This window comes from Thamnophis sirtalis, unplaced genomic scaffold, assembly GCF_051295495.1.
Source record: "Thamnophis sirtalis isolate CommonGarterSnake01/CBP01778 unplaced genomic scaffold, rThaSir2_p1.2 scaffold_2, whole genome shotgun sequence".
Classification (NCBI taxonomy): Eukaryota; Metazoa; Chordata; class Lepidosauria; order Squamata; family Natricidae; genus Thamnophis; species Thamnophis sirtalis.
Window position 1 is genome coordinate 78,368,165 of NW_028261382.1, and position 72,089 is coordinate 78,440,253.

At 43.5% G+C, this 72,089-nt stretch overlaps 1 protein-coding gene across 2 annotated transcripts; it reads left to right on the forward strand.

Annotated features, from left to right (window-relative positions):
* The first annotated feature begins 2,027 nt into the window (after positions 1-2,027).
* SLC25A37 (solute carrier family 25 member 37) lies at positions 2,028-49,805 on the forward strand. 2 transcript variants are annotated; one of them, XM_087706186.1, is made up of 5 exons: positions 2,028-2,092; positions 5,854-6,179; positions 42,274-42,502; positions 46,575-46,631; positions 47,708-49,805. In XM_087706186.1, the coding sequence occupies exons 1-5, from the start codon at positions 2,086-2,088 to the stop codon at positions 48,223-48,225; spliced, it is 1,137 nt and encodes a 378-aa protein (XP_087562312.1). In that variant the 5' UTR covers positions 2,028-2,085; the 3' UTR covers positions 48,226-49,805. The 2 variants fall into 2 exon arrangements, with proteins under 2 accessions (XP_087562312.1, XP_087562313.1); XM_087706187.1 differs by lacking the exon at positions 2,028-2,092 and having other exon boundaries at positions 5,827-6,179.
* The last annotated feature ends 22,284 nt before the right edge of the window (positions 49,806-72,089 follow it).

Consider the following 72,089-nt stretch of genomic DNA (forward strand, 5'->3'; position numbering starts at 1 on the left):
TGTATTTCAGTGATATAATCTCCACCCAATGCCTCTGGAAGTCAGGCATGATCGAAAGGGAATTTTTTTATGTACTGCTGGCACCAAGATGATGGAACTGTCCTAACATGGGGATTTTTTCCAATTCTTCTTTTCAGATCCTTATTTCCTCTTGCAGCAATTGTTTGAAGTTTGGCCACCTTCCAAATGTTGTTGGAATCCACGTGATTTCTGATTATATGAGCTGAAGCTGGCCAGAGTGGGAGCTCAATGTTTGGGAGGATTACATTCATTAAGGATTGAAAGTCTCTTCTGGATTCGCTGCTTAAAAAAAATGTGATTTTACGGTTTTGATGATTAAATAGTATAGATGACAGAAAGGAGAGTGACACAGGTAGTCCTCAACTTACAATAGTTCATTTAGTGATGGTTCAAAGTTACAACGGCACTCGATAAAGTGACTTACCATATTTTTCAGAGTATAAGACGCACCTTCCCCCCAAAAAAGCATGGAAATGTTGGTGCGTCTTATACACTGAATACAGCCATTTTTGGCCTCCAGAATCCCCTGCATCCCATTTTTGTGAAAAATGGGTAAAAAATGGGGCATTCTTCATCAAAATGGGGGTGTTTTTGCCTTCCCCGACCCCCCAGAAGCACTCTGCAGACTTCAGCAGGGCTGGGGGAAGGGAATAATGCCCCCATTTTGGTGAAAAACGGGGGCGTTTTTGCCTTATTGCAGCCCTGCTGAAGCCTGCAGAGTGCTTCTGGGCAGTGGGGGAAGGCAAAAACTTTTTTTCCTTCCTTATCTATTCGAAATCTTGGTGCGTCTTATACACAGGTGCATCTTATAGTCCAAAATATGGTATGTCCGTTTTTCAGTGACCACCTTTACAGCATCCCCATGATCAGGTGATCAAAATTCAGACGCTTGGCAATTGGTTCACATTTATGACGTTTGCAGTGTCCCAGGTCATATGATCCCCTTTTGCGACCTTCTGACCAATAAAATCCACGGGGAAGACAGATTCACTTAACAATCGGATTACTAACTTAAGCAACTTCAGCAATTCACTTAACCACTGTGGCTAGAAACTTCATAAAATGGGGCAAACCTCACTTAATAAATGCCTCATTTAACAACATACATTTTGGGTTCAGTTTTGGGCTCAGTGGAGGATTACCTATATGATGTAACTTTAGAGAGAGAGGTTAAAATATATTTGAACTTATCACTACTGTGAAGAACATTGAAAGTGACTTCTTTGTATATTTTTCTTTTTCAACTTCATTCTTGCTTCCTCCTTTCCTTTCCCTTTCTTTTCCCTACTTAATATTACATGCAGGGATGTATAATTATATAAAGATAATGATGAGAATAGTGGGAAATTGTAACCAGGTCAACATTAGGCTGGGGTGGTGGTGTTTAAAAGCACAATGACTACATATGTATACTTTTCTGTTATATTGTTTTGTTTTTTTTTACTAAAAAGGAGAATACAGGTTAAAATTAAATATGTATATTGAAAAGAAATTATAAATGCCATCAACATAAAATGGAGCTCGCTCAGAAGCTGAAATACACCAAGCAAATGAGATGAAGAGTGGGAAGTAGAGGGGAGAGGTAAGGGAAGAAGAGAGGGATAGGAGAGAGGGCAAGAGGGGGAGAGGAGGAGAAAAATGAGGAGTGGTAAGGGGAGGGAGGAGAAGGAGGAAGGGGAAGTTGAGAAAGGAAGGATGACAGAGGGAAGAAAGGAGGTAGGGAGGGGAAGGAGAGAGGGAGAAGAAAGTGATGGATAAAGTACAAATAGGGTGTATGGAGAGCAGAAGAGCCAATAATTGGTTTTTGGGAGTTGTTGGTAAGATGAATTGATGTAAATATTTAATAATACAATATAATGTTGGTTATGTAATAGTATATGTGTGATTATATGTTATGAAAATGGAAAAAATATTTTTTTTTATTAAAAATATTACTTTGCTAAAAACCTTGTTTTTATCTTCTCATTTCAAAGTTTTAATAAAAATTATACCTCTTTTATCTGCAGGTAGCCTGCAACTCATGAGCACAATGGAAGCCAGAATTTCTGTTATGAAGCAAGGTGAATGCTAAGTAAGTTGGGCCTGATTTTATGACCTTTATTTGTCGTGGTGGTGAAGGAAATTGTGGCAGTTGTTAAGTGAAGCATGTGGTGATGAAATGAATTGGCAATCCCATGACCCCAGGGCTTTGCCAATGTTTTAAATACATATTGGTTGCCAAGCACCCAAATTCTGATCATATGTATTTAATTATTGAATTTATATTGCCGCCTATTTGCCCATGGCAATTCAAGGCAGCTTACAGACTATAAAACCACATTTAAAACAATAAAAACTAATGAAAAGAATCAAATAAATTAATATAGCACAATATAACAATATGTATAGTGTGTGTGTGTATATAAAGTGTTACGTCAAAGCACCTGGTATGCCCAAATATGGGAGGGAGCATACTGCTTCCCTTTTGCCTTTCAGCCTTAAAATCTTCTTAATCATTTCCTTGGCTCAGCTGATAAGGGAGGAGAGCTTGTGGCTTAGAGGTTAATATAACTGCCTAATATGTAAAAACAGCCCATCCCAGTAAGGGTATGGCTAGCTAATGAGAGTTAAATAGCTTGAAATAGTTATAGCAGTCTCACTTCATTTATTTATCAGCAAAAATGATACACATACATACATACATACATACATACATATGCCCAAATATGGGAGGAAGCTTACTGCTTTCATTCTCTGTCCATCGGCTCGTCACAAGAGACCATCCAGACAGAAACCCAATATTTTTACTGTTGCCCTTGTTACATTTGTGTTGTATTTGTGCTGATAAATAAATAAAGGGAGACTAGTATACAGGGCGGGGCATAACCTTTTCCTAGGGGGTCACAGCAACACTTGTAATAACAACACAAATAATTCATACACCATTCGAAAGCCCATCAAAAACTGAGTTTATTGACACGATTTAATAGTCAGTATGACCACCATTAGCCCTTTGAACAGCATTCAAACGAGGTGGATAAGAACACAACAAATCCTCAAACAGTTCCGTTCGATTTTCCAGATTTTTCAACACAGTTTCCAAATTCATTCTCAAAGTTTCAACCGAATATCGATTTTGACCTTGCTCCTGAATCATCAGAGCTTCCACTTCATCCTTAATTATGGCCCCAATGTTCTCTGCCGGATTGAGATCTGGCGAATTTCCCGGCCAGACGTCATTGCCCCAAAATTCGACATTGTTTTCCTTTAACAATTGCTGAGTCGCATTTGCACGCATGCAAGGAGCTTTGTTCTTCCGAATCGAATTTTCCAGCCATTCTTAAAGCAAATTTAACATTTAATAGCTCATTCAATTCAGTTTTTTATGGGCTTTAAAATGAGGTGTCGCGGAAGTTGTAAACTGCTGTCGATCTTGCTGTGACCCCCTAGGAAAAGGTTATGCCCCACCCTGTAGATCTATTTCAAGCTATTTAGCTCTCATCAGCTAGCCATACCCTTACTGGGATTAGAACCTGTGCTGTATTACATTTTAGGCAGATGTGTTAACCACTAAGCCACAAGATCCTTCTCCTTTATCAGCTGAGCCAGGGTAATAGGTATGTATTTAGTGTTGCATCTCCTGGTATGCAACACTAAATACTAAATTTATTTATCAGCACAAATACAACACACACACACACACACACACACACATATACACACACACACACACACATATATATAATATATATATAATATATATATATGTGGTGTGTGTGTGTGTGTGTGTGTATACATAAATACACAATATAATATAATATAAAAGGGACATGACAGCTCAGTGGCTAAGATGCTGTGCTTGTCAATCAGAAAAGTCGACAGTTCAGTGGTTCGAATACCTAGTGCCGCATAACAGAGTGAGTTTCTGCCAACCTAGCAGTTCTAAAGCTCGTAAAAATGCAAGTAGAAAAATAGGGACCACCTTTGGTGGGAAGGTAACAGCGTTCCGTGTGCCTTCAGCGTTTAGTCATGTTGGCCACATGACTAGAGAGATGTCTTCAGACAGCACTGATTCTTCGGCTTAGAAACGGAGATGAGCACTGCCCCCTAGAGTTGGGAACAACTAGGACATATGTGTGAGGGAAACCTTTACCTTTCAACATAACAAATCACACCCACCCACCTGCCACCCTGGTGACAGATCACACAAGCCATTTAATGGCCTCCATCCCACTCTGCGTTCCCCAGGCCCACTGGTAGAATCAGGTCTTCAGTGCCTTCCAGAAGAGAATTAGAGTGGGGGCCGTTCTAATCTCTGGGGGAATGATGTTCCAGAGAGAGGGAGCCACCACAGAGAAGGCTCTTCTTCTGGGTCCCACAAGGTGTATCTCCCTTAGGGATGGGACCCACAACATTCCCTGCCTCCCTGCTCTGATAGGTGTGGTAGATGTGACTGACAAGAGACATATGAGGATTCTGTAATAATTGTAATGCGAGGGCCAGTCGTAAGTAACTTTTTCCAATGCCATTGTAACATTGAACGGTCACTAAATGAATATTTGCAAGTTGAAGACTGCCTGTACATAAAATAAACATTTGGGTGATTTCCTGGTGGCCCACCCATTTAAAATAAACCTTGCCAAGCGGACACCATAAATATGCTTTTAGTTCCCACCACTATGTCCTTGGAGATTTTGTGATTAAGCTGACCGGAAAATTTAGTATTCCAAAATTGTTTTGCTCATAACTGCTAGCTTTTATTTGGAGTCACACATCACAAACTAATTTGTTGAGTGAATCCAACTGACCGAGTTGTTTCAAACCAAAAAAGCCACACCGGGGTATGTAAAAATAAATAAATTACTGCATTCCAAAATGCTTTGGGAAAAAGAAGACGGGCCTGGACGGTTTTTGTTAATTTTTATTGTATCTACTGTGTTACTCTGTATGCTGCCTTAAGTGGTGAAAAATGAAAACAATATAATTATGTTGCAATGAATGGTAAGATGATTAAACAATCATGTTCGCTTCTGGGACTTGCCAGTATTAGGTTCACGTTGCAAAAGCTGCCCAGTTGTGGTTTGTTCAACAAACCAGGATTCCATTTATTCCTGTGAGGGGGTCCTTGCGTCTTGCAATATTATTTGTGAAGGTCTCCCAATTCAATCACCCACCCTCAAACGCCTCTTTATTAAAGTAAGGAAGGCGTTTTTGCAAACCCAGGGTGGCAAAGCAGAAGAGAGCCGAGGGGCTCCCGGATCGAGAAAATCCAGGCCCTTGGTCCAGGCATTGCAGGCCGGCCCAACTCACGCATGCCTCAACACACACACAGACACACAGACACACACACAGACGCATTTTTCCAACTCGTAAACTAACAAGAAAAAAAAAACCCCACAAAAAAACGCTCCTTTGCGCTTCCCGGACTCCAAGCCCGATTGCCATCCCCGTCCCGTCTTTGCCAGGGCGGGCAGGCGGCCCAAGGAAAGCGCAGGCCTGGATCCCGCCTAGCGGGCGCAAGCACGGCCCTTTGCCTTCCCGAGGATTTGCTGGCAGGACTGTAAGTCACCTCCAGCACCCAGCCCGAGCGCCCTAGCGGCTGGCTGCCAGGAAGCCGCGGCGGCAATGAAGGAACCCAGCTTGTGCCAATGGCGCACCGGGCGCTGCGCTTTTACGCGCCGCGATTGGCCGGCGGCTGGCGGAGCGGGGAGGGCGGGGCGGGGGCGGGGGGAAGCGTTACTTTCCGAAGTGAACTTTCTCTTTCCCCCCCACAACCCCACCCCCCCACCCCGTCTCCTCCCTCCTGCCTTCCCTCCCTCCCCGCCTCCCTCCACGGTGTCTCCCCTCCCGCAGCGGCCGCTTCGCCTTGTTTTTGCGCGCGGATGGAACTGAGCTGCGGCGTTGCGGGGAGGAAAGGCGGCGGAGGAGGCTCCACCATCGGCGGCAACAGCAGCGGCAGCGGCGGCGGCGGCGGCGGCGGGCAAACGACGGCCACGCCTGCCAACCTCGCGTCTTCCTCCTCCTCCTCCGCCGCCGCCGGGCTCCTGATGGACGGCGAGAGTCCCTGCGAGGACTACGAGAGCCTGCCCAACAACGCCTCCCTCTACACGCATATGACGGCCGGGGCGGTGGCCGGCATCCTGGAGCACACGGTCATGTATCCCGTGGACTCCGTCAAGGTGGGTCGGGGGGCGATCGGAGGATTTTGGGGGTGGGATGGGGGGTGGGTGGGAAGGAAGTGGGACGCCTGGGCCAGGACAGGAGAGAGTCTTCCCTTTCTCCTGTCTCTCTGCTTGGCTGATCTTTGCCAGACTACAAAGCCCATCACTGCAGCGGAGAAAGGGAGCCTTACCCAACGCGTTTGGCTTGGAGAGAGGGGACCCGCTCCTAGGCATTCTCCTCTGCGCCCCCCCCCCCCCATTCTGCTTGCACCTAATCTTGGGGCTCCCTTTTTTGGCATTCCTACCGGGGTGCAAGAATTCACTTGACTCCTGTAAAATATAACTTCAGGAGAGGGGGGGGGGAAACCTGGGTCTGTGCAATTCTACAAATTGTAGCTAGGGATTGCGAAATCAGCCTGGCAGCTGCGTTTGGGACAACCTGATTCTGGTTTCCCCTGCTTCTTCCCTTCCCCCCAAAAACAGATCTGTCGGGCCACTTTTCTTGCATTGATCTACTTCTGCCTTGAGTGTCCTCTCACAGCTGTCTCTTGGGAAAGGTATAACACATTGGCCCTGGGGCCTTGCAATGGTATATAATAATCACATGTGTTGCTAATTATGGGGTTGGGAGATGGGATGTTTCCAGATGTGGCAGGTACTCTGGAGCCCTTCGGTGGCTTCATGCAGGGTTGGTGTGTGATGCGATGCTGGCCTTTTCTTGGCCAGAGGGAGGGAGATTGGGCTCAACTTAATCCCAAGGAGCCCTTCAGTTGGAAACACACTTAAGAGAGAGATGCTGGTTGGCCATACAGCAGATCTTTGACAAGCGCCTGGAGAAGAGCATCAGCTTCAGCCTAATTAATTGGTCATTATTAATCCCTGGCATTAAGAATTAACCTCATTAGAAGGCCAGCAAAGACTCTTGCTTTGATCTGCAACTGTAGTAAATTTGTAAAGATCTGGTACAATGCCTAGAAATACTCCGTGTAGACGTCCCTGAGTAGCATCTACGTGTTGAACTGGACCCCAGATCTGGAATAACTGTAATCATAGTTTCCTGACCGACCACCTTTTTTTAATTGGAAGTGGTCTCACAGATTGCTTAATCGTCTTTCCTACCTTGCTGATCAGAAGGCTGATCACTGATCTCTCCCCCCCCCCTCTCTCACACACACAGACACACACAGACACAAACACACAGTTTGCCCATCTGGCATCAACGGTTCCTTCAAAATATTGCTGAAGGTTGTATAGTTGTGTAAGCTTCCTTATCCTATTTTTGGACCCGTACACTTAACAGTGTGTGTTTTAGGCCTTGTCAGCATAATCTTGAGCAGGATGATTGATCGGTGCTTATTCCCAAGGAAGCGTTTACGGCTCTGCGTCCCATAAATGCATTTTCTTTTTTATTTATTTATTTATTTTTTGAATAAAATACAGATGGTCTGAGAATGAAACTTCAAATTGTGATGTGGTAGATTCTGTAAGCTCTTGCCCCAACCCATCTGCCGGGCATCAGGTTGGGAAAAATGATCTGATATAGTCAGATGATTTTTAAGGACTCACAGCCCAAACAAGTGAAAAGGCAAACTATCAAGTCAATAACTTCACTGCTACTGGTTTGCCACCAGGCAATTCCTGGTTGAGCAAAATTGGGGTAAATTTCTGAATTGCTTAACTTAGGCTGAGTTCCCTTAGCATCAAAGGAAAGGAATTTTAACAGATTAACAGAGTTGGAAGGGACCTTCTAGATCATCTAGTCAACCCCCTGCTCAAGCAGGAGACCCTACACCATTTCTGACAGATAGCAGTCCAATCACTTCTTGAAAGTATCAAGTGATGAAGCTCCCACAAGTTCTAAGGGCAAACTGTTCCATTGGTTGATTGTTCTCATTGTCAGAAAATTCCTTCTTATTTCTAGGTTGAATCTCTCCTTGATCAGTTTCCACCCACTATTCCTTGTCTGGCCTTCAGGTGCTTTGAAAAAAGCTTGACCCCCTCCTCTTTCTGGCAGCCCCTCAAATATTGGAAGACTGCTATCCTTCTCTTCACTAGACTAGCCAGGCCCAGTTCCTGCAACCGTTCTACATATGTTTTAGTTTCCAGTCCCCTAATCATCCTGGTTGCTCTTCTCTGCACTCTTTCTAGAGTCTGAACATCTTTTTTATAGTCCAAAAATAAAAATAAAAATCAATGTTTTTTTCATCTAGCTGAATTTTTGCAATAGTGGCAGTTAGGTGTGTTTACATATCATAACTCCTCCAGCAAAATGCGGTATGAGAAAACAGCTTAGCTTCTACCGCGGAATTGCCTTTGCGTGGATGGGCAATTGCGTGGGGCCTGATAACACCATGGGCGTGGGTCTGGTACTACAGCTTTCATTAAGAAAAATGTGGCAATGTGCTGCTCAGTTGCATCAGGAAAGGCCTTGAGGTTTGCAGGTGGATTTCACCTGGAACTCAGGACAGGGATAGGAGTCATGTTGTTGTTCTTTTCTCCTCCCTCGGCTGTGCGGTGCGGTGCGTGGTGAATCCGGTGCTATGAATTCCAACGCTGGCTTCAGGAATTCCTCCCGGCACACCACCTAATTCTGGGGTAGCTGCTAGAGCAGGTTGTTACCGGGTTGAGTTCTCAGCAAGGTAAATTACCTGCACATGAGCCACTGTGCCACATGATATGTGCCCGGAGCACTTGTGTTTTTCATCTAAAAACAGGTTCCGTCGCTTGGCTGGTTGAATTCTGCATTCGTAACTCTTTACCTGGATCCTTCCAGCCGTTGATCCAAATTTGAGAAGGTTGTCTCAGCTGCAAACATTGAGGACACTTTAGAAGTATTTTGAATTTTGGGGGCTTCCTCTTAACGACATGACTCCAGGGAATCTCTTTGGAGTTTGCTCATAATTTAGAAGGGGGGTGGAAATGTCTTCTTCTAGTAATTCTGTGCTCCCCCCCCCCTTCTCAGTTAAGAAAAGAAAGTGGCATATTAAATGTGTAGTCTTGCTCCTGAGGTCAGAGTCCTTTTGTAGCCTTATTGCAATGTCTCTTGTTAACAGGAACAGCCTGTTTCTCTCTTACAAGTATCAAGTTAATAGTGAAGCTTGTTCAGCTGGGTAGCCAACCTGTGGATTAAGCCCGTGAAACACCTTTGTGGTGAGGGGGACATAATTGGCCGAGGGGAGGGGAACCCACCAGGGCTCTGCTTTGCTGTTAAAATTGCTGACACCATGTCAGTCTTTTCAGTTGAGCACCAACTGAGCAGGAAATGGGAGAGTGCTGGAATGCAACCACAAACTTTGGGGGTGACAGCGTGAATACAAATATGGCATTTGTGCATAAGCTGGACGATTGAACATGTGCGTCGAGGGCCTGTTTTTCCTTGCCATGGAGTGTCTGGGGTCCAGTGGTGGGATCCTGCCAGTTTAACAACCGGTTCAGTGATCGCGTGCTTCGCGCATACACAGTTTTAACAAAACTTACCTTCCATGTTACTTCTGGGGGGGTAACACAACTGAGGGGCGAATCAGCTGAGAGGATATAGGTAAGTAAAGCATAGCGGCGGGCCCACCTGATCGTTGGAGCGAACTGGTTTGCTCCCCAGCTGATTATTGGAGCTACCGATTCGTCCAAACCGGCTGAATCCCACCTCGGCTGAGATCTCATCCCCCAATGATCTAAGTCACACTTTTTGGGTTTGGGATTAGGTGTGTTGTGTGAACCCAGATAGTTATGGCTTATTGCAAGGTGTCCAGACACGAAGCACACCCAGAAGTATTTGTGTTATAGTAAGGTTATAGTAACAGAATTTTGCAAGCCTGAAAGCCCATCTGTTCCCCCCCCCCCCCCTGTCTTTACAGTCCAAACTGCAGAGGGTCTTTTCTGGGATATTTTGCTACATCCTCATTCCTTCTTTGGACTCAGCTACTTCTTTCTTATCTGACCGTTGTCTAGTCTGGGTCTCTTCCTCTTGCCTCCCAAGGTCACATACCATTACATAAAGTATTATTCAACAACCTGTGATTGCCATTGTACAAAGCAGGCTGCTGCTTTAGGTGGAAAGGTTTCATAATAGTTGTCACAAGCAGGTCTAAAAAGAAACCGAATGATGATAGCGCATGAGATTTAATGTCGGCCTAACCGGGGAATTAATTTAACTGACTTTGCTGAGATTTTTAAATGTTGCCTCCTTTTGTTCATTCTCTCCTAGGCCTGCCTAATTTTAATGATGACCGGTTTGAAATCAGCTAGCTACAGATCAGGAGTGTCCAACCTGGGCAATTTTAAGACTTGTGGATTTCAACTCCCAACTAACCATGCTTGAAGTTGGAAGTCCACAAATCTTAAAGTTGCCCAGGTTGGACACCCCTTGATCTAGTTTATTGGTACAAGATAGGCTTATTCTGTGGTAGGATTAACTCCACTTCAGGGTCAGATGATATGGTAAAGTACTAAATCTAGAAAGGAGAATGGAAATTTTAATTTTGGTGACTTGTGCAAAAGGAGAAAGATAGAATGATGTGTGTAAAGAGCATGGGATGGCCATTCTTTTTGATCTCACCATAAATCATTGTGCCAACTAATTTTAGCCAGTGATGGGATATGTTTTAAAGAGAGCGTTCAAAATATTGTAAAACAACGTATACAAAATTGGGCAATACCCAAATTCTGATACTAGAGTATTCCCCCCCCCCCACTTAGCAAATGTAAATGGTTTTTTTTTTTTAAATCCTTAAAGAAGCATTGCCAAAGGGGATCGTAAAGCAACACAAATCATTTTAACTATACCCTTTAATTTTTCCAAAATGGTGATTAGGCAGGCTTAAAAGATTAGAGATTGGTAAAAGAGAAAAGCTACTTGAGGTTGGGGAAATTCTCTTTGCCTCTACTTACATTACAAATTCCAGCCACATACTTACACAGGTATTTGAAAGCATTTGAGGGCGGTTTGAGTGGAAGTTTGGTAGGTAGGAAAAAATAGTTAGTGGAATTGGGGCAAAATATATTTGTGTAACATTAACTTAAATACAGGGACTAACACGGTAATTGTCAATGGGTGTCAACCATTTGCAAATTTATTCTGTTCCCTTTTATAATAAATAATATTATAAAAGCAACTATTTAGTTGTTAATGCAAAACAATATTTAAAATTGCAACAAATTATAACAAAGCTTAGATCAGGTTTCTATAAACAACTCAGGCTTTTATTTGGGGCTACCTAGAATCAACTCGCACACAAAAAAATTCTAAATAATAAACGCAAACTAATAATCTGAAATGAGGCATCTGCTGATTTGGAACACACACACATATATATTCAAGATTGGTGACACTATTTTACAAAAAAAACCCTGTTTGATGTGATTTTATTTTCTATAATATCATTTTAAGGATACAGAGTGTGTTGGAATAAAGTTCGTTTACAAGTTTTCTTTCCAGTGTATTGGTCTTGCAACTGGTGGCTATTAAAGTAGAAAAGAATAGGGTAAGGTAGGGTAGGATACAGTAGGATAGGATAGAATGAATAGAATAGAATAGAATAAATAACAGAGTTGGAAGAGACCTTGGAGGTCTTCTAGTCCAACCCCTTGCTCAGACAGGAAACACTGCACCACTTCAGACAAATGGTTATCCAACATCTTCTTAAAAACTTCACAACTTCTGGAAGCAAGTTGTTCCATTGATTAATTGTTCTCACTATCAGGAATTTTTTCCTTAGTTCTAAGTTGCTTCTCTCCTTGATTTGTTTCCATCCATGGCTTCTTGTCCTGCCTTTAGGTTATTTGGAGAACAGTTTGATCCCCTCTTCTTTGTGACAACTCTTGTGATGTCGGAACAATGCTATTATGTCTCCCGTAGTTCTTCTTTTCATTAAACGAGACATACCTAATTCCAGCAACTGTTCCTTATATGTTTTAGCCTTCAGTCCCCTAATGGTTTGGTGGGTGATACAAAGCCAATCCACAGATGAGATTCCTTTAGAATGTTTTGTTGGTTCTTTGAGATTTGACAGCAATAAAATTAAAACAAAGCAACAGTACTCTCCTTTTAAAAAGTTAGCATGTCGTTTTCATTTGATTCACCGTCCAACTGCAGTTGATATACTTCTTTTAGATTCTGATTTATATTTTTTCTTCTCTTTCCTTCTTTGGACACTGTTTGTTGTCCTTGTATTTATACATTAGTTATTCAATTTATATCGCCGCCCATCTCACTTGGGTGTAGGTGACTTACATAATTAAAACGACAATTAGAAATGAAAGCTATTAATACAATAAAACTAATTTGCTGGAGAGAACAATACCTTGCTAAGAATGCAACCAATCAACAATCCCAAAGGTGGTTTTTCAAGAGTCAACTGGGCTTCCTTAGTTTTTCTTTGAAGACATTTCACTTCTCATCCAAGAGGCTTCTTCAGTTCTGTCCAAAGTGCATAGCTAAATGCCTATGGAGATTCTCAGTCATCCAGGTTATGGTTGTCCCGAAAATGCTTTTTCAAGTGGCAACTTTGCCACCACAGGTGCCCCCAACACAAGTGACGCCGAGCTGGCCATGCCAACCTCTCCCCTAAAGGTCAAACACATCCCTGATGTGACCATCAATAAAATCCAGTTTGACACATGTGGGTTATGGTGATCCAAAGACTTATGAAAGATGACAATGGCAAAAAATTTAGGAAGGCAGTAAAGTTCTGGCTTGATCACAGGGAATGCCACCTAATTTTTGCTCTTCATAGGTCATTGAGGAAGGTATGAAAGTCAAATATGAAAAAATATATACTGTTCCTTGGTTTAGAAGAAGCATGTGGTAAACTGAATGGGTTTCTACAGTCTAAAATGTTTTCACATAAATAGGGAGTCAAAATTTTCTTGCTAAGTGTGATGAGGATTATATGTGATGAATGCAAATAAAACATGCATGAGACTACTGTCAGTTGAATGGATTCCTTTGAATAAGAAATAAGACCAGGTTACGTGCTATAAATACACATTTACATGTTATTGTATGTGCAAATATATCTGTGGCTCACACCTAAATGAGTCTGGGCAGCTTGAAAAATATATTTGTCTCTCTGCAGCTGAACCCCCAAATTTCAGAGTTGGTATATCTGACTAAATACTTTTCGGTGGCTATTCTTAGCTCATCATGTGCTTGGGCCCTACAATGATCTAGAGATGTTCTGGAGAATAATAGCTGGGTTGAAATATTTCCAGATAATTAAAACGTAGCAGGGCATGTTTGCAAGATGAGACAAGTCAAATTGGTTGGGCAGTGCACATTAGCTTACTAATTTATTCCTGAGTTTTATATTTGATTTAGAACCATATTATCAGCATGGATTGTAGAGGGATCAACCCTTTGAGTTAGGGGCAGGACAGGAAACAGACAATGCTAGGACTACTGGAAATCTATTAATACAGGTTGTAGTATGACAATGTCCCAAAGGTGCTTTTTCCCAAAAAACAAGTGAATTTTTTGGTTTTTTTTTTTTTCATTGAAAGCATTTCACTTCACATCCAAGAAGCTTCTTCAGTTCTCTTAGATGAGGTTCTTGGATGAGAAACAAAATGTTTTCAAAGAAAAAGTCCAGTTGTTTTTTGAAAGGAAAATTACCTTCGGGACAACTATGACCTTTTTTTTTGGCATATAGTTTTTGTTTTTCCCCCCCAGTAATAACCATAAAGAATTTGTGGACACTGCATTGACTGGATCAAATCTTTTTTGAACAACATTAACAATAATAATACAAATAGTATGTGATATTCTTATCTTCCAACTTCGACAATATTTATCTCATTTCATATTTCTTTTACATTTCCCCATTTATTCACTTAAACATAATGTTTCTTTGCGCCTTATATTTGTTATCCCTTCCTAGGTATTGTCTTTCAATATTATGAAAACTACTCATTATTCCATCATAGCTTCAATGTTCCAAATGTGTGGGATTACTAATAACACCAATTATTAACAATATGCAATCCATCGTGGGAGTATAATATATTTTAGCACACTATTAATGTTAATAATACAATTACATTACCTAATCTTAGATTACCATTTACTCGGGACAACTCTGATCTTGATGATTGAGAATCTCCATGCCCATATAGCAAGACAATCTTGAAACCTTGGCAGGATTTCCCTTTGAATCCTCTTACAAGCCACAGAATGAAGGTGGAGTAAAAAGAAAATCACAGAAAAAGTTCAGGATTATCTTGAGTTTCTTTCTCACCTGCTCTTCCTTTCAAGGGTGAGATTAACATTTACTTAAAGTTCCAGCACTTCTGCTTCAAGGTGGTCTCCATACTCTTTACAACATGGGTGTCAAACTCTATTTCATTGAGGGCTGCATCAGGGTTGCGTTTGACCTCGGAGGTCCAGGTGTGTGTGGCTGGGAGTGGGCGTGGCCATGATAGGCATGGCCAGCTTGACATCACTTGTGTTGGAGGCACCTATGGTGACCACTTCCCTAAGGGCCTCTCTCACTCTCATTATAATCTTCCTTTCTTTTCTTCTTTTTCCTTCCCTCTTCCTCCTTTCTTCTTCCTTCCCCTCTTTCCTTTCCTTTCCTTCCTTGCTCTCTTCCCATATTTTTCTTTTCTCTTTCCCATTCTCCTTTCCTGTCCCTTCTTGGATGCTCAAATGCAGAAGGGGAAACATTTCTCTTTTTGTTTTGTTTTTAGTTAGCTTTGCTTGCCCACTGCCAGCATACTGGGAAATAGTTCAGGAAATTTTGTTCATTGTGCCTTAGATTGGTTATTGTGCAGGGTGAAAGTCTGCAAGTAAAAACAAACTTCCCATATCTGCAAGATGTGTACAAATCCAGACATCAACACAAGAAGATGACAATTGAAAGTGGGAAGGGGTGGACTCATTATTTTACATTGATTTTACCTAGGGATAGGCCTTTATGCTTATATGTTGAATCAACTTTTCTCAGTCCTCCCGTACACTCATAAGAAGCTGTGTCTTTTGTTTTATTAATGTTGTGGCCCGCCAGAGGAGGTGGCAACACATCTGGACAGTGAGGAGGTTGGGGAGGAACATGGGCCAGTCTGGAATCTGGGGAAGGCTTTGATGAAGGCTCTGTGTCGGAGGCAGAGAAGAGACCAGAGCCGTCTGACAGTTATCAGCTGCCTTCAGAGTCAGACATCAGTGAGGCAGATGAACAGCTGGAGCCTGTTCCCAATGTGTGCATGCACAGAGAATTTGGGAGTAAGGCCACATAAGGTCAATAGCCCCTCCCAGAGGAAATAAAAGAGGAGCTTTTATTTCCTTTGGGAAATAAAATCTTGAAAGACTGAATCTTGACTTCAGCCTTTCTCTAATTTTTGTACACAGCACCCTTCTTCCTGAACTTACTTTCTAGTTGGAATTCAGATGGTTGCGCTTTTTGCTTTGACAGTTGATTTGCCCACTTTGTAAAACATAATATTACACCATATTAGCTTTCTCCAAATTAGTTCATTCTGGAGGAGTTGGGCATCGACTCCCATTAACCCCAACCAGCATGATGAAGTATTGGGAGTTGAAATAGAATTTATCTGGAGGATACTTGGTGAAGGGAGTGTTAATGGAATTTGCTCAGCGCTAATGACAATCACATCTCAGTTGTTCTTAAAACAAGATTGTTCCTTCGAAGGAGTTTGGAGATATATATCAAATGATTTCCCATTTTATCTTGATGGTTAACCCACAAAGCTGATTGGCCTGCCACACCCCTGAACTGGTTCTCGGGGTGGGGGGGCATCTTGTTTTTTTGCTTCTGCGCAAGGGCAGAACAATTTTTATTGTGATTTCAAAAGTTCAAAACGTACTACAAGTTTATTTCATGCTATCTATACAAAAGAATCTGAACTACTAACGTTCAAGGCGAATTGATGCCAAATAAGAGTCAACAGACTTTGGTGGGTGGGTGGGGACTTAAGACTCTAATGGGGTCACAGAAAGGGGTGGTATTTACTTACTTTCCCTACCAGTTCGCAAATGTGAACGCATGCGTGCCAACTCCGTGCATGGGCTAAGCTTTTCGCACATGCACTTTTTGCTAAAAAAAAGGCCTAAACGGGGTGCCATAGAACTGGGATGAGTGGCAGGGGCCCAGAGGTGGGTTCCTACCAGTTCGCACCTATTCGGTAGAACTGGTTCATCAAATCTACTGAACAGGTTAGAAGAGGTTCCACCAGTGGACCCGGAAAGCGGGCCACACCTATAGAAGAGGTTCCAAAATTTTTTGAAACCCACCACTGCTGGGGCCACTCGCAATTTCCACTACCGGTTTGGGCGTACCAGTCTGAACTGGTAGAATACCACCTATGGGCACAGAGATTGCTAACTGATGATACACTTGACTCCGCTTTTGGGCTCAACCTGGTCAGTTCTTGCATTAACGTGTCATGTGATCCAAGTTTTATGACTTACTATTCTAAAACAAATACCCAAAGCCTGGATCCAGCCATAGGATCATACTGTGATCTTCAAGCCATTAATCCCAGGGAATCTTGTGACTATCTTATTTACTTGCCTTCATGTGTTCTTCACATGATAGCTTTACATATGAGAAATGGCTGTTTATATTCATTTTATTTATTTGACATCTGCAGCTGTAGAGGGAATCTCTTTGGAGGCCAATTATAAAACCGTATAACCACTGCAATGTCTTATAAAAATGATTTGTATTTCAGCCTGTTTTTTACATCTGAAGGAAGATGACCAAGCACTATGCTACGGCTCAATGATTTTTACTGAACCACAATGGTCTTATTCAGACTGGGTTGTTATTGTTCATTATGAAGTCGTGTCCGACCCATCACGACCCCATGGACAACGTTTCTCCAGCTCTTCCTGTCCTCTTCCATCCTCTGGAGTCCAGTTAAGCTCATGCCTACTGCTTCAGTGACTCCATTCAGCAACATCATTCTCTGTCGTCCTTTTCTTCTTTTGCCCTCCATCGTTCCCAGCATGAGGCTCTTCTCCAGTGAGTCCTTCCTTCTCATCAGGTGACCAAAGTATTTGAGTCTCCTCTTCAGGATCTGGCCTTCTAAAGAGCAGTCAGGGTTGATCTCCTCTAGGACTGACCGGTTTGATCACCTTGCAGTCCAATGGACTCGCGGGAGTCTTCTCCAGCACTATAGTACAGACTGGGTACAGACTAATAGTACTTTGAGAACAATAGATTGGAAGTGCCACTTGTTTCTAAGAACGTGCTCAATACATTTTTATTTACAGAATTTGAAATGGCCACTCTTTCCACAAAGAAACCACAGGTTTTTTTTTTCTTTATAAAAATTCAAAATGACTTTGGAGGCATTATTTTTAAGAACAACAAACAATCTTATTTTCAGAATTCCATGGAATTAATTGTACATCACCCCAAATATCTGTCCATTGTAGCAACTCCGGGAAAGCAAAGTAGAGTCGAACCTAGCTATAGGAAATATATAGATATAGGAAATATCAGAATGATGTCAATACCAAAAATCAGACTAGAAAGGTTTTTTTTGAGGGGTGGGGAGCCACAAGGAATTATAAACCTCTTTTGTTTTATAACTGAAGTTCCTGGACGAGTAGTTGAGCTTGACTCTGAGGTTTTACTTTATTAAAATCCCTTGTGATTTATTTACTCGACTCCAAGTGGACCAGGGATTCTAATACAGTCCTCAATCTACGCCCACAATTGAGCCCCAAATTTATGTTGCTAAGTGAGAAGTTTGCTAAGTCAGTTTTTTCCCCATTTTGTGACTTTTCTTGCCACATTTGTTAAGTTGAATCACTGCAGTTGTTAAGTTAGTGGGACGGTTGTTAAGTGAATCTGCCTTCCCCCTTGTCAGAAGGTTGCAAAAGCAAATCGCATGACTCTGGGTCACTGCAACCATCATAAACATGAGTCATTTGTCAAACATCCGAATATAAATAATCTGACCATGGGGGTGCCGCGACCGTCATAAGTGTGAAAAAGTCGCTTTTTTCCAGGGCCATTAAGCAAATTGTTGTAAGTCGAGGACTAACTATAAATAATTAACTTATTTGGCATTGGAAATAGCCCAGATTGTCTGCGCAAATAAGGTCAGCATGCTGCGTATCTTTGACTTGTTTGAGATGTGCTAACCTTCCAAAGGTGCCTGAAAACCTGGTTGAAAGGACGCCTGGAATGCAACCTGGGGAGGTTTGGTGTTGTTTTCTAGGTTATGTTTAAAGCAGGGTTTGATGTATTCCCTGGCTATTTAATAGAGAGCGCTAATATGCACCCAGGGTGAAATTTACCACTGCTGTCTCAGCTGCAGGAAGCATGCGGTTGTCTGTTATATCACAAAAGCAGGGAAGCGTTCTTTGGTTTCACGCCTTGCTTGTTTTTCCAGTAAAGTTTGCTTCATCGTGACTTGCTAAAATGTCTGGGTGTTTTAATACAGCAGCGTGATTCAAAGGCCACTTAAAACGCTGTGCTCCTTAAGCCATTAGATCAGAGCTTATGGCAACTGACGTTTGACTTGCCCAGTGACGGCGAATCTTTTCGGTACCGAGGGCCCAAAGTGGAATGCGTGTGCATGCACATGCATGCTTGCGCTCTGGAATGCCGGAAGCCCAAGCCCAGCTGGCTGGTGTGCGCATGTTTTTTGGTTTGATTTCAGACAGTTTTTCGGGCCATTTTTGACCCCAAAAAATGACCTGAAAGCAGCCCAAAAAACCAGCCTGAAAACAGCCTGGTTTTTTTGCCATTTTTTGGGCCATTTTCCAGTGCTCCAGTGCCCACTAAGACCAGCTGGCAATGGTGCACGTGCCTGCGTGCCACCTCTAGGTTCGCCATCACAGGACTAGTCTCTGCAATGCATTTAAAGTCCCAGCTTTAAAATGCTTTGTTTTTTCCTCAAAATGTAGAACGTTTCAAACTTTTACACTTTGCATAAATTATTAGCATTTTTATTTTGGCCAAAACAGGTTGCTTTCATTGACCCTTACGGAAAAAGAACTGGTGATATAAATATTGATTTCTAGTGTTTGGAATCTCCTTGCAAAAGACGGTTGGAAAAGCTAAATTCTATATCATAAATGTTTTTAGGTATTTGCTAAGATTAAAGTAGTGATAGTCCATATGGTGAATCAGGAAACGCCTGCAGCATATCTTTATTCTGCTGTAAACTTGTTAAGCCAGCTCTCTTTCTGCATGAAGGGGAGAATTCTGTCCTATATTACACCACAGTAATAAAATATGTGCCAGGTAATATCAACCTTTAGGGATGATGGTCATGTTTGGTATTTTTTGGAGAATTTTCTTACAATGATAGGAAATGGTTTTGTTTTGCAGTATACAGGTAATCCTTGATTTAGCACCACAGTCGAGCCCCAAATAGTATATTGTTAAGGGAGACATTTGTTGAGTGAGTTTTGCCCCATTTTACAACCTTTCCAGCTACAGTTGTTAAGTGAATAACAGCAGCTGTTAAGTGAGTAACATGGTTGTTAAACGAATCATGGACTTTGCTTGTCAACAGTGGCTCATATGACCCCAGGACACTGCCACCATCATAAATATGACCCAGTTGTCAAGCTTCCAAATTTTGAACACATGACCATGGAAAAGCTGTAACAGTCTGAAAAACGACCATAAGTCACTTTTTTCAGTGCTAAACAAACTGTTGGAAGCTGAGGGCTCCCTGTGCTAACTTCCTGATTTTTAAACATGCAAATGATCATTTAACCCAAAGGAATAATTCATTGGTTGGCTTGAATGTCTCAATATAACACTGCATTTTGACCCCTGTTGGCCAATTTCACACTTCATGCCAAGCGTCAGTTAAAGCAGGGTATGTGTAGGTCTTCCATACCAAGTAGATCCCGGCTGCTATTTTTTAAAGAAAGATATAGGTTTGGGAAAGAAAGAGAGAAAAAGAAAGAAAGGGAGAGAAAGAAAGAAAGAAAGAAAGAAAGAAAGAAAGAAAGAAAAAGGAAAAGAAAGAAGGAAAGAAAGAAAAGGAAGCAAGGAAGATGGATATACATTCATTGATTGCAATTCATTGGTAATAATATGCAGGCTTGGGAAAGAAAGGTTTAGGAAAGAAAGGAAAAAAGAAAGAAAGAAGAAAGGGAGAGAAAAAAGAAAGAAAAAAGAGAAAAAAGAAAGAAGAAAGGAAAATAAGGAAGGAAGGAAGGAAGGAAGGAAGGAAGATGGATATACTTTCATTGATTGCAATTCGTTGGTAATACTATGCAGGCTTGGGACAAAAAGGCTTGGGAAAGAAAGAAATAGAAAGAAAGAAAGAAAAAGAAAGAAAGAAAAAAGAAAATAAAGAAATAAAGAGAAAGAAAAAAGAAAGAAAGAAGATAGGAAGGAGAAAGAAAGAAAGGAAGGAAGATGGATATACTTTCATTGATTGCAATTCATTGTTAATACTCTGCAGGCCATTGAATAACCAGATGCTTATCACGTTTGAACTGCACAGCTTGGTTTGAAAACTTCTCAAGGTTATAGAGAGGTCTCCCCTTCCTTCAGCGTCCAGCATGAGCAATCAAAGTGGCCTCTTCCGTCTCATCTCTTAGGCTGCCTTCTCTCTCTCCCCTCCCCCCTTGTGAAATTAAATAAACTGTAAGAGGAAAAAGTCCCATGTTGCATCAGAAACCTGCCTTGGCAGCCACCTTCCCCCTGATAAAAAGGCTTCCAAAGCATTCCAGCCAAGAAGGTCATTCGTTTGAGGCCACAACAGCTGAAACCAAGGGTGTGTTGTGTAAGTGGAATACCTAGAGTAGAATTTAACTTCTAGTGCCTTTGTGTCTGTCTCTCTCATTTGGTAGGAGGAATTTTTTTTCCCCTCTGTCAAAATCACCATTTGGGGGAAATCCAACTTGGTTGCCGTCCAGGGGTGAGTTCCTGCCAGTTCTAACCTCTTCTATAGAAGAGGTTCCACAAATCTACCGTACCGTTTAGAACCAGTTCTAGCTCCCTCCCTCCGCCCATCCGCACCACACTTGCCCTGCCCACCGCTCACTGATTGGCTGGCTCACCAATCCCCCCACCCGCTTCTTAGAGTCATATCTAAACCTTAAAGTCTTAAAGCTGTCAAGTTTGAACACCCCTGGGGTTTTTTTCTAAAGGGTTAGAGGTGTAAGTGTCTTGTAACTTGACAGCTTTAAGACTTGCACACTTCAATGCCAGAGTTTCTGAGCCAACATGACTGGAGGAGGAATTCTGGGAGTTGAAGTCCACGTCTTAAAGCTGTCAAGTTTGAACACCCCTGGGTTTTTTTCCCCCTAAAGGTTTAGGGGTGCAAGGGTCTTGTAACTTGACAACTTTAAGACTTGTGTGCTTCAAATGCCAGAGTTTCTAAGCCAACATTTTGGTTGCTAAGCAAGAGCGTTGTTAAGTGAGTTTCACCACATTTTACAAGTTAGCCACGCCCACCCAGTCACATGGCTGGTAAGCCACTCCCACCCCATCACATGGTCAACAAGCCACTCCCACAAAGCAGGCCACACCTACAGAAGAGGTTCTAAAAATTCTGAAACCCACCACTGTTGCCGTCTCAACAGAATAACAGAGTTGGAAGGGACCTTGGACTTCTTGTAGTGTAACTCCCTGCTCAAGCAAGAAACTCTAAGTTGTGATGGTGAACCCATGACACATGTGCCCGAAGTGCCTGGTTCATGTGGTGTCACTCGTTCCTCTCTGGGTTGGTGGCGCGCATGTACATGCGGCAATCAGCTGGCCTTTGTGCGTGCGGCAGTGACGGAAAGTGGAAAAGCCGATCATGTTTTCCTGCGTGAGCATGTGCACCAGCCAGCTGATTGTCACACATGCATGACCGTCAGAAACCCAGAAGACTAGCTGACCAGCGTGCATGTATGCGCTGGAAACTGGAAATTGATTTTCAGGTTCCTTTTCAGATTTTCTGGGCAGCTCCTTTTCTGGGTTGCGGCCCAGGCGTGTGTGTGTGCATGCTCCCTTTTTGGCACTCGGTGCGGAAAAGGTTCACCATCGCTGCCCTATACCATTTCAGGCAAATAGGTGTCCAGTCTCTTCTTCCAAACCTTCAGTGATGGAGAACTCATAACATCTGGTAGCAAACCATTCCAGTGATTAATGGACCTCACTGTTAGGAAATGTCTCTTTAATTCCAGGTTGCTCCTCTCCTTGATTAGTTTCCATCCATTGCTTCTGGTCCTGCCCTCAGGTGCTTTGGAGAATAGTTTGACTCCCTCTTCTTTGTGGCAGCCCCTGAGATATTGGAAGACTGCTATCATGTCTCTCCGAGCCCTTCTTTTCATCAGACTAGACATGCCTATTTCCTGCAACCGTTTTCCATATGTTTTAGCCTCCAGTCCCCTCATCAACTTTGTAGCTCTTCTCTGCACTCTTTCTAGAGTCTTACCATCTCAACATCTCAAATTGAATATTTTTTTCTCCAGTGCACTGCTCAGAGAGCCCAAATGCTGGGTTAACACAGCCTATCTGCCCTTGGACTGAGTGATGATTTTCTTGACCACGCCTCCTTTTGCCTGCACATGCCCAATTCGAAAACTCAGTCCGCCCGAGTTAGGGCTGTTTTGGGAGAGCTCCAGTCTAAGAGCAGAAAGGCTGGAAAAAGTTTCCCAATTTGGACCACGTTTAAATTCTCAGATAGAGGAAATCACGCTTCTACATCAGGTCTGTCTATTTGCCTCCAGTGAGGCTTCCGTCGCTTTAAGAGAAGGGCTGCCGGGTTTTTCCCTGCTGTTGCTAATTGCAAGCACTGCAGGGGGTTGCAAAGGCTTGCACAGCGGGGGCTGGCTAGCAAGGGAGCAGTTAGTGGGATAAACCAAGTTCCCTGTTGGAACAGGGGCGTCCCAGGGGGAGGAAAAATCCAGCAAGGCTCTGAGAAGGCTCTAAAGCAGGTGAGCCGGATTGCTAGGATTCCCTCGCCTGCTCCATTTTGCCCGGAAACAGCAGCGACGGCTGGAGTCTTCGCACACCTTCAGGGCTGGAAAGAGCGGGAAGCGGCTGCGTGCGCACCCCCCGCCATTTTGGATCGCTCCGACTCACCGGGCAGAGCGGCAGAGCTCAGAGCGTGCTAGGAACAAGGCAGCAAGAAGAGCCCAGCCAGCCAACGGAGCTTCAGCGAGCCCTCAACGACTGCAGAACGCCGCGGGGAGGCTGGGGGCTAGTCTGGGAAGCCAGCTAGCCTCTCCCTCCGGAAAATAAGCTAAGTCTCGGGGAACCGAGGGCGGTGGGAGGAAGGAAATCCGACCCCAAGGCGGCCCTTCCCTCCTGGAGATTCTGCCAGCGCTTTTGGACTGCAAAGGCCAGCGCGTGCCCATCCCAGCTCCAGCTATCTCCCAGGCCTCGTGGGGACCTGAAATGGCTGAGGAATGCAGGGAGGCCTTAGGGGATCAGGTGGGGCCCTCCAGCAAGCGCTGCAAGCTGGATCCCTCTGTAAATAAAGGCAAAGGGCACAAAGGCTCACTTGAAAGGTCTTCTCCAAGAGCCACAGTGGATCCCAGGGAGGTTTCAAGGCCCCTTCAGCCAGAACCTAGCCCAGACCGTCGCAGCAGGGAGTCAGCTTCCCCTGATCGTGAGGCCCAATCCCCCAGGGACAGTGAATTCTTGTCTGGGGATAACCATGCATCCAGGGATCCATCTCCTGAAGCATCTTGGGGGTACCCCGACTCCCCTAGCTCCTCCATCGGAGAGGAACGAGATTCTGTCCAGAATTCCCCCCTTGGGAAGGGTGGATCCAGCTCAGGCAGGCCTAGCCAGCGCAGGCCCAGTAAGCAAAAGAAAAAAAAGGGGGAAAAGTTCTGCTCTCTCGGATGAAATGAGGGAGGTAATTGCCTTAGCCATCTCCCAAGGGATAGCTGAAGGCATTAAGCGCAAGGGCTCTAGCAAGGGCAAGGCCCCAAAGGAGAAACGCAAACCTAGGGCCTCCACCTCTAAGGAGCCTGTATCCTCCTCCCCATCTTCAAGCCCCTCTCACTCTGGGTTATCAAGTTCTGAGCAGGAAGAAGGGGAGATTTTCGCCCTTTCTGAAGACGAAAACCCCACCCCTGACAAGCCAAAATTCTCTGGCCTGTTTCAACCGTCATTATTCAAGTCTATCTTGCACAAAGCCATGACGGCCACAGAGTTAGGCCCCACTTCCAGACCTGAGGCCTCTCAGGCTTCCACTTCCAAGGATCTTAAGCATGGGTTGTTCAAAGAGACAGTAGAAACCCCCGAGGTTATTCCTGTGCCAGACCTATTTATGGACGCGGTACAGCGCCAGTGGCTACAGCCAGGCACCCTGACCAACCCCAGTGGGGGGGATAGAACTCTATATGCAGTAGAAGATAAAATGGAGGAAATCCTCAAATTCCCAGAAGTAGATGCCCCAGTCGTGTCTCTAACTTCCAATTCCAACCTGCCAGCTGAGCTCCTAGAGGGACTTAGGGCAGAAGATAAGAGGTCAGAAAAGGCATGTCAGAAAACACACATGGCGTCTGCCTGGGCCATCAAGGCATCCACCTCTGCCTCCTTTTTTATTAGGGCCACCCTATTCTGGCTGTGCCAACTCAGGTCCAGACCCCCGCCCAGGAAATCTAGGTGGCGCCATGAGCTAACCAAGATTATTACCGCTGTCGAGTATTCGGCGGATGCCACCTTGACAGCAGCAAAATTCTCTTCCAGAGCTCTAGCTTCCAATATCACCTCCCGCCGCCTCCTATGGCTCAGGCACTGGCAGGCCGAAATGAAGGCTAAATGGAAGCTGGCATCGGCCCCATTTAAAGGGGGCTTTCTGTTTGGAGAGGCCCTGGACAAGTTTGTCACCGAAACCAAGGACAAACGCAAGATCCTTCCGGCAACCTTTAAAAGGGGTGACCGGAAAGGGGCGGGGTCCTTTCGTAAGAGACCCTACAGGAGCCAGGAAACAGGGCAATCTTCTCACCCTTCCTCCTATCAGAGGCCCTTTCAGGCAGGGGGGGATAGGCACCAAGACAGATCCTTCGGGGCTCGTGCCAACCAATCCCAGTCTTCCTTTCGGAGACCATTCCGAGGAGGAGGAAACAACAGTGGTGGATCCCGGCCCTTTCGTAAGGGAAAGTGACGGTCACAGGGATCCCCCCATCGGGGGTCGGCTACGGCTGTATGCCGACAGGTGGGAGGAGATAACATCGGACAAGTGGGTCCTCAACACCATTCGCAAGGGCCTTCTCCTGGACTTCCTATCCTTTCCCCAAAGAAAGTTTATCCGCTGTCCTACCCCCAGGAACCCAGAAAAGAGGGAACGCATGAGGGCAGAAATCTGCCATCTCCTAGAGATAGAGGCGATAGAGCCAGTCCCCAGGGATCAGCAGGGGAGGGGCTTCTATTCGATCCTCTTCCTAGTGCCCAAAAGTTCAGGGGGGTGGAGGGCCATCTTGGACCTCAAGAGCCTAAATCAGCATCTGGCTTACAAGAGGTTCAAGATGCAGTCACTCCACTCCATCCTGGGCTGTGTGAGGGAGGGGGACCTATTGACATCAATAGATCTCAAAGAGGCCTACCTGCATGTCCCCATCCATGTGGCCCACAGGCGGTTCCTGAGGTTCTACGCGGAAGGGAAGCATTTCCAGTACAGGGCTCTTCCCTTCGGGCTATCATCTGCGCCCAGAACATTCACCAAAATTCTGGCAGTGCTAGCGGCTCATCTCCGCAACCATCCGGTTCGTCTGGAATGTTATTTAGATGACATAATCATTCACTCTCTCACCACCAAGCAGGCACACCGCGATGTTTCTCTAACTGTGCAGACCCTGCAGTACCATGGCTTCTCTGTCAACATGGAGAAGAGCCAGTTCCGACCATCCACCTGTATACAGCACCTGGGTGCGGTCATCAACTCCACCTCCTGCCAGGTATTTCTTTCGCCAGACCGGCTGTCGAACCTGAGACGCAGAGTGAAGCACTGCAGCCTTGCCAGGTCGGTACCCATCCTTCAGCTGTCCCAGCTCCTAGGGATAATGATCTCGTGCCTGGGGGTGGTTCCCTGGGCTCGCCTTCACGCCAGGGAGCTGCAGTGGTTTCTGCTGCCAGTGCAGAGGGCCAGGAACAGCAACTCACTCAGGCGGGTTCGGCTCCCACGAAAGGTGATCCGGTCTCTGGCATGGTGGAGGTCCAAGGCAGTCAGGAAGGGCTGCCTGTTCAAGGAGCCGGAGAGACTAGTTGTCACCACGGATGCCAGCCTCCTGGGGTGGGGCGCCCACTGTCAGGGCCACCTAGCCCAAGGCCGATGGACTCAGAGGGAGGCCGCCCACAGCATCAATTGGCTGGAACTGAGGGCAGCTCGCCTAGCGCTGAGAAAGTTCGCATCTCTAGTAAGAGGGGCTCATGTACTGTTGATGACAGACAATGTGGCGACAAAAGCGCACATAAACCGGCAAGGGGGCACTCGATCAAAGGCCCTCATGCTCGAGGCAGAAGCGCTGGGCAGGTGGGCGGAACGTCATCTGGCTTCTCTCAGTGCAGATCACATCTCCGGCGTAAGCAACCGGGAAGCAGACTGGCTGAGCCGCCAACGCATTGACCACTCGGAGTGGCGCCTGCACCCGGACCTGTTCCAGCAGATCGTGAGGAGGTTCGGCAAGCCACAGGTAGACCTGTTTGCCACACACAACAACACACAGCTCCCACGCTTCTTCAGTCGCTACCACTCGCCCCAGGCGGAGGGAACAAATGCTCTGAGGTCAGCGTGGCCTCAGGGACTTCTGTATGCCTTCCCTCCACTTCCGCTCATCCCTCAAGTGGTGAACAAGCTCCTGACCGAAAAGGCAGACCTCATTCTGGTGGCTCCCTCCTGGCCCAGAAGGCCCTGGTACGCAGACCTGGTCAGCCTCTCAGTTCAAAGACCTTGGAGAATCCCCCGGGACAAGATTGCCCTCAGCCAGGGGGCCATCACCCATCCGGAGCCCCAGTGGCTGCAGCTAGCCGTTTGGCACTTGAAGGGGAGCTCCTGAGGAAGCAAAAATTCTCTGACCAGGTCATTCGAACAATCCAAGCGTCCAGGAAGCCCTCTACGACTAGAATCTACGATGCCACCCGGGCCGCCTTCTCACGGTGGTGCAAGACTAGGAACATAGAGGCCTCCTCAGCCTCGATCCCCCAGACCCTAGACTTTTTGCAAGAGGGTCTGGATAAGGGCCTTGCAGTCAGCACCCTCAGACGCCAGGTTGCAGCGTTGTCTACCATCCTGGCAAAGGGCTCCTCTCGCTCGCTGAGTCAGCTTCCCCAGATCAAGAGCTTTCTCAAGGGAGCAGCGAACATCAGCCCTCCAACTGTTCACCGGTATCCGTCATGGGATCTTCCATTTGTGCTTAAGGCCCTGACCAAAGCCCCATTTGAGCCTTTGAAAAAGACCAGTCTGCGCTACCTCACCATCAAAACCGCTTTCCTGGTGGCCATTACATCCGCTCGCAGGGTAGCCGAGCTTGCTGCGCTCTCTGTCAGGGAGGATTTGTGCGTAGTTCACCCGGACAGAGTAATATTGAGACTTGATCCGTCATTTGCTCCGAAAATTAACTCCCTGTTTCACAGGACTCAAGAGCTTATTTTGCCCAACTTCTGTCCCCATCCTTCTCACCCTAAGGAGCGTGAGTGGCACAAGCTGGACGTGAGACGGGCCGTGCGCACATATGTAAAGAGAACAAAGGACTACCGCCGGTCAGAGGCTTTCTTTGTCTCCTTCCTCCCTGCGTCCCTGGGCCGCAAGGTCTCCTCTCACACTGTGGGACGTTGGCTACGTGCTTGCATCAAACTGGCATATGAGCACCAGGGCAAGACGGCTCCGAGAAGAATCACCGCTCACTCCACCAGGAGCGCTGCAATGTCTGCAGCCTGGGCAACCCAGGCCTCTATCCTAGACATTTGTAGAGCGGCCACCTGGGCTTCCCCCACGGCCTTTATTAGAAACTATAAGATTGACACCTTTGCCTCAGCCGAAGCCTCCTTTGGCAGAAGAGTATTACAAAGAGTGGCTGAAATGCCAGAGGCTTCGGCGCTTCCCCACCCTGGGACTCAATAGCTTGGGCATGTCCCAGCATTTGGGCTCTCTGAGCAGTGCACTGGAGAAAGACCGTTGGCTTACCTGAACGGTCGTTCTCGGGGCACTGCGAAGAGAGCCCAAACCCACCCGGGTGTTTGTATTTGAACGATGTGGCTGTATTGACTGTAATTGATTACAGGACGGTTCCTTCGTTTTCGAATTGAGCATGTGCAGGCAAAGGGAGGCGTGGTCAAGAAAATCATCACTCAGTCCAAGGGCAGATAGGCTGTGTTAACCCAGCATTTGGGCTCTCTTCGCAGTGCCCCGAGAACGACCGTTCAGGTAAGCCAACGGTCTTTTGTCTCTTCGATGATTATGCATACCTGTTTCCACTCTACGCCATCGTTAAGGTGTAGCCAGGAAAGAATGAAAAATGTTAACCAAACAGCCACAACATCTCGATGTGCACCAGTGGCAGGGCCAGTCAGAGGTGGTATTTACTGGTTCTCCAAACTCAAAATTTCCGCTACCGTTTCTGCAGAATTGGTCAGAACCTGCTGAATACCACCTCTGACGTGAACTCATCCAAAAGCAAGCATCATTCAGCAGAAGGAGCAACATGGGGTGGGAGCAGATTGGGTTAATTTAATTAAGACAAACATTCACCTTTTTGATTGCATGAGCTGCCAGCAGCTTGCATAATTTGTGGCGGGTGTATGCATGTGTATGTGTTTGAATGAATGATCCAAGATTTGCTGAGTATGTACACTGACTAATGTTTTCTGGCAATCCTCTTAGGAATGATTATGGGCAATTCCCATCACTGTTTGCCGCGGGGCGGGGAGGGGGAATTGGGACTAGGAATTTAAAGGGAAATCCTTTGCCCAGTTATATGTTTACTCTGCCTTTTTTGTGAGTTTTGCATTTTTGCTTCTGCTGATTGGCTGGACATGAAGTTGCTGTGCTTCCCTGATTAGATTTCCTATCACTGAGTGCTTGAATGAAGTCTCTCTCTTGTTGCATCTTTGGGAAACAGAAATAGGGAGAGAATCTCATGGCTTGGCTGTCAAGAGAGCTGCATGGGAAAAATGGCAAAGCCTATAATAAAAGAAAACAGTGATTAAAATCCAGACAAGTATGAAATCAGGTGGCATAAGCACTTCCAACTGGGTCTTTATTTAGAAGACAGAAAAAAAAGCTAATGGAAGAAGAGTTAGGGGCAGAGGTGGGATTCAGCCAGTTCGGGCGAGCCAGTTGTCAGGATTCCAAATAGCATCCAAAATTAAATCAGAGTCCTAGGCAATGGATTCCTCAAAGTTCCAATTTATTAAGAGAGCCATGTTGGCACATCTGGGAAAACCCGAATCTGAAGGCTTCCCGGTTTTCCCCACCCAGTTGAAAGTTCAAGATCCTTCCCCCCACACCCACAAGTCCATCCCATAGTCCAATCTCCCACTGCCATGCTGGCAGTTCCACCCATCCAGTTCCGGTCAGGTGCAGAGGTGCAAAGACAAAGGATGACCTTGGCTTTCTAGAAAGAATTTTGTTATGGCTACATAGCATTTAACTCCGTACAATCCCCCTTCCATTTTTCCATAATAGAAAATGCATAGTAGAATAATAGAAAGCGTGGCAGGCCAAAGATCCAAAAGAAAAGATGGCTGCAGGCCTGATACATTGTTATGATTTTGTGTAGTTTGGAGAACCGGTAAAATCGGCCACCGGCTAGGCATGCCCACCCACCCGTGCCCCACCCTGCCCTTTATATTATCTTCCCATGCCACATGGTCCAGACCGTCCAGCTAATCTCCGTGCTAAATTGCACAAGAGACGCTCTCTCTCCCAGCAAGAATACAACCAATTTCATTGTATTTAAGTACAATGACAATAAAGATTATACTTAAGAACAGCAGCGGAGAGAAGCAGCCGCTCCCCCCGAGAGCAGAGACGGAGCAGAGCAGGCCCCCAAAGGCTGCTCGGTTGACCCTCGCCACATGGCGGAAGCTGGGCATGCAGGGATGTGCAGAAGCTGTGCGCGCACACACGCGTGGACACTCACATTTTCGACAAACTGGCTGTTAAGTGGGTTGAATCCCACCACTGGTTAGGGGAGTAAATAGTCTCTGTTGCTTTGAGGGTTGCAGCTAAACCTCTTGACTTCCCACAGTGCTGTGATGTCAACAGAAGAATTGTGTTTCCAATTTTTCCAAACTGGAGGCAAGAGACCTTTCGGAGGCAAACTGCTTCCACTTTGCACAATAAAACCGTTGCAAAATTGCACAACCAGAATGGTTGATTTATTTGTATCCTGCCTTTATTATCATTTTTACAAATAACGTAATCTTCCGCCTCCTATTTTTTATGTGAGGTGGGTTGGGCTGAAAGAGCGTGTCTGGCCCAAAAACTTCCAGCTGGCTTTCATGGTTAAGGTAGAACTAGAACTCATAGTCTCCTGGTTTGTAGGCCAGCACCTTATCCACTACACCAGGGGTCGGCAACCTTAAACACTCAAAGAGCCACAAAGGTCCTAACTGGAACACACACAGACACACACAGACACACACACACACACACACACACACACACAGACATACACACACACACACACACACACACACACACACACACACACACACACAGAGGTTCAGAGTCTTTTCCTAGTGCGGCATCCGTTTTCCTGTACCTGTCCTAACTTATCAATGACACCATCATGTAAATGTTGCTACTATGCATTTATAGCCCGAAAATTGAGGTAGATATTTAAGTGTGGGCTTTGCATCAGTGGTGGGATTCAAATTCTTTTACTACCGGTTCTATGAGCGTGGCTTGGTGGGCGTGGCTTGGTGGGTGTGGCAGGGGAAGATTAATGCAAAATCTCCATTTCCTCCCGAGGCAGAGAATAGGTAGGGGCGGGGCCAGCCAAAAGTGGTATTTACCGGTTCTCCGAACTACTCAAAATTTCCACTTCTGGCTCTCCAGAACTGGTCAGAACCTGCTGAATCCCACCTTTGCTTTGCATGACCCTATCATGTGATCTCACCCCAAGCAGTCTTTTTATATTTACCATTTATGATAAGTTTTAAAGCATACATTAACATTTCAGGGACTTTCTCCGTGTCCCGCTTAGTCTACTGCTGAATGTCACTTTAAGGCATGCATTGCTTCAGTTAAGAATCACTGTTTTATAAGTCAGAATCCAGACTGTTGACCTGTTATTCCAGACTTTGTAATATTGGCTGATATGTACAAATTGCCTTAAAAAAAAAAAGATATCTTGCAGCCTGACTTTTAAGTTTTGTGCGGGTGGTGTGTGAAATTGTTTCAAATTTGAACCATCTCGCATTATAAAATACCCCTTGTTTTCATTTTGAAACAGTGATGTCAAGAGTAAAACACATGTTTTGCATTTGAAATGGCCAGGTTTATTTTAGAAAAGTTTTAAGCTCAAAATGGACCTTGTAGAGTCAATTTATGAAATGTGAATCCAAAAATAAATGAGGAGACTTGGCATATACATTTTTTGCAAAAGAAACATGTTCTTTTTTAATGCAGATTGATGTCTTTCTTATGGAATATACTATCTTTTGCACCGTTGCATAAGGAAACATTCCAGCTGAAATTTTTCTTGAACTTATCACTACTTTTGAGTATTTTTTCTACTTTGTTAATAGCAGAAATCTCTCAGTTCTGTCCAATGCTCTTTTGAGATTTTTGAAGGAGAAAATCAGCTATGAATTCCACACTGTGTTACTAATGTGTAATTCGGAACAGAATCATTTTAATTTAATTTATTCAGTTTAGGCACCACCCGACTCCAGACTAACTCTGGCCAATAAAACCAAGCCAAATAAAATAGTACAATAGCAATAGGACTTAGGTTTATATAGCATTTCTTAGTGCATTCTTGTTCTTCTTCGTGTTCTTCTTGTTCTTGTTCTTGTTGTTGTTGTTGTTGTTGTTGTTCTTCTTCTTCTTCTTCTCCCGCTGTATCAGTCATTGGATGTTTGCTATCACGTTGGCGATTTTATTTTTATCAAACAGCTGCATGAAAAAATGCTGTTGAGTTTTGTCCAAACCGGTCCCTTAGATTTTTACAGCCTTATAGATTTTTTTATAGTGCTTTACAGCCCTCTTTAAGTACTTTACAGAGTAAGTATATCGCCCCCGACAATTTGAGTCCTTATTTTACCGACCTTGAAAGGATAGAAAGCTGAGTCAACTGTGAGCCTGTTGAGATTCGAACTGCCAGCAGTCGGCAGACAGCAGAATTAGCCTGCAATAGTGCAATACTGCATTCTAACCACTGCACCACCACAGCTCACAATGCTATATAATAATTATAAAAATGGAATAGTGGAAGAAATCCCAATAGACTCCAATAAATCTGTTCACCAGTTGTGCCTTAAAAAAAATCACAGACCACAGACTTTAATGCATTATGTATCATTGCATTTTCTCATACTTAAATGGCAAACTGGTATGTGAGTTTTGTTGGGGTAAATTAAGAAATAGGTGTGTCACTCATGATTAAATGCAGGTCTAATTTGCGGCCTTTAGATGCTTCATTTCTGTATAAGGGTAGCAAAGGGTTGCGGGCTTTTTTCATTTTGAGCTGTGAATTCATATTCAGGAAGAGAGTTTTATCTATTGTTTGAACCAGATCTTCTTGCTTCGCTTTAACCTCCCAGCGTTATATTGCAAGATGTTTTGAAATGTCTCTTTGAGCTGGCAGCAAATGAAAATGAAAAACAAAACTCCAAATCCCTCTCCCCCTTGATAAAAGCCCCAGCTGGATGAATAAAATCTCAAGTTGTATTGAAAGTAAAGATGAAAGGTGTGTAACTTCAGTAATTTTAAGCGGTCTAAACTGGCACCTTGGAATTAGCTTTCATAAGTATCCTCAGATATGTTTTGCTAACCTAATGTGTACAGATAGTCCTTGATTTACAACAGTTTGTTTAGTGACCGTTCAAAGTTACAACAGCACTGAAGAAAAGTGGCTAATGACCATTTTTCATTAGAAAAATGAAGCGTTCCAGCATCCCTCCTTCCCCTCTTTGGTCATCTGATCAAAATTCAAATGCTTGGCAACTGAATGGCAACTCACTTAGCAACTGACGCATGTTTATGATGAGTGTCCCAGAGTTGTGACCTTCTGACAAATAAAGTCAGTGCGGAAGCCAGAATCACATAACAACTGTGTTCCTAACTTAACAACTGCAGTGATTCACTTAACAACTGCGACAAGAAATGTCATAAAATGGGGGCAAAGCTCACTTAACAACAGTCTCACTTAGCAATAGAAATGTTGGGCACAATTGTCATCAGTCAAAGGACTACCTGTAATGGGTTCACCTTTCTTTGGTTAATATCTTTTCTCGTTGAGTTTAATGCCACATGAGCTATTTGAAAACCGCAGGTGACCTTGACCGAGAATAGTTTTTGAACTTTCCTAATGTACAGATTTTTTGATAATATATATATAAAAAAACCTTGCCCCTTAGAATTTAATGTCTTGTTATCTGAACCCAGATATAAAAATTGCAGAGCTGCTGTTCTGAATCAGCTGTCACTTCAGAGGTGCCCCGTGAAATGTGTCCGCTCATAAGGAGCTTATACAGCTAATGTGCTGGAACTAGACGTGTGAGAAATCGATTGGCCCAAGAGTAGGGACTGTGATGTTCATGGGGATACTCAGAGGATTTGCCATTTCTTTTTAGCAAATGTGAACGAATTGATGGATCTCTAGATATTGCTAAATTACAACTTTCAATAACTAGAGCCAGTTTGGTCTAGTGCAGTGTTTCTCAACCTTGGCAACTTGAAGATGTCTGGACTTCAACTCCCAGAATTCCCCAGCCAGCATTCGCGCCCACACCCATTCCTTTATCCTGCAAGGTTTACAGGGAAGGAGGGAAAAGGATAGAGTTGGTGGGAATTGAACAGGGGAGGTGTTAGGTAAGCTCCCCGTTGGGAGAGCGAGTACGTTCAGAGAAGCGTTGTTAGAGTTGTGTTGGAGAACACACAAACCAGCATACAGAGACACTGCAGTTTAAATATGCTTTTACTTTCGTGGAAATAGAGGTATCAGAGTCCATCAAACAGTCCAAGTCATACACGGATAAGACAGTCAGTCATCCATGTCTTTCAGTTAAGGGATAATTCAAATAACATAGTCCAGTATCATATAATCAGTTCAGAACTCAAAGTTTGCTAGCAGTTGCAAAACTTACAATAGCTCATGGTACTCAGATCAGATCAGCCCAGCATCTAACGAAACAGAGAGCTAACAGTCGTTCTGGCTCCCTCTTATGGCCGATTGAGGAAGCCAGCAACCAATCACATTTTACAGTATGATTTAAACAAGTATAGCATTGTTACATGATTTATATATTGCCAACCCAACCGTTAGAATTATATTCCTAATAGGAGGGAAGAAAAGGGACACCTATTTAGGCTTCACAGAAACAGATTGCAAACAGATTAACAGAGTTGGAAGGGACTTATCCAACACCTACCCAAGCGGGAGACCCTACACCATTTCTGACAAAGAGTCCAATCTTCTTGAAAGTCTCCAGTGATAAAGCTCCCACAACTTGTTGTTTATTAGTTTTGTATGCTGCCCACTCCCGAAGGACTCCGGGCGGCTTCCAAAGGCAACTTCTGTTCCATTGGTTGATTGCTCTCACCATCAGAAAATTTCTCCTTATTTCCAGGTTGAATCTCTCCTTGGTCACTTTCCATCCATTATTCCTTGTCTAGCCTTCAGGTGCTTTGGAGAATAGCTTGACCCCTTCGTCTCTATGGCAGCCCCTCAAATATTGGAAGACTGCTATCATATCTCCCCTGGTCCTTCTCTTCACTAGACTAGCCAGACCCAGTTCCTGTAACCGTTCATCGTAGGTTTTAGTCTTCAGTCCTCTAATGCAGGGGTCTCCAACCTTAACAACGTTAAGCCTGGCAGACTGGGAATTCTGGGAATTGAAATCCGCCAGGCTTAAAGTTGTTAAGGTTGGAGAACCTCGCTCTAATCATCCTGGTGAGAGAGAGAGAGAAAGAGGGAGGGAGAGAGAGAGAGAGAGAGGAGTGAGCTACTGTGCAAAAAGGTTATCAGCAAAGGCTTTAAAACAGGCACACAGATGCCATTTTTCAAGTGCGTCAGATACTGTACGGCTAATATGTGCAGAGTTTTAAAAAGTTGGTGTAAGGATTGTAGATAACTTTTTAAGATTGGCTGTAGAACTTACCATCGCTGGGCAGATACAGGACATACAACAACAACAACCACCAAACCAACCTAGGGTGTTATGTTTGGGACGATTGGGTTTTCCTGTCCCCCCACCTCGATTTTGAGAAGCGGATTACTGGGGTTTAAGGCCTACATTCTTTCTTCTTCTCCTTGTTGTTTCCTCCAAGCCGAATCGTTAGTGAACCCCGCCTCACAAAAGGCAGCTTCATTTCCTGGGGCGGCTGGTGTGGCAGGGATGAAAAGGAAAAGAAGATGGATCAGGGGTGTTTTTGAAAATATTTGAGCACCACGCCCCGTTTAGTCACAAGGAGCTTGACATGAAATAAGCGCTTTTGGTTTGTTTACACTATTCGGGAAAATTACTGTGTCTGAAGAGAGATGTAGAGTTCAACTAAGATCAAAAACTCGTTTCCTTCCTTCCTTCCCTCCCTCCCCCCTCCCTCCCCCTCCTTCCCCTCCCTGCCTCTTCTCCCTCCCTCCCTAACCGCCTAGAGAGGGCTGTAAAGCATTGTGAAGTGGTATATGTCTAAGTTCTATTGCTTTTTTCCTTCCTTCCCCCCCTCCCTTCCTTCCCTGCCTCTTCTCCCTCCCTCCTTCCCTAACTGCTTAGAGGGGGTTGTGAAGCACTGTGAAGCGGTATATGTCTTAAGTGCTATTACCTGCCTGCCTTCCTCCCCCTCCCATCCTTTCTGACTTCCTTCCCTGGTCCTTCCCTCCCTCCTTCCTTCCCTCCCTCCTTCCCTGTCTCTTCTCTCTCCCTCCCTAACTGCTTAGAGAGGGATGTAAAGCACTGCGAAGCGGTATATAAGTCTAAGTGCTATTGCACACCTTCCTTCCTTCCTTTCTTTCCTTCCTTCCTTCCTTCCTTCCTTCCTTCCTTCCTTCCTTCCTTCCTTCCTTCCTTCCTTCCTTCCCTGCTTCTTCTCCTCCCTTCCTGTAGTGGACCTATCCATGCACACACAATACTACTACCAAGACTACGCTTCTCCAGCATCTTCTTTTCCTTTATTGAAAGGCATATATTTCAATCTGGAGCAAAGTTATTCCTAAGAGAAGATGAGAAGGGAGATTTAAAAGAAAAAGAGCAAAAAACAACTGACTGGCTGTTTGTTAAAAGGAGCGTGGGTGACTCATATCCTGAGATCTTCCAGTCTGTTAGATGCCATAATTTTCAGCATTGCTTAAAGCCATGCTGGCTTGGAATTTTGAGAGGAAGTAAAAAAAGAACCTGCATCTAATGGGGCTTAGGTGGCAACTACTGATGAGGTTGTCCTTTTTGTAATGCAACATCCTCTCCCTCTCCCACTTCCTTTCCCCACCCCTGGATCAGACCTTTAAAAGTTGACCCCGTTTGCACGTAGAAGTTAAACGGAGATAGATAATATTAGTTGGATCTTGAAAGCCGCCATCTGGAAATTCTTAGATTGAGATTCTAGTTCAGATGCAACTTTGATCAGTTGGGACAATTGGTTAAGCTGTGTAAGATGAATAGAAGGCATACTTGGATTATACATGAGACATTGCATTAATGACACACTTCTATACTTTAAAGAACAAACAACTCCAGTTCCTTTACTATAGCTTTACTATCCCATCTCTGTCATCTAGTAATATCAAGTCAAGATCTTCATAGGATTGGAAAATCAGGCTGGGCCTGCATGTATGTTTCAGCTTGTTTCCAAATCATAAGAAGTAGAAATTAAGGGAGTAAGGGTTTTAAAAAGTGTGTCTATTCAGATATTTACAGTGTTGCTCATCTTTCATTAAAATAAATTATATAGACATTGTATAAAAAAACAGACTGCATACCGCCCTTGACACAGTTCTTTAATTTGCTTTACACTAATGATTTGACACTTACATGATCTTTCATTCAATTGTAGGTGTAGCTCTCTGTCTACACAAACACATAAGCACCAGCTAGTTTTAATGGGATTTGCCAAAGCCAAGAATTTTGGCAGCTGGCAAATTGGTGTTTTATTCGCCATAATTCCTCTACTGCATTTTCTGAGGATTTAGAGCTGACAAAATGATTTGGGGGATTAGATTCACATGTTGTTCAGGCTTTTCAAATAGATGGTTACGTGGAAGTGGGATTTGCTAGACTTGGGTAACTGAGATGCCTGGGATTTAAGCCTTGCCGTTTCTCTCAGCAAAGTATTATGAGATAAGAGAAATAATTTTTCTTACTTGAGAAGAACCTGAAATTTCCGAATGAGGATGTGTGTGTGAACTTTATCCACAAAGAAGCTGAAGAAATTCCACCAGACTGAGTAAACTTGCTGAACTTCCCTTGAATTTTCCAAGTTCAGCAGTCCAAGCCTGTTAGGTAACTAAACAACTAACTTTATTATTAAACAACCATCTAAGAAAGGGGAAAGATGAGAAATATTAAATATTAAAGTAGCCTGAGTATAAGCTAAGGAGGCAGAAATAAAATTAGGGGAAATATCAGAACATAAATGGTAATATATAGAATGAATAAAAATAATAGAATAATTAGAAGTTCGATATTACGCATTTCTCTTCTATGTATGTTTAAAGAATGAATATGAAGGTTACTATTTGATTAATGTGATAGAGATTATTAATAATGTTAACGAGAACTAGATCAATATAAATGATATATCTAGTCAAATTTGTTCATATATAATAGAGAAATATTTAGATGGAACAAGAAAGATACAGATGAAGATAGAGACAAAGATGAAGAGTTAGGCAATTTTTGTTTATGTATGTTTGAACATTATAATGAGGATTACCTAAATTGGATAATTGGGATCTAGATTACTAATACAATTACTGTGAATTGGATTAATATAAAAAAATGGATAAGAAGTCAGGCACAAAATAGGAGAAGAGATGACATTAGTCATTTTCCTTTTATGTGTGTGTAAATAATATAATGAGGATTATATAAATTTGATAAATGTGATAGAGAACAATTCGCGTGAATTGGATCAATATGAATGATATTTAGTCACATTTGTTTATATATAACAGAAAAAGATAAAGATGAGGAGTTAGGCATTTCTTGTTTATGCATGTTTGAACAATATAATGAGGATTACTTAAATTTGATACATGGGATAGAGATTACTAATAACCGTTATTGTGAATTGGACAATAAATATGAATGATACTCAGAACCAACTCAGTTCACAAATAATACGGATGTATATTTTTAGAAAAATAATACAAATGTATTTTAAAAAAATCAGAAACTTGGAATTAGCTAAGAAACTATGTTTTTCTCCCAAGGGTGTTTTTTTCAAAAGGCAAGTGGACTTTCTTGGTTTTTTTTCCTTGAAAATGTTTTTCGTTCTCATTCAAGAAGCTTCTATTGAACCAAGAAAATCCAGTTGCCTTTTGAAAAACACCTTTGGGGCAACTACGATCTGGATGATTAAGAATCTTCATAGACATCTCTTTCTTTCTTATATTGTTACCTAAGAACTGTGATACCCAGGAAAATGGGATGATGTCTTGGCTAGAGCATATGGCCCAAGACTTAGGTTGGATCTTCTGCTAATGCTTGCAGAGTCAGAAACATTCAGAGCTCTCCATTTGCAGCCATGTGTGACCAGGAGAGAAGTGGCGTTTTTTTAAACAGAATTACAGTCATCCTGCATTAGTCAAGTTGATATTAAGGCTGTTGGGACATGTCCAGTCAGGCATCTGGAGTTTTGCAGGCATTCAGCTTGGATTTAAATCATGCCAGTCATCAGTCCTGTGTCATCCTGAGCCGTGATATTTTTGAATCAACAAGGGGTGGGGAAAAGCCTGCTTTAAATCTGTTAAGACTAGTCACTGCTTGATGCGGGAAGCATAAGGCCACAGCACCTGTCGCGGATGATCTTTCTGTCTCTGCTTGAAAAAAATAATAGTCTAGTCATTGGGTATTATTAAATCTACTACTAGACTTTCTCCTGACATCCCACTGAAATCTACACCTTATGTTTAAGACTTTTAGATGCAGGAAGCATAGAGCTGGCCAGTGTGTGCATGCCTGTTTTTTGAGCCATTTTCAGGCTGTTTTGGGGGATGAAAATGGCCCCCAAATGACCAGAAAACGTCCTGAAAAATGGCCTGTTTTGGGGGCGTTTGTTGGGGCTGCCTTCTGGTGCTCTGGCGCCTGCAAAGACCAGCTAGCGAGCACACATGTGCACTCCGGAAACCATAAGAGCAGCTGGCGACAGTGTGTGTGCCCACAGAGAGTGCTCTGCGTGATACCTCTGGCACGCATGCCATAGGTTTGCCATCACAGGTTTAGCGTCTCCTGCTTAAGCAGGTGCTTGGACTAGAAGACTTCTAAGGTCCTGTCCAACCATATTATTCTACGTTCTAAACCATTGTTGCTAACGTTTAGTAACCAGGGGTTATCTAACCGAGCTATGTTAAGAGGTTTGCATTAGAGGTATTATCCCTTCTGGCCACTATGCATTTGGCTTAAGATGGGTATCCATTGCTAAGATCTGTGCCCAAAGCATCTATTGTTCCTTCTCTGTAGACACATATTGGCTTCAAAGGGCCTTGCAGCTACTTTGCTGGGGATGGCACTGCCATGCTGGGCAGTCTTGCAGCACCCCCTCCTGGCATGTTCCAAAAACATGATTCTTAGATGCTTGGCTTTTTACAGGCAATTTCCCCCTTTGCATTGTGGGAAATAATCACATTCCCTATATTTAATTCATGATTTTTTTAAAAAACATATTACGCTTAACTTCAAGTTTGGTTAAGTAACGTTTAGTTTTGTCTGGACTCGATCCACATTTTTCCTTTGCCCTGTCTACTTTTTCTATGCTAGTACAGGAAATTTTTGACTTACGACCACAATTGAGCCCAAAGTTTCTGTTGCTAAGTGAGACATTTGTTAAGTGAGTTTTGCTCCATGTTACGACTTTGCCACTATTGTCAAGTGAATCCCTGCAGGCGTTAAGTTAGGGACATGGTTGTTAAGTGAATCTGCCAAAGGGGATCACATGAACCCCAGACACTGCAACCGTCATAAATGTGAGTCAGTTGCCAAGTGTCTGAATTTTGATCACTTGACCACGGAGTTGCTGCAAAGGTCTGAAAAATGGTCATTCGAACAGTCACTAAATAAACAATTGTAATATATTTGAATCCTAGCTGGATACCTGGGCTCTGCTACGAAACTATGTGGCTGGGCTTGATAAATCAAGACTTACAGTTTGAAAATTAATGAGTAGTTACGATCGGCCTCTCCTCTCCCCTTCTCTCCCTCAGGCTTGTCCCACAGAAGCCTCTCCTCTCCTTGCCCCACAGAGGCCTCTCCTATCTAATCCCCTTCTCTCTCTCAGGCTTGTCCCACAGAGGCCTCTCCTATCTTATCCCCTTCTCTCCCTCAGTCTAACTCCTTAGCATCGGAGCGTTTTTCAGATGGAGAGGGGGATTAGAATGTCTAAACTCCCAGCCCACAGGCCGGATGAGTCACGCCCAGGTCATGCCGCTGCCCAAGTGGCAGTTGGAAAAGAGTTCTTTTCAGGTGGGGAGGGGGAGTAGAACGACGTCTAACTCCTTAGCATCAGAGCGTGTTAATAATAATATAGTAAATACTAATGATCTGATGGTCATTTTGAAAAATCCTTTCTTAGCAAACACTTAGAAGCCAAGAGGAACATAGGTGCCACATTTCAAGTTTGTAGGCTTTACGGTTCTGGAGATTTTGTGATGCCATGTGAGTGACATTTCACTTTTATATGTATTTATATAGATTAATAGCTTGGGTTGGTAGTTGGACTGTTGGTTTGGGCTCTGAGCTTGGCAATTTGGTCATAAGTCAAGGACTACCTATACATTACAAACTCTGCAGGTTAGCAACTAGATACTTCTGGGTTAATTCTGGCCTTTGGAAGAATATGGCTTGCTTGCTGACATTACTCACGCAAGGAAGAAGCCAAACAGAAGGTTGGGAATGCCCCCTCCTTCCCTTGGATTTGATTATTTCCCAATCATTTTAGATGTCTGTGGAGACATTTTGAGCTTGTGGTCATCTTAACTGGGCCTTCATCAAATGCGGGGGGGGGAGGGGGGAAGGACCCACCAAGAGCTTTTTCATTACAGATAAATGTGAGAATAACAAATGTTAGCAACATTGTCCAACCAACACAACATACACTTACACTTTAAACCAGGAGTCTCCAACCTTGGCAACTTTAAGACTGGAGGACTCCCAGAATTCCTCAGCCAGCTTTGCTCCAAGGTTGGAGATCCCTGCTTTAAACCCAAGAATACACCAAGGCAGATACTTGTCCACTCCAAGGATAAAACATCCAGACACAAGCTGAGTGTCTTGAATAGGTCATTAAATAAATTGTGATTAAAAAAAAAATTAGAATGTGCTGAAATGGATAGATTAACATTTAAAAGAAAAGAAAAGGAAGAAACAGAATGCTCTTTAACAGGGGACTTGTTTTACCAATGGCTAACTAATAGAAACAGGTTATAAACTTCCCAGACAACACGCTGTTCAGATAGATATGGAACTTTTTATGTTTGTTTTAAAAAATGTATCGATAAAACATATATTTTAAAAAATGTTATAAGTCAAGAACTACCTGAAGGCTCTTCCAAGACTAGGCATGCCTCCTCCCCAAAGTTGTGTCTTGCAGCCTAGAGTAGTGGTGGCTAACCTTTTCCTCGAGCCGTCGCCCCAGTTCAGTTCCACCGAGCATGCGCAGCAGAGACCCAAAGACCAGCTGGCGGGTGGAAGGCACACGCATGCTCGGTGGAGCTGAACTGGGGCGACGGCTCACGTGCCCACAGAGAGGGCGCTGCTTGCAACCTCTGTCCTGCATGCCATAGGTTCGCCATCACGGGCCTAGTCTCTCTCGTCTCCTGTAAATCATCCCTCTTCTTTTTTTTTTTGTCTTCTTGTAGACTCGGATGCAGAGTTTGCAACCCGACCCCAAAGCTCAGTACCGGAGCGTCTTTGAGGCCTTGAGGAAGATCGTCCGCACGGAAGGCCTCTGGAGGCCTCTGCGAGGAATTAACGTCACCGTCATCGGAGCCGGCCCAGCCCACGCCTTGTATTTTGCCTGCTACGAAAAAATGAAACGCACTTTAAGTGACATTATTCAACATGGAGGCAACAGCCACCTGGCCAACGGTATATTGACATAACCCCATGGGTGCCATCTTGGCGCTTTGACTCGACTTGCGTACTTTTTCATGTGGTCTGACATCTTCAGCATGCAATTTCTGCTTCTGGAGAGACAAAAAACAAGACGCTTGGAAGACTCCCATCATTGGCAACCTAGGCGTTCTTGCTACCTTCAACCTCTTGTCTATTTCCTACAGGCACCTGCTCAGTTTTAGAGGCACGCATGTATGAAGAATACCGAAGATACGTAGTGCTCCGGTTCCTCTAAAAGTTAGATGTTCAAGTGTTTTGATCGTAAAATACCTCTGATTGGGCTCTGGGAAGGAGTTGTCTGAAATAGCTTGTCGGTCTAACGTGGGCCGCTTTCTAGGAAAATTTGGTTCTTATTTTTTGGGTTTCGCTTCTCTCCAGAAATCTGTTTTATCACTTGCTAAATCTTACCAAATTTGGCTTGTGCTACCAAGAATGTAAAATTACAAGCTGGCTGGATCAGCCCAATCTTCACCCCTGGTCCGACATTTCTACTTCCCATAATAATCAGCCAGCTGTCTTTAAAACATTACCAGTCTTTCTCTCCAGCATATGACACGCAGAGGCACGCTGGTTCTTTAATTGGAATTTCTGCTTTTAGGATCCACGTTGATGCATATTATTTGCTTCATAGCAAACCATGGGCTAGAATAAATTCTCTAGTCTCTTCATTGGCAGTTCACCAATCTGCATCTTAATTGCCTTTCTATTATCCTCCAATTAACACAAATAGCTTTTCACTGATTTTTGTTTGTTTTATTTAGATCTTCTTGGCACTGAAAGAAAGAATCACTAGGTTGCTAATATTTAAATGTATGCCTCCCAATTCCTATTTTGCTTGGCAGACACTGAAATCGAAAATGGTGCACTTACTTCTCTTAATATACAAGAAATACAGATTTGTAATCTCTTTAAATATGCGGTTAATTGACCCGTGGCAGCATAGTGGTTAGAATGCAGTATTGTAAGCTAACTCTGCCCACAGTCAGGAATTCAATTCTGATCGGATCAAGGTTGACTTAACCTTCCATCCTTCTGTGGTCGATAAAATGAAGACCCAGATTGTTGGGGGCAATATGTCAATCTTATTTCTGCTACCATGTCAGATCCCTTACTTCTTGGTCCCACCAGATGCACCTTCTTAGGTGCGGTGACCTGCAGCATTCCTTGTCTCCCTGCTCTGGTAGGATGTTAGGACCTAAAGTTTGAATTACGTGTCTGGAATGAGTAGTAGGTGACGCTTAGGCATATTAAAAGGGATGCGGTGGCTCAGTGGCTAAGACGCTGAGCTTGTCGATCAGAAAATCGGCAGTTCAGCAGTTCCAATCCCTAGTGCTGTGTAACGGAGTGAGCTCCCATTACTTGTCCCAGCTTCTGCCAACGTAGCAGTTCGAAAGCATGTAAAAATGCAAGTAGAAAAATAGGAACCACCTTTGGTGGGAAGCTAACAGCGCTTCATGTGCCTTTGGCATTTAGTCATGCCGACCACAAGACCGTGGAGATGTCTTCAGACAGCGCTGGTTCTTCAGCTTAGAAACAGAGATGAGCATTGCCCCCTAGAGTCGGGAATGACTAGCACATATGTGCAGTGAAACTTTTACCTTTAGGCATATTAAGAAGATGGAGTGTGATCAAAGTACCATCTTCAGTTTGAGGGAATCACTCCCATTTTTTGAAGATGCTTTTTTTGGGGCCAGGGTGGTACTACTTTTCACCATAGTTGTCTCACTGGTAGAGATCCTTGGAGGTCAGCCTGGATTAGTGATTTTTTTTCTGGAGATTATTTCCGGCTGAGATGGTAATAAACAAGGCAACATGAAGGCACTCCTTCTCTCACACCAAAGTGTTCTTCAATGTTATTGGCTTAACCTGGGATTATAATTATGGTATTTAAAGTGGCAGAGTCTAAGAAGTTGTTTATCATTTTCTTAGCATCCGTTACTAATATGTATTTTTCAAGATGATGCCTGTTTTTCTTTGTTTAAGAACAATGAATACCACACAATAATGTGATATTCCCGAAGCTTTCATTGTATAATGATTTACCTTAAAAAGTCTCTAGATGTCAGACATGTTGTCTGAATGTATCTTTTGTAGTGTTGATGTGTGGGTAAGAGAGAAAACATTCTAACTGATCAGAATAGAGTTTCAGATTGATTTTTTGATTTTGCCCTCCAAGAAGTAAACCAAAGTAGGAGTATTCCTCCAAATTAGTCAGTATTCCTCCATGGCTTAACTTTTGGAATAGTGGAAAGAGATCATTGTTTTCTTCCCAAGAGAAATAATTTCCAGTAAAGTTTTTTTTTCTTTTTTCTGACTGACACAGAACATTTATAAATTTGGTTATGTGGCCTTCCTACACAATACAGAATTTGGGATTATGCAAGATTAATTATTTGACGTTCAATAGAATTTCAATGAAGGGTGCTGAGTGCTGTATTCGTGTTTAGTTTGATTTAAAGATGCACAAGTAGGATTGTGTATTTTACATGGACAGTTGACGTTTTATTTCAATGATCGCTAAGGGTTTTTTTTCCCACGTAGAGAGAGTTCGTTAGATTGAAGGAAAAAAAGGAAATAGATATCCCTTCCCTGACCTGGAAGAGGAAACTCTCAATTGCCCTATGAATCCTTGAGATGCACAAGTTATTTTCCATTAATTAAGATTATGTTAGCGTTTGTTAATTGTTTCTCAGTGCATCAATCCACAGCAGAGGTGTCCAACCTTGGTAACTTTAAGACTTGTAGACTTCAACTCCCAAAATTTAAGTAGACTTCAACTCCCAGACCAGGTTATTTGAGGGACTGTCTCTTGCTGGTCACATCAACCTGACCCACCAGAGCGGGGAGGCTGGGAATTCTGTGGGTCCCATCCCCAAGGGAGATACACCTGGTGGGACCCAGAAGAAGGGCCTTCTCCATGGTTGCTCCCTCTCTCTTGAACATCATCCCCCCCCCCCCCCGAGATTAGAATGGTCCCCACTCTAATACTCTTCCGGAAGGCGCTGAAGGCCTGAGCGGGCCTGGGGAACCCAGAGTGGGATGGAGGCCATTAAACGGCTTGTGTGATCTGCTGTCGCCAGGATGGGAGGTGCGGGGTGATTTTATTACATTATATTATATTAATTTACTTGATTCTTCTTATCAGTTTCATTGTTTTAAATGTGGTTTTAGATTCTGTAAAGCACCTTGAGTCGCCGTGGGCGAAAAGGCAGCAATATAACTTCAATCAATCAATCTATAAAATTTAATAGCCAGCCTGGGAGTTGAAGTCCTCAAATCCTACAGTTGACAAGATTGGACACCTTTGATCTACAGTAATAGCTTTTGCTGTCATTATTAAGGCAATTCTGAATGTTCTTTGCAATAACAAAAGAAATCTTTTGTCATATGTTACGACTAATAATTGAGTTCAAATGGTTATATTTCTGGTTATATATAGCAAAAAAAAAATTAGTTAACTTGTGCCCTTTGAGTAACTTGCTGAATGCTGCTAGAGTTGGTGAGATTAGGGAAAAAATCACGCCAGCTAACATTTTCTCTTGCACTGAAAGTTCTAATTCCATGGTAATTTTTAAAGGCGTTTTGATTTGGCTGCCAGTAATAACGTAACTCCAGGTTGTATATTTCTAGCATCTGTAAATCTAGGCAACATGTTCTTTTTTAAAAATAAGAAAGAAAACCTTTTATTCTTCTCAGCCGTGCTGTTGGTAAGTTCATGGAAATTTTAGATACTTTTAAAATTTGTTATTGTGGAGGTTTTCATCCGGTACCCTTCGGATTTTTTTTTTAGAAATTGTTTCACAGCTGTTAAATGCAATTATTTTGTATGTGACTCTTAGTATATGCACATCTGTGATACTGTATGTTCGTTTTCAAATGATCTGCGATATATTAGCTTGGTTTCCAAGATGTGGAACGAGCCTGTTGGCCGATGTGTTGAATGCTAATCATTAAGGGTTTGCCGTTTTGTACACAGAACGAATGAAGGATGGTTTGTCCAAACTTGCTTTGTGAAAGGGGTCTGTCTTCATTTCTTCTTTTGCAGGCATGGCTGGGAGTATGGCTACCCTTCTTCACGATGGTGTCATGAATCCAGCAGAAGGTAATCCTTTTTGGGCAAGTGGCCCAGTGAGGCCGAGAGAAGGGAAAGATAATGAAAAAAATTTATCTGAGATATGCATTATATTGCACATCAGGGTTCCATATCAGATAGGAGAACATGTTAAGAGAGAGATACGGAACGTATTTTAACATCATAGGGCCGTGATGGCGAACCGATCCCACGCGTGCCAGAGGGGGCACGCAGAGCCCTCTCTGCTGGCATACGCGCCATCGCCCCAGGTCAGATCTCTGTGCTGTTTCTTTCGTGAGCTTCTGTTTCCCTGCAAACGACGAAACAGAAGCTCACAAAAGAAAAAGATCTTACCTCTTGCTGCGCTGCTGGAGTTGGGATGCCCCACGTCCCGCCAGCCAGCTGGCCTTTGGGTCTCTGCTGCACATGGGTCTACGCATGTCTACACATGTCCATGTATGTCTGTGCACGCTGCACAGCGTGCACGCACACCTTTCAGTTTGGGCATGGGCATGCACGCAGTTTGGGCACTCGGTGATATCTTCCAAACCCCACTCTGTAGCAGACGATACTTGGCAAGAAGTCAGGAATAGATCTTCACCCTAATGAATTGAACTAATTGTCTCCTGCAAACTCCCCTCCCCATTTGCTCTTCTTTATTCCCTATGGGAGGGGCCATTCACCGTCCACCTGTGCCTTTACTCCCAAGTCAACCCTTGTCCCTTAGCTGTTCCCTTCTCCTGGCAACTCTGTGCATGTGTACACTGGGAAGAGGCTCCAGCTGTTCTTCTGCCCCACTAATGTCCGACTCTGAAGGCAGCTGATAACTGTCAGACGGCCCCGGCCCCCTCTCTGCCTCTGACACAGAGCTCTCATCAGAGCTTTCCCTAGACTCCAGGACTGGTCCATGCTCCTCCCCAGCCTCTTCACTGTCTGAATCTGCTGCCAGATCCACTGGCGGGCCACGACAGGTCTCTTCCACTCAAGTGTGTGACCTTGATCTAACTTGGGTTTCTTTTGTTGTTTGTTGTCTCTTGTGTTGTTCCTTGGCTCTGCTATCCTTTTCCATCCGGGGGCCTGGGCCACGTCTGATCTTGTGATGCCAGTCGTGAAGCAGCGCATGCAGATGTACAACTCTCCGCACAAGACAGTCATGGAGTGCATCCGGACGGTGCATCGGACGGAAGGCTTGGGTGCCTTTTATCGCAGCTACAGCACCCAGCTCACCATGAACATCCCTTTTCAAGCGATCCATTTTATCACCTACGAGTTCATGCAGGAGCAGATCAACCCCCAGCGACAGTACCACCCTCGCTCGCACATCGTTTCGGGCGCCGTGGCAGGAGCCGTGGCAGCAGCTGCAACCACTCCCTTGGATGTTTGCAAGACTTTGCTCAACACCCAGGAGAACCTGGTGTTGAGTTCTGTCAACAGCGGGCACCTCTCTGGCATGGCCAACGCCTTTAGGACAGTCTATCAACTGGGAGGGGTCACTGGGTATTTTAAGGGAGTCCAAGCGCGTGTGATCTATCAGATGCCTTCGACGGCCATCGCCTGGTCAGTCTATGAATTTTTCAAGTACATCCTTACCAAACGCCAATTAAAGAAAGGAGCTCCTTGTTGATGGATCACCGTAGCAACTGAAGACAAAATTTTGAGCAACTGCAGATAAATTTCTGAAGAAGCTGTTGGCCTCTCTCCCTCCCTCCCTCCCTCTCTCTCATACTCCCACCCTCTCTTTTTTCTCCCTCCCTCTCTCTCTCCCTCTCTCTTTTTCTTTCTCCCTCCCTCTCTCTTTCTCTCTTTTCTCCCTCCCTCCCTCTCTTCTTCTTTCTTCCATCCTCCCTCTCTCCATCCCTCCATCCCTTTCTCTCTCTCTCACTCCCTCCCTCTTTCTCCCTCCCTCTCTCTGTTTCCTCCCTCTGTGTGAAATTCACCAGGTTATTTATGGCCATTTGTAAAGATAGCTGGTGGATCCCTGACTGGATTACGTGTGTGTTTGTGTGTGTGTGTGTGTGTGCGCGCACCAAAGAGATGTGCTTTGGAGAGGAGGTGTCTGTCTCTCTCCTCCCATTCTCCTCCTGCTTTTGCTAAATCAAAATGTTTATTCTTTTAGACCTGTATTTATAGTTTTCTAGGGTGTTGATAAGGGTGATGAGATTTGTACACGTTGGTACTTATTTTTTCACTGGAATGCTTGGGGGAGGGGACCTAACCTGGGGAGGGTTGCGTAGTTGGTGGGGGGGGGGGGAGAGACAAATGCTGCTGCTTTGGACAGCTTTTCCAAAAAGGCAGATGCCTTTAACCGATCAGAGACATTATGCAATGGATAAAATAGATGGATAATGTTTATCCTTTATTTTTCTATTATTTTTTTTAAGGAAGAGAAAACCGTGCCAGGGTGACTGCTTTGTGAATTTTAAAGGGCTTTACTGTTTTTGTTGTTCCATTGTTCAGAAGAGTATTTTCCTCCTAAACTAGAATAGCGCCAAGCACATCTGGTCTGATATTATACTGGCTGTTAAAGTTTGTTTTCTCTCTTTTCCTTCCAATGTACTTGAAGGGATTTCAGACTGGGGGTGTCTGTGTGGAGCGGAGGGTGGGATTGCGGTGTGTGTGTGTGTTTGTGTGTGTGTCAGAAATATTCAGATTATGGCTCTCACGATCAAAGAACAACAGTCTCTTTGTGTAGGTGGGATGCTGAAATACGCAAAAAAGGAAGCTTGGTTTTGTTTGTGCGACAACAGCTGTGGATGTCACCTTAACTTTTGTCACTGTTACACACACAAACATCCAACACCCACCCACCACCTTCCAGATACTCTTGTTTCAAACTCTCAAATCCCAAGGATTTGTGTTACATTTTTCCCCTCTTAAGCATGTCTGAACTGGGCTGCTTCTGATAATAACCATTCAAAAGCCCTTTTGTTTGGTCACACTTGAGCAGGTGTTCAGCCTCTGAAGGTACACCGATGAATGGCATCTCGTTTTTGGATTGCCATTGTGGCCTTTCAATTTTATTTCTGCTTCTCATCAAAGCTTTGCTTCCCTTCAGCCTCCCTTCTTTCTCTCCTCCCTAAGCCAGGCGTGCTATGATACACAAGTAAATTGCACTCGTGTGTAAACAAACACTCAAGAAAACGTCCTCAGGAATGGGGGCATCACGTTTACATTTCTGCAAGAGAGCTTGCTGCCCCCCCAAAATATATATATATACTGACAGCCATTCCCTGGTGTTCCATTTTGGCCTTGAAAACCCTTAGTGAAGGAAGCTTACGTCCAAAGTTAAGAAGAAGAGAAATGAGGGGGAAATGTTGCATCCGTGAGCATCCCTTTTCAGGTACTTGATCGATTAAAATGAAGATGAATAGAGTAACAGATTTTAACAGGTTAACAGAGTCAGAAGGGACCTTATAGGTCATCTAGTCTGACCCTTCGGCTAAGCAGGAGACCCTACACCATTGCTGACAAATGGCAGTCCAGTCTCTTCTTGAAAGTCTCACGTGATGAAGCCCCCACAACTTCCGAAGGCAACGTGGTTGATTTTAGCACTTGGGAAAAATTGGGTGTACCACTATGAAAACTTACGGAGTCTTAAAATAATGTTTCCCCCCCCCCCTTTTATCTGAAGAGTATTGTGTGGAAACAGATTGCAACCAGAGATCATGTCCTCAGTTTACTCGCTACACCTTGGTTTTTGTTAACTAATATTCTAAGGCAGTGGCCCCCAATCTTTCATGTCCCAGGGACTGGTTCCGTGGAGAGAGGTTTTTCCCTGAGCTCAATGGGACGGGCTTTTGTGTGCTGCCTGCATCCCATGGATGGGGCTTTGCTTGTTTGCATGGCCCAGTTTCTGGCATGCCACGGCCCAGTACCAGACCCCTGTTCTAAGGCAAACGTTTGTACAAATAACCTGTCCTTGCACACGTCATGCATTTAATAGGAATGGTGTCCAGGGTTATCTGTGATGAGTTGCTCATCGCCTTTCGTGTATAAGGGCAGAAACTTAGTCTTAAAGCTTGAATTGCAAATGTTGACTACTTAGATCAGGATGTTCTTGGAAAACGTAGTTTCCCAGCCTGTGATGGAAACGAAACAAAACAATAACTCAAAACAATATTTCCTTGGTGACTTCAGGAAATACTGCTGCTTGCAGTAAATATTGTAAAGATTGACATCAATATTTTCCAACTGGGCAATATTTTTCCCCAACTGTGCCAGGATTGCAGCGGATAATTCCCAGCCAGCCTTGACAGGAAAAATATCTTCATAACCAGCGATGTTCTGTTCCAAATACAGAATTTACAACACCAATAGATTGGTTTTAAGTCACGACTTAAGTCAGGCTTCCGAAAGGTTAAAGAAAAAAAGCAGAACCAGATTTAAATCAGGTTTTTTCAAACTTGGCAATTGTTAAGACGAGAGGACTTCAACTTCCAGAAGTCCACACACGTTGAAGTTGCTAAGTTTGAAGAAACACTGGTTTTAAAAGTACATAGTCCTTAAGAACTGAGTTCCAGTTTGTTCAAGGAAAAGAAAAATAGGTTGAATTGCTGGCTGATTCTTCGGAAGGCCAGAGTACACGTGGCTGTAGCAAACTAGTGTTAAATAGAACTGTTCTTCAACAGTGTCAGATTGAAAAGTCTGTTGTGGCCTGTGGAGGTGGCAGCCGAGTCGGAAAGTGAGGAGGTTGGGGAGGAGGATGAGCCAGGCCTGGAGGCTGGGGAAGGCTTGGATGAGAGCTCTACATTGGAGGCAGAGAGGGGGCCAGGGCCATCTAGGAGTGACCAGGTGCCTACGGAGCTAGACAGCAGTGAGGCAGAGGAACAGCTAGAGCCTGTTCCCAGTGTGCTCATGCGCAGAGCTGCCAGAAGAAAAGAACAATTCAGAAATCAGGGTAGGCTTGGGAGTAAAGTCATAGGTGGAAGGTGATTGGCCCCTCCCATAGGACATAAAAGAGGAGCAAAAGGGGAGTGGGCTTTTGCAGGAAACCATTTGTTGGGTCATTAGATTAGTTTCAGGAGTGTGAAGATCTGTCCATGAATCTCAGAGACTCTGTGCCCAGTCTTTCCTTGCACAGCACCCCATTTGGAAAATATTTACATGGCAGCTTTCTAAGATAGATAAGGTCTGTGGTCATAATATTACTTTGAAAGTCTATTTGCCAGGCCTTGCTGAATCTGAACGAGAGGAATTCACATTCGTTTAATAAAAGGGGCCAGGACCAAGACTCTGCCTCATGTCTTTTGGTGAAACTTAGATCAGAACAAAGTCGAACTTTAAAACACAAACGAATAATGGGTGTGGGCTTCTGGGACAATTCCCTTCCTCCCCCTCCCTGCTGCTTTTTGGCCTTAGAAATACTCCCCAAATAATGTACCCCTCCCCCAAGATTCTTACATAGAGTTCTCTTCATAGAAGTGGACCTGATTGAACATAGATGGTGATATGTATGAGAGTGAATGTGAGTTAGCGCTGGAAGGAACAGGAGATAGTCACAGTCGCTCTCCATCTGGGCGAGCCATTATTGTCTCCTAAACCTTCCTCATCGTTGCCTTTTTTATGGGGACCGTCTCAGATTTAGCACAGTTTGGCCTGCTCAGAATGCAACCTGTTAACCTTTTTCCCCCCAGTAAGGAAGAACTGATTTGGGATCAATGTCTTGAATGAGTCCCCCGAATTATTATTTTTTTGTAAAAATATGTTCTTATAAGCTAAATCCGAACGCATAAGTGTTACCCTGAAGTATGTTGGACTTGAAGTATTTGCAGGGAAAATTGACAGTGGGTGATGACAAGGCCTGTCTGAATTCTGAATGGGTTGGTGGTTGTTTTTTTCCTAACGACAACAACAACCACACAAAAAAAATACATAACTGAATACACAATGCAGGTAGTACTCGACTTACAATAGTTTGCTTACAACCAATTTCGTTGTATACATGAGGTACAATGACAATAAAGGCTATACTGACCAAAGTCACAGTGGCACTGAAAAATGTAACTTATTACCGTTTTTCACTATTAACGACTTTTGCAACATTCCCCTGGTCACATGATTCAAATTCAGATGCTTGGCAACTGGTTCATATTTATGACAGTTGCTGCGTCCTCTTTTTGTGACCTTCTGACATGCAAAGTCAATGGGGAAGCCAGATTCATTAAGCAACCAGTGTTACTGGCTTATCAACTGCAGTGATTCACTTAACAACTGGAGCAAGAAAGATCATTGACATTGAGTCGTTATTGATTAGCCCTCTGCCCATATCAGAATGCAAAGTTCCACTTAACAACTGGGGCAGGGAAGGTCGTAGAAATAGAGCACTTCACAAATGTCTCGCTTAACAAGAGAAACTTTGGACTCAATTGTGGTCGTAAGTCGAGGACTATCTGTAGTGCTTAAAATGCCTGGGTGCCGTTCTGAATTGTCCTTCTCTGCTGAGTTGAGTCCCACTGTGTGCTGGGCTAGAATTCTCCACTACAAGGGTGTCAAATTCTAGGCCTAGGGGCCGGATCCTGCCCACGGGGTGATTAGATCTGGTCCACGGGGCCACCCTGGAAACAATGAAGGACTGGTCTGGAGTGCCCTCAGTGAAATTGAGTTTGACACCCCTGCTCTTCTAATAGCAGCTCCCACCAAAGGCCTTTGAAAAAGCGAAGCGAGATCCTGCCAATGTCGAAGTACGGATTCCGCTGCTTTGTATGCTACAGACGCACATTTTTAAAGTGATATATATTTGGGGGGGGCGGGGGGGAGGAGGGAAGCTGACATTTGCCGTTTGAAAATTACCTTTTAAATTTACCAATGTAGACTTTTACCAGGAATGTTTGTACGTGTATATTATACAATCATGCTTGTGTGCGTGCACACAAACACACACTTATACCCAGCAGAAGAAAATATGATTTGAAATGCTGCTACAGTTAAAAACACTGGGGCTCAAGTAATAAAAGAAAATGTGTTTGATTTTATTAGATCAAGATCGTTTTTTTCCTCCCCCAAAAGCGACTGCTAAAAATGCTCATTGACTCAAAATGTTTCTTGGGGCCATTATTGTGTTGAGTCTGGCTTTTCCTTTCTCCATTGAACAGTGGCTGATGGTATTTGCATACGTTTCCCCATTTAATTTGCAGAAACAGAAAGAGGACTCTTGAGGTTGGCTAAACATTCTACCGCTAATAAGGGAAAATACTTGTCGCTCAGGGTTGCTTGTTTTCTTGCAGGTATTTCATTGCCTAAACTAGGTAACATCATCTAGAGTAGCATTGACAGGTTAGGATAGAAATAGGATAGGATAGGATGAGATGGGATATGATGGGATTGAATGGAATGGAATGGAATAGAATAGAGTATAGAATATAGAATGGAATGGAATGGAATATAGAATGGAATGAAATAGAATAGAAATAGAAAAGGAGATGGAATAGAATACAATAGAAAATAGAATAGAATAGAATAGGAGATGAATAGAATTGGAGATGGAATAGAATAGAGTTGGAAGGGACCTTGGAGGTCTTCTAGTCCAACCCCCTGCTTAAGCAGGAAACCTTGATGTTACCTAGCTTGGGTAATGAAACGTTTGCAAGAAAACAAGCAAGCTGAGAGAGCACCCAGGACCTCTCATGACTGAACATACTTAGGGAATAAGGAAGATGACCTTGACAGAGATAGACAATGGAGCCTGCACATCTGTCCTCTTATTCTCTCATGTCTTAAAGGTAATGGTTCCCCTCGCACATATGTGCTAGTCGTTCCCAACTCTAGGGGGCAGTGCTCATCTCTGTTTCAAAGCCAAAGAGCCAGCGCTGTCTGAAGACATTTCCGTGATCATGTGGCTGGCATGACTAAATGCTGAAGGTGCACAAAACACTGTTACCTTCTCACCAGAGTGGTGCCTATTTTTCTACTTGCATTTTTACATGCTTTTGAACTGCTAAGTTAGCAGAAGCTGGGAGAAGTAACAAGAGGTCACTCTGTTACTTGGCGGTAGGGATTTGAACCACCAAACTGCCAACCTTTCTGATCGACAAGCTCAGCGTTTTAGCCACCGAGCCACTGTGTGTCTCATGTTTTTACTAGGGTTTAGTTCTCAGGTTGCCTTGGTAGATTAGAAAAAGACAGGTAGCTAAGTCCCTTTGACTTAGCTGAACATTTCATATTTTATGGGTAAGGATGGGGAATTTTAACCATTTGAGGCTCACCCTTTGTAGGTATGCCAAGACCCACTGTAACAAGGCATGGAGGAGAATTTCAAGGTTTCTCATTGTCTCCTGACCTTTTGGAAAGTTCCCAAGCTCCAAAAGGTTGCTTGATGTGCATATTGTATTGTACTCACAATATTGGGTAATATTGGGCTTAGAACGGCAAGAAGTTGTGTCATCGATGTTTAGCCATCACAGTTAGAGGGGGGCTCCAAAAATGCCTGTGTGTAGCTGAGTCCCATTGCCAGTCCCATTGAAGGAATGGTAATACTCGAGATTCCAATTGAGAAGAATATTAGTTACGAAGGGTTAAAACAGGGGTGAAATCAACTTACCTTCGCTACCGTTTTGCAAATGTGAGCACACGCATGACAAAGTAATCATGGTGCATTGAAAGATCTGCATGAAATACCATTTGCCTGCAAGTAGGTATTTGGTGAGACCATTAAAGTAGAGAAAGTAATAGAAAATGAAGAAACTAAATTGTTCTAGGACTTTAGAATTCAACAGATGGGCACCTGCCACATACGTAATACCCCAGACTTAAAAATTGTCAATATCAAAAGAGAAAAAAAAAGTCTGCATTGCAGACATGAATAAAGCAGAATGAAAGAAAAAACTGGAGAAGGAAAAATTACAAAGACCTGCAAATATAAAAGAAAGTAAAAATAGCCCTAATAGTGATAGGCACCCTGGTGCCATCCTATCACAGCTGGAGTACCAGTTCAACAGCAATGGCATTGACAAATTCACTATCAGTCAATTCAATCAATAAATCAGAAAATTTTGGAGGTCTTCTAGTCCAACCCCCTGGTCAAGCATGAGATCCTATACCAGTGGTTCCCAACCTTTTTTGGGGGCCATGCCCCACCTAAGCACTTCTAAAATCCTGATGTCCCCCTGTGATATATAATTCTTACTTTACTCAAAAAGTGAACTCTACTCACGCGGAAGAAGCCTAAAAGGCCATTGACTTGGTTTAAATAAGGTTCAAATTGCCCCCCTGTGGGGAGTGGGGCCCACATTGGGAACTGCTGTCCTATACCATTTCAGACAAATGACTGTCCAGTCTCTTCTTAAAAACCTCCAGTAATGGAGCACCCACAACTTCTGAAGACAAGTTGCTCCACTGGTTAATTGTCCTCACTTAGAAAGTTTCTCCTTAATTCCAGGTTGCTTCTCTCCTTGATTAGCTTCCATTTGTTGTTTCTTGGCTTGCCTTCTGGTGCTTTGGAAAATAAGTTGACCCCCCCATCTTCTTTGTGACATCCCCACAAATACTGGAACACAGCTATCATGTCATCTCTAGTCCTTTTCTCTTGACTGGCCATACCCAATTCCTGCAACCGTTATATATATTCTGGGTGTGTGCTTTTCCTGCTTTTGTGCCCTGGTTCTAAATGAGGCGCAGCCAGAAAATGGCCTGAGAGCCGGGAGATTGGGGACCTGCCCCTAGGACACTGCAACAGTCATAAGCTTGAACCAGTTTTCCAGACATCTGAATGTTGATTACATGACCATGGACCTCCTACAATGGTCGTAAGTGTGTAAAAACAGTCATAAGTCACATGTTTGAGTGCCATTGTAACTTTAAACAGTCACTAAACAAATACTTGTAAGTTGAGGACTACCTGGATAAGATTTGGCTCTCAGCAATTTTTGAAGCAAGTTTCCATGTACAGTTCCCCAAAGTAGATTTGGAAATAACTTGTGCAACAGCTTGGAAATTTGGTTATGAGGGCAAGAATTCTGCTAGAAACAGGGTGTTTTTCTTTCTTTCTTTCTGGATAGACATATTGTATGTAGCAATCGCAATAGCACTTAGACTTATATACCACTTTGCAGCAGGGGTGAAATGCTCTGAAGTCTGCTACCGGTTCACTGCGCTACTGGTTCACTTCGCGCGTGCATGCACACTGCAGGCGCTACCGCGCAACGCTGAAAAAGGAGAATTAAGAAGGCTTTTCTGAGTCTGCAAAGGCAATGTATTTTTCAGAGTATAAGACACACTGGAGTATAAGATGCAGCAAGGTTTTGAAGAGGCAAATTAAAAAAAAGTTTTTGCACTCTGCAAACCTCCCCAAAACGGCCCGTTTTTCGCGAAAACGGGCCTGGTTTTTTTCTCAAAAAACCCATAAATAGTCCTTAGGAGGCTTATAGAGTGCTCCTGGAAGGGGAAAATTGAGCAAAATATGCCCCATTTTTTGCTCATTTTTCCCCTCCCCAGCCCCCAGGAGCTCTCTGAAAACCTCCTACAAGTTATGCACGGTCATTTTGGTGAAGGGGGTGGGGTTTCAGGAGGCAAAAAAATGCTGTAGTCAGTGTATAAGACGCACCCAGATTTTCAGCCACTTTTTTGAGGGAAAAAGGTACGTCATATACTCCGAAAAATATGGTAAGTAGAACAGCAAGGGAGGGGGGAAGCTGTGCTGCACGATTTAGATTAGCTAGAAATCAGGATTTCCTGCTTTCTAGCAAAAATAAATCATGTGGCACAGCTTATTGTTGCACCACTGATTGTTGGAACTACCAATTCACCTGAATCGGTAGGATTTTTTTTTTTTAGTAACAGTTCGGATGAACCGGTTTGAACTGCTAGCATTTCACCCCTGCTTTATAGTGATTTGTTACAGCCCTCTCTAAGCAGTTTACAGAGTCAGCATATTGGTCCCTAACAATCCGGGTCTTCATTTTACCCACCTTGGACGTAGGGAAGGCTGAGTCAACCTTGAGCCTGGTGAGAATTGAACTCCCAAATTGCAGGCCGCCAGCAGTCAGAAGTAGCAGTACTGCACTCTAACCACTGCACCACTGTGGCTCAAGTACAAACACAGACATAGATAGAGAAGCAGGCTCAATAGGAAGTTTTTCTTAACTTTATTCGGCCAAAAGGTGGCAGAGTATAATCATTATTTCTGCTTACTTTTTGTTGCACATTATGATCTGAAGGTAAATATTTTGCCTTGATTATAACAAATGGAAGAAATGTACATTTTTCTTTAGTAAGTAAATTATGGGTGCATTTTGAAGTTTCAAACCTAATGACTATAGTGCAAAATTTTCAGATGACACCTCCCTGGAGCAAAACCACTGACTGGCATTTTCTGATAGTTGTATTATTTAAGCAGGAAGCTAAGTGGTCAGGTGTGTGGAACCTCTTTCATATGTGCAGATAGTCTTTAGCTTATGACCAAAATTTCCATTGCCAAGCAAGACAGCTATTCAGTGAGTTTCAGCCCATTTCATGACCTTTTTTGTGATAGTTGTTAATCTCTGCAGTTGTTAAGTTAGTAAATGAATCTAGCTTCCCCATTGACATTGCTTATCAGAAGGTCACAACAAGTGATCACATTGCAACTGTCATGAACGCATGCCATTGGTCAAGCATCTAAATTTTGATCATGTGACCACGGGGATGCTGCAATGGTCATAAGTGTGAAAACCGGCCATAAGTCACTTTTTTTTAAAGTGATGTTGTAACTTCAAATGATCATTCAATGAATGAGGATTATCATTTTATGGTTGTGTGTGCTTAGTTTAGCTTTTCTGGCTTTGTGAGATGTGATCCAGTCAAAAAACCTCAGAAATAGTTTAATATAACAGCTATAGATTTAAGTGGGAAAACCAGTTAAAACCAGTTGCAATGGATGGCTGCGAAAGTTGGACACTAAGGAAGGCTAAGCACCAAAGAATGGAGGCCTTTGAACTCTGGTGCTGGAGAAGACTCCTGCGAGTCCCTTAGACTACAAGGCGATCCAACCGGTCACTCCTAGAGGAGATCAAACCTGACTGTTCTGTAGAAGGCCAGATCCTAAAGAGGAAACTCAAATACTTTGGACACCTAATAAGAAGGAAGGACTCTCTGGAGAAGAGCCTCATGCTGGGAATGATGGAGGGCAAAAGAAGAAGCGGACAACAGAGAATGGGGTGGCTGGATGGAGTCACCGAAGCAGTTGGTGTGAGCTTGAATGAACTCCAGAGGATGGTAGAGGACAGGAAGGCCTGGAGGAACATTTTCCATGGGGTCAGATACGACTTCACAAGTAACAACAACAACAACAACAACAACAACAACAACAACAACAAAAAATTTAAACCTTCCAGACTCTGGGTTTGCTTTTAATTTTAATTTGATACATGGGAAATAATCTTTAGGTGATTAAAAATCATGATAGTTTAATATTTGAGTGGCCAAGTGTATTAGAATTTTTTCAAACAATAGGCAATGGCTTTCCTGATTCTAAACTTTGGGGAAACTGAAAAGGAATGTGGATTATTTCTCTGAAATGTTACTGTACTATGGACAGAGAAAACAAAGGCTAGTTTTTTTTCTTTTTAAAACTCCAACCTTATTAAGTTTCCAATAAAAATACAAAATAACAACAGAAGGAAAAATTAGGGAGGGGGGGGCATGAGAGGATCAGAAAGGAGAAAAAGTTAATAATTAAAAAGTGTCCAAAAAAGTTCAGTAGAGATATTAATATATATTAAAGTAACCTCTTATTCAAAGTTAAAACAAAAACATAAAAACATATACAGATTTAACAATCAAAATAATAGGAGTTGTACAACAAAATAACCACTTACTCTGTTTTAACATAAACGTAATGTAATATACATGTCTGATAATAAAAAAATACTCAATATTTGTATAATCATAACTGATCCAATCCTCACATCCTAAAATCAAAGCTTTATATCTTTCTCAAGCAAGCAGTTCATAAGCAGTCTTCAGATATAAATGATGGGCTTTTTAAATCTTTTATAAAAGTAGCTTTGTCATCTCTTCCAATTCCATAATTTCAGAGTTTGTTCTTCAGTCATGGGAATTTGTAAACTTTTCCACCTGTGTACAAATAAAAGCTTCACTACCATTGTCACATATAGTAAAGTAAAGGTAAAAGTCCCCCCCCCCCAAACATGCGTGCTAGTTGTTTCTGGCTCTAGGGTGCGGTGCTCATCTCCATTTCAAAGCTGAAGAGCCAGCGCTGTCCGAAGACGTCTCCGTGGTCATGTGGCTGGCATGACTAAATGCCAAAGACATTTACATCCGTTTTTAATATTTTTTCTGAATCAGACCACGTATATGATCCCACTACTCCTTGACAGTCTTACAAGCCTACCAAAATGATAAAAGGGACCTTCACAATGATTACATTTCCAACATTTATTTGATATTCCCTTACACATCTTGGACAGTTTCTCAGTTCAATGCCGATGATACATCCTTTTATTTAAAAAAATTACAGTTCTATGAAAATTCTGGTTCAAATCTAATAAGTGTAAATAGAAAGATATACAATTTCTCACAATGAGAAAAAATGGACTTGATTGACATGATAATGTAAAATGTCTTAAAGAAAGAGTTTATTTAGGCCTGTTTCCATTGGAAAATTGCTTCTGTGTTTTTTATGCTTGAATTTTTTTAAAAAAAGCGAAGCAGGTTTTAGTTTGAAGGTCAAATAATGATGTCATTAGGCTTGCATTAATAACTGTATTTTTTATTTATTAAATTTCTAAATTCTAAATGTGGTTATTATTTCACAATTGGAGTTAGAGGTCAATGCCCTCCCCCCCCACTTTTTATCCTTTGCTCTATTTTTTCTCTTCCCCTTTTTAAAATCTTGTTCATTTTCAACACCAATTTGTATATCTTGGCAATGAGATGTGTGCGGTAACTTCCTTTCAAGGCCTTTTTTTAAATCTGCAAAAACAAATTCTTTTTATCTCGTTTAAATCTTTCTGCCAATTGTGCATAGGCAAAGTATTGGCAAATATAACCTTCCTTGTTTTTTAATTTAGGTTCTCTTTCTATAAAGATCAACAGATCAGCATAAATCAACCAAGTTTGTATACCTTTCTCTTCTTAAAAAAAACTTCCTGGAGTAAAATTGTGGGGGGGCGGGTTCTCCAAGAAAAGCACCTTTGTGCTCTGGAATTGGGCAGCATAGAAAAATACTTTACTATTTTTGAAAAAAGCTATAAAAGAGAATATGCAGAATTAGTGCAATGCAATTGGATTTACAAGCCAATTTTCTTCCTTTGTTTCATAAACTTTGGAGTTTTACTTACTTTGTATTGTAGTGTAACAGTTGAGAGAAGGCACACTAAGGACACTGCTCATGAACATCTTGGGCTGATAAATATTTATATATGTCAAGGTTGAGGGCAGAAAATGGGAACAAAGGGAATATAGCAAATCTATTATGTTAACCCCACTGGTATATACAAATAGAACAGTATCTTTTCTCAAACAGTATTCACTTTTCTAATTGCGATGTAGCTTGGAAGGTGTGAAAGTGGAACACAACGATCATTTTAAGGACATAACTCTTAAGAAGTTGTGAAACAAAGTTAAGAAGTTAAGGAGCTGCTTAGAATTGGTTAAAAGATAGGGGGACACATAAATGTTTTAAACAAACAAGTAAATAAATAAATGCATGTGAAGGATCGCCCTGCCCAGTTAATGCAAGTCCTATTCTGACCTTAGAGCGTCATTTGTCGGCTGTGACCAGGGGGGCATTTGCCCAGGTTTGCCTGGTTCACCAATTGCATCCCTACCTGAACCGGGAGGCACTCGCAACAGTCACTCATGCCCTCGTGACGCCAAGACTGGACTACTGCAATGCGCTCTATATGGGGCAGCCCTTGAAGAGCATTTGGAGACTTCAGTTCGTCCAGAATGCAGCTGCGCGAGCGATTGTGGGTGCACCTCGGTACACCCACGTTACACCTATCCTCTGCGAGCTGCACTGGTTACCAATTAGTCTCCGGATACGCTTCAAGGTGCTAGTCGTCACTTATAAAGCCCTTCATGGTATTGGACCTGGGTACTTGAGAGACTGCCTGCTGCCAATCACCTCCCAAAGACCCATTAGATCACACAGAGCAGGCCTCTTCCGGGTCCCGACTACCAGCCAATGTCATCTGGCTACTACCCGGGGGAGGGCCTTCTCTGTGGCGGCTCCGGCCCTTTGGAACGAACTCCCCGCAGAGATTCGGACCCTCACCTCTCTCCAGGCCTTCCGAAAAGCCGTTAAAACCTGGCTGTGTCAGCAGGCCTGGGGTCGATGAGTTCCCTTCCCCTCTCGAATCATGTGGCTGTTGGTTGTTTTTAAATACCCTGTACTTTTGTAGTTTTTGTGTTTTTCCCTTCCCCTCCTTGGGTTGTGCGCCGCCCTGAGTCCCGCCGGGAATAGGGCGGCATATAAATAAAATGAAACTCAAACTCAAACTATTCTTCTAGCATTCTGGGTCAGATATATATATTGGCCAATGTTTCTCTTCCCACCAAGTTGGGTCTCATTCTGTTCTGTTTGTTGGAGAATCATACTGAAGGCAGAAAGACAGTTGGAGACCCTTTGCATGACTGCATTCATTCCAATTTTCTCTTGGGCTGGGAAGGACACAAAGAAGACAGAATCCGCTCCTCTTCCTACTTAAAAATAACAAACCGCTTCCTTTCCTCCCCCTTCTCACTCTATTTTCTTCCCTAGGACAAGGGTCTCCAACCTTGACAACTTTAAGCCTGGAGAACTTCAGCTCCAAATCTTCAACAGAATTTGCTGGCTGGGGAATTCTGGGAGTTGATGTCCTTCAGGCTTAAAGTTGCCAAGGTTGGAGAGCCTTGCCCTAGAGCAGTGATGGCTAACCTTTTTCACATCGCATGCCAAAAGTGGGGGGGGAGCTCAGGGGGGCACGTGCATGTGTGCCCACACCATAATGCTATGTGCGTGACCCCTGGTGACTCCCGGTTTGCCCCGGGGCCATTTTTCGCCCTCCAGAGCCTTCAGAGAAACCTCCTGAAGGCTCTGGAGCGCGGAAAATAGCTCAACACGCAAACTGGAAGTCCGTTCCTGAACTTCCGGTTTCCCTGCAGGGCCATTTTTCACCCTCTGGAGCCTTCAGAAAAATGGCTGAAGTTAGCTGGCCAGCACATGCATGTGTTCTGGAGCTGACAGGGCAATGCCTCGCGTATACTAAGAAATGGCTCCGCGTGCCACCTGTGGCATGTATGCCATAGGTTCACCATCACGGCCCTAGAGAGTCCCTGCTTGAACAGCCATTGATTCAACCCACCCATTCATCTTCCATTCCCAAATTTGCAAATTTGTCTTCGGCTCCTAACGCTTGCCCTGAGTGAAACATGAGCTTTGTAGGAAAGGAGGAAGCGACTTGCTTGCTGTTCTGGTGCACCTATCATCTTTATTTCAACACGAATTGTGCAGGGAAACTTTCTTCTGGTTTGGGCCTTTTGTCTCCAACCACTTGTCAACAGTCCCTTGACAGGTTCAATAACTGTCTGTTGTGCCAGTTTCCGAAAACACCCTATCGGCTGTCTTTTGTGTACAACTCTTATTGCCAAAGTTCAAGCGCTTGGATTTTTGATTACTTTTGTCACATTGCTTTAATCCAGGATCCGGGCGTTATTTATTCACCGTGTGCGATTATTATCTAGTTTACTTAATTCTTTCTTTCTTGTCAAATGCTATTAATGCTTCAGAGTGAATGAAATATAAAGACCTCACTTTCACTCTCTTGTGATGCCTTGAAAGCCTCTGTTGGCTTTGAATGACAAGATACTTGATAGAAGTGAGAGGTTTTATTTTTTTTTATGTTCCCAATGCTGGGGGAAAAAATAGAGTGCACTAATACGCTTATAGGGATATGGAGGCCCAGTGGCTAAGACGCTGAGCTTGTCAATCAGAAAGGTTGGCAGTTCGGTGATTCGAATCCCTAGCTCCGCGTAACGGAGTGAGCTCCCGTTACTTGTCCCAGCTTCTGCCAACCTAGCAGTTAGAAAGCACCTAAAAATGCAAGTAGAAAAATAGGGACCACTTTGGTGGGAAGGTAACAGTGTTTTGTGCGCCTTTGATGTTTAGTCATGCCGGCCACATGACCACAGAGATGTCTTCAGACAGCACTGGCTCTTCGGCTTTGAAACAGAGATGAGCTTCGCCCTCTAGAGTCGGGAACGACTAGCACAAATCTGCAAGGGGAACCTTTACGTTTAATACGCTTAACAGAAATGTGATGACAATAATGCAAGTTATTTGTGTGTACCTTTGACTTCTTGGTCAGTTGTCTTGGCTATTGTTTATTATTGGAATATTTGACATAGCCTTGCTTTGTTATCCATTGCTGAGCGTCACTATGATTTGCAGTGGTTTACAAATTTTGTAAACAAAGTAAACAAGCATTCTTAAACAGATTATATTTATTAGATTATAAATAGCTAGCAGATGCACTGCATGTTTCATTGTACAATAGCTGCAGTATGATAGAATCACTGAGAGCAAAGCCATTTCACTCAATTAATTGTATGATATGGTAGGTTAATCAATTGTTTTAGGCAATATGTGAAGAAAAGTAAGCCTTGGGGGAAATAGAGGCATGATTAATCATGCTTACAGAGCACTTTTGGTAGTTTTTCATTACTTCACTGATTTTATTACAACTATTTCCCCAAGGGTTACTAGCATGTAATTTAATAATACACTTAAGCAAAGACACATATCTGCCTTTATTGCCGTATTTTTCAGAGTATAAGAAGGACCAGAGTATAAGACACACCAAGGTTTTGAAGAGGCAATTTAAAAAAAAAAAAGTTTTTGCACTCTGCAGAACTCTAAAAAATGGCCTGTTTTTCACAAAAACAGGCCCGTTTCCCTCCCCCCCAAAAGGCATGAATAACCTTTAGGAGGCTTGTAGAGTGTTTCTGGGGGTGGGAACAAAAATGAGCAAAAAATGGCCCATTTTTTGCTCATTTCTGCCCTCCCCAGCCCCCAGGAGTACTCTGGAAGCCTCTTAAAGGCTCTGCACCACCATTTTGGCGAAGGGGCAAGGTTTCAGGAGGCAAAAAAATGCTGTATTCAGTGTATAAGACGCACTCAGATTTTCAACCTCTTTTTTGAGGGGAAAAGATGTATCTTGAACTCTGAAAAATACGATAGGTCTTCCAGGATGTTGGATGAAACAGATCACATGGGGATCTCCTCATCAGTACATCTCATTCTCTATGAAAGACATCAACCTATTATGCAAAAACAAATTGACCAAGATCTGACACAGTGTGAATTGTTAATACCAGTCCTACTTGCTTTGGACCTATCAAAAACCTAGGTAAACAGAGAATATGGAATTCAGACATTCACACAGATAGAGGCAAACCAAGCAACCAAGAATGAAATGAGGAGTGAATTCAGAGTTGTTTCTTTATAGTTGTTCGGCTATAGACAGGAATCTTGCCAGACTGAAGCACTATCAGTCAACCAAGTGCACCAGGAGAAGCAGCTAATTGTCTCCCATTTCCAGGAGACTGGGGGAAACAAACCCCTATGTATATTTAGGCAAGAAAAACGAAATGCACAGGAACAGTATAGGTGGTACCTTGCTCAATAGCAGTAACTGTGAGAGGGATCTTGGAGTCCTAGTGGACAACCATTTAAATAGGAGCCAGCTGGGTGCATCAGCTGCCAAAAAAGTCGACACAGTTCTAGGCTGCATAAACAGAGGGATAGAATCAAGATGACGTGAAGTGTCATTTTTTTAAGGCCTTGGTAAGGCCACACTTGGAATACTGCATTCAGTTTTGGTCCTCACGATGTAGAAAAGATGTGGAGACTCTGGAAAGAGTGCAGAGAAGAGCAACAAAAATGATTAGGGGACTGAAGGCTAAAACATATGAAGAACGGTTGCAGGAACTGGGTATGTCTAGTTTAATGAAAAGAAGAACTAGGGGAGACATGATAGCAGTGTTCCAATATCTCAGGGGTTGCCACAAAGAAGAGGGAGTCAAACTATTCTCCAAGGCACCTGAGGGTAGGACAAGAAGCAATGGGTGGAAACTAATCAAGGAGAGAAGCAACTTAGAACTGAGGAGAAATTTCCTGACAGTTAGAATAATTAATCAGTGAAACAACTTGCCTCCAGAAATTGTTAATGCCCCAACACTGGAAGTCTTTAAGAAGATGTTGGATAGCCATTTGTCTGAAACAGTGTATGGTTTCCTGCCTAGGCGGGGGGGGGGTGAACTAGAAGACCTCCAAGGTCCCTTTCAACCTGCTATTGTATTGTATTGTATTGTATTGTATTGTATTGCATTGCATTGTATTGTATTGTTTTCTAGTGATGTGGCAAGACGCCTGGAATGGGCCCCTGAAGAGAATATTAGGGAATGGTAAGACTCAACCTGGGAGAGATGTTTCTTCAGATACCTTGGTATCACTACACACCGGAAACTTAGGAGAACAGCAGCTCTTGCTTTTCTGATGAACTTCTAGTTCAGTGGTTCTCAACCTGTGATCTGTGGAAACTTGGTGGGCCACGATGTCATCACAGGGGTTCCATTAATGCTTGAAGAAATGCTATGATTTTCATCTTGAGTTTGAATGTAGAACATAGAATAATAGAGTTGGAAGGGACCTTGGAGGTCTTCTAGTCCAGCCCCTGCTCGAGCAGGAGATCCTATACCATTTCAGACAAATGGTTGTCCAGTCTCTTTTTGAAAGCCTCCAGTGATGGAGCACCCACACAGTGGTGAGTTCCAGATCCGGCGTCCACTACATGAACATGCGCAGCGTGCACACACACATGCACATGCATGCATTCTTACCTCTTGCGATGCTTCTGTGAGCCTCCGCAATGCCTCTGTGAGCCTCCATGAGCCTCCACAATGCTCCAGCTGCTTGGAGGAGCATCACGCCAGCGCCATGTGCTCTGTGTGCATGCGTGGAAGCGCCAAAGAGCTCAAATACAGTTAAGGAGCTCAGACAGACAGGTTGGCCCTACAGAGCACCATACCGGAACGGTACCCGGTGCTCCAGGCAGGCACCAGTACACCCGTACCAGGGCATATTGCCTACAACCCACCACTGTACCCACAACCTCTGAAGGCACCAAATAAACAGAATGTAATGTTCCTCTGGTTGATTGCTCTAACCATTCAGAATTATCTCCTTAGTTCTAGGTTGCTTCTCTCCTTGGTTACCTTCCATCCATTGTTTCTCATCTTGTCTTTTGGTGCTATTGGAGAATAGCTTGGCCCCCTCGTCTTTGTAGGAGCCCCTCAAATATTGAATCTCTGCTATCATGTCTCCTCTGGTCCTTCTTTTCATTAGTCTAGACCAGTGATGGCTAACCTTTTGGGCACTGAGCGCTGAAAGCGTGCACACACACACACACACACACACACACACACACACTCATATTGCAATGCATGTGTGACCCACCCTGCAAGCACGCACAACCCCCACCACATGCACCCTACATCCGGTGCATGCATGCACATCTCCCACATGCACCCCGTGCATGTGTGGCACAGACCCGAAAACCAGCTAGCCAATAGGAGGCACATATGAATGTATGTGAATGCATCGCAGAGTTGAGCTGGAGTGATGGCTCACATACTTGCAGAGAGGACTCTGTGTGCCATCTGTGGCACATGTGCCATAGGTTTGCCATCACGGATTTAGACATATCCAATTCCCACAATCATATGTTTTAGTTTCCAGTCCCCTGATCATCTTTGCTGCTCTTCTCTGCACTCTTTCCAGAGTCTCCTCATCTTTTTTGTATTGTGGTGACCAGAACTGGACAGAGTATTCCAAATCTGGCCATACTAAGGATTTGTGAGTTAAGTCTTGGTGGTCTAAGGCTATGGTCCATGGTCACAAAAGGCATTTGAAGGGGCTCCCTGGTGAGCAAAAGGTTGAGAGCCACTGCTCTAGTTTTCTTCCATTGGGCTTAGAAGATGCTCATTAAATCTGATCTGCAAATCTGATTTTTCTACCCTTGAAGCCACATGGCCAAACATCCTAAGTACTTTTTCCAACAGGTCTTCTATTCACTGCGTGCAGGTGCCCTTACCACTCTTTAATCTCCTTTGATTAAAGCAACAGGTGATACTTCCTGATCTATGTATCATTTTTAATAAGGTGTGTGCAGAGGACCTAGGGCGGATCTGTACATCCAACCCTGCTTTGCAAATAAGGGGGAACAATCACCTGATGAGGGAGGATTTTACTAGACAAACAAGGTAATTCTGGCAATTCTTTTCACCCGCACAAACGCAGGACAAGAAAAGTTTGACATTCTCATGTCAATACACAGTCAAAGGCCATTCAAAAGGGAGGGGAAGAATCCTGTTAGCAGATTAAACAAAGACAGAGGTTTTGCAGAGGGTTTTTTTTTAAAAAAAAATGCGTAGGAATGGGAGCTTATGTGGCCACAGCTCAAGGATTTTAACATGTGGGCTGCAATGGGAGTCTCTGGCAGGGCATGAACTGGATAGTCACTTTTTCTGCAAGATAGGAAAGGGGTCTGTTATATTTGGGCAACTGTTGAAATGCAGCTGTTCCAGCATAGACCATTAGCCCTGATTCCACTCTGCTGCTCACTCCTAAGGCAACAGCAATTGTGCATAGGTTTGTATACTCCTTCATAGTACTTTATAACAGCAGTCACCAACTGGTGGGCGTGGACCACTGATGGTCCATGAGAAAATTTTGGGGGTCCGCAGAAAAAGTATTTGTGTTTTTCATATTGCACTAAATCAAGGGTCCCCAAACTACGGACCCTGGGATGGAAACGTACAATGAATGCTTGTGTTGCTGCAGAGAGTCTCCCCCTTTGGAGTCTTTTTGTGAGGGTTGGAGGGAAGCAGAAATTCCAACTTGGGGTCTGCTTCAGCCTCCTGGTGGGGGGCTTTGGGCGAAGGCTGGAGGGAAATGCCGCTGGTGGCAAAGAGCCAGAGGGCCTCGTTCCAGTGGGACTGCATCATGGCCAGGAACTGACTGACCATCTCAGCTTGCTGAGTCTCCAGGTGCTGATACCTGGCCTTGCACGCCCACAGGTCTTCCCTCTGCTTGGAAAGCCTATGCTCATACTTCCCAGTGAGGTGCTTCTGCTGAGCCTCCTTCTCGGTCAGATCCAATTTGATCTGAGCCAGCTGTTTTGCCAACTCTTTCTCATGGTGGCTGCTTAGCTCCAACAACTGCTTCCTATTGAGTGCCTAAGGAGCTCAGATGACCAGGGGAGGAGTGGCTGGCAGGGGAGGGGTGAGTAGAGGCTGATGAGGTGCCCCTTGACATCAGTGACAATGAGTTGGCCACTCCCACCCAGTTATACGGCCAGCTAGCCAGGCCCATCCATTAGGTAGGTCATATTAGTGGTCTGCGGGATTTAAAATTATGAAATTAATGGTCTCCAAGGTCCAAAAGGTTGGAGATCCCTACTTTATAGCCCTCTGTGGGCAGTTTACAAGGTCAGCATTTTGCCCCCAATAATCTGGCTCTTAAGTTTACAGATATGATTTTCAACTCATATAAAGGTTAGATCCAGGGCTGCCAGGAGGATTATTAAGTGTTGGAACAAGACTTGGATGCCACCCCCCCTCACCTACACATGGACATATAAATCAATAATGTCATAATCAGAGGTGAAATCCAGCAGGTTCTTACAGGTTCTGGAGAGCCGGTAGGAGAAATTTTGAGTAGTTCGGAGAACCGGTAAATACCACCTCTGGCTGGCCCCAGAGTGGGGTGGGAATGGAGATTTTGCAGTATCCTTCCCTTGCTAAAGCCACCAAACCACACCCACCAAGCAACACCACGCCCACCAAGCCACGCCCACAGAACCGGTAGTGAAAAAAAAAATGAATTTCACCACTGGTCATAATTGCACATTTACAATGCACAGTGTTTTTGAGCTCCCGATTTTTGCGATGACATTTCATCACCATTCACACCCTGAAATGAAATATAATATATATTCATAAATGAAATGAAACTAAACTTGCAAACTGAAACAAATAAGTAATGAAATTAAAATCCAATAAATGACATAAATAACTGTTCACAGAGTTTCAGATTCATAACAATTATGTCAAACTGGGCTGCAAGGTGGTTTTGCTGTACACACAAAGTTCAGAATTTGAAGCACATATCCAATATTGTTTTTCTTTTTTAAAAAAATTGGTTTTGCAAATTTTTTTTAAAAAAATCTTCCCCCTCTTGTCCCCTCTTTGAGCTCCATGGGCCCCAGAGCAATGCTCTGGCTGTACTCCCCTCTCCTCAGGCCTGGTGAAATCTATCTACTTGTACTTCAGTTATTTTCCAGCTGGATTAGGTACACATCTTTCTTTATATCAACTCACTCCTCATCTAATAACAGTATTCTACACCCAGGTTTCAAGCAGAAAAGTTAATTAGCTCCATTACCCTGCCCTTAAAAGATTTCTAATACTCATCTGAAATCCATCTTCCTATAATTCAGCCAATTAACTCAAGCCCATCAGCCTGAGATAGCAGAAAATAAGCTTTTGATCCCTTCTGGGTAATCGCCTTCTAAGTGTCTCTTATTTTGCAAGCTGAAAATACTCAGGGATCTTTCACTGAATATAGCAGCATTACAAAGTTGGAAGGGACCTTAAGAGGTCTTCCAGCCCAACCCCTTGCCAAGGAAACCCAATACCAGGGATCTCCAACCTGTGCTTGGTGCTCCCTAGTGAGTCGTGAGGGGTTTGCTCCTGTACTGTGGAAACAGCTGGTGAGCATATGTGCACATATGCACATCCTCACTTGCACGAGGAGTGGGCATGCACATGTGCTCCTTTTGCAGGAGCAGCAGGCACACATGTATGTTGCTTGCCAGCTGCTTGTGCAAACCCTCCTCTATCCCCTTCCCCAGGTCTGCAAAGCGGGAAATTTTGGGGAATGTTTTTGCCTGCCCTCTACAATTTCAAACAAAGAATTGTCCAAACTCTTATATATATATCTGTGTGTGTGTGTGTGTGTGTGTGTGTGTGTGTGTGTGTTATATTTGTGCTGATAAATAAATAAAGGGAGACTAGTATGGATCTATTTCAAGCTATTTAGCTCTCATCAGCTAGCCATACCCTTACTGGGATTCGAACTGGGTATGGTTCGATTTATTTATCAGCACAAATATAACACAAATATAACAAAGGCAACAGTAAAAATATTGGGTTTCTGTCGTGATGGACTCTTGTGACGAGCTGATTGACAGATAATGGAAGCAGTTAGCTTCCTCCCATAATTGGGGCATACCAGGGGTTGTGACACTATATATATATATATATATATATATATATATATATATATATATATATATATGTATGTATGTATGTATGTATGTATGTATGTATGTATGTATGTATGTATGTATGTATGTATGTATGTACGTACGTACGTACGTACGTACGCACGCACGCACGCACGCACACAGTTTTTTCTTTTTTCATTTTCATAACATATAATCACATGTATACTATTACATAGTCAACATCGTATTGTATTATTAAATGTTTACATCAATTCATCTTACCATCAACTCCCAAAAACAATTATTGGCTCTTATGCTCTCCAAACACCATATTTGTACCTTATCCATCACTTTCTTCTGTCCCCCTCTCTCCACCTCCTTTCTTCCCTCTGTCATCCTTCCCTGCTCTACTCCCCCTTCCTCTCTCCTTCTCCTCTCTCCCCTTTCCACTCCTTCTTTCTCTCCTCCTCTTCCCCCCCGCCCTCTCTCCTATCCCTCTCCTTCTCTTACTTCTCTACTTCACACTCTCTATCTCATGTCCTTGGTGTATTTCAGCTTCTGAGCAAGCTCCATTTTATGTTGGTTATTTTTTTAGTCCTTTTCAATATACATATTTAATTTTAACATATATCTTCCTCCTTTCTTTTTTTAAAAAAATAGAACAAAAAGTATAACATATATAGTCATTGTGCTTTTAACCGCCCCCCACCCCAGCCTAACTTTGGCCGAGATGTAGACCTGGTTACAATTCCCAGCTATTCTCATCATTATCTTTATATAATTATACATCCTCCTTACATACCCCCAATTTGTGATTCTGTCTTTAAATCTCAATAGTTTCCAATTGTAAGTATATTTCATATTCCCTCTCCAATTTTTTCCATATATTGGATTAGATTACCCTTAATTGACTATAAATGGCAGTCCTTACTGTTCAATGTTCATTACAGTTCCCTTAATCTACTATATAAAATAACAAGCGGTACACATCTCCCTTTGTAAAAGTGAATCACAAACCTCTGCTTTACAATCTCCCCATATCAGTTTCATATTTTTCCAAACTCTTCGTAAAAGCCTCCAGTGATGGGGCACCCAAAGCTTCTGAAGGCAAGACCTTCCACAAATTAATTGTTCTCATTGTCAGGAAATTTCTCTCCTTTATAAGTTTCCATCCATTGCTTCTTGTCTTGCCCTCAGGTGCTTTGGCGAAAAGGTTGAAGCCAGG

Bases quoted from the DNA above. Each gene is read 5' to 3' on its own strand.
- SLC25A37 (XM_087706186.1), top strand. The intron at 6,180-42,273 runs GTGGGTCGGGGG...GTCTTCTTGTAG, and splicing joins ATCCCGTGGACTCCGTCAAG to ACTCGGATGCAGAGTTTGCA. The intron at 42,503-46,574 runs GTATATTGACAT...CTTCTTTTGCAG, and splicing joins CAACAGCCACCTGGCCAACG to GCATGGCTGGGAGTATGGCT.